Raw genomic sequence first — 72,089 nt, 5'->3', positions numbered from 1 at the left:
CCAGTACCAAGTCAATGATAGCTTGGCTATATACATGGGGAACCAGTACCAAGTCAATGATAGCTTGACTATATACATGGGGTACCAGTACCAAGTAAATGATAGCTTGGCTATATACATGGGGTACCAGTACCAAGTCAATGATAGCTTGGCCTTATACATGGGGTACCAGTACCAAGTCAATGATAGCTTGGCCTTATACATGGGGTACCAGTACCAAGTCAATGATAGCTTGGCTATATACATGGGGTACCAGTACCAAGTCAATGATAGCTTGGGGTACCAGTACCAAGTCAATGATAGCTTGGCTATACCAGTACGGAAAGTTTTTAGGCCCCTTGACTTTCTCCACATTTTGTTACGTTGCAGCCTTATTCTAAAATTTATTAAATAGTTTTTTTCCCCCTACACACAAATACCCCATGATGACAAATCAAAAATCAGGATTAGAATTTTTGGCAAATTTATAAAATGGAAGAAAATATCACATTCACATAAGTATTCAGATCTTTTACTCAGTACTTTGCTGAAGCAACTTTGGCAGTGATCACATTCTTGAGTCTTCGTGGGTATGATGCTACAAGGTTGTTACACCTGTATTTGGGGAGTTTGTCCCCTTCTTCTCTGTAGAGTCTCTCAAGCTCTGTCAGGTTGGATGGGGAGCGTCGCTGCACAACTATTTCTCAGGTCTCTACAGAGATGTTTGAGCAGGTCCGGGCTCTGGCTGGACAACTCAAGAACAGAGAACAGAGTCCTGTTCCGAAATCACTCCTGTGTTGTCTTGGCTGTGTGCTTAGGGTCATTGTCCTGTTGGAAGATGAATCATCGCCCGAGGTCATGAGCATTCTGGAGCAAATTTACGTCAAGGATCTCTCTGTACTTTGCTCTGTTCATCTTTCCCTCGATCCTGAATTGTCTCTCAGTCCTTGCCGCTGAAAATCATCCCCACAGCACTATGTTGACATCACCATGCTTCACCGTAGGGATGGTGCAAGTTTCCTCCAGACATGACACTTGGCATTCAGGCCAAAGAATTTAATCTTCTTTTCATCAGACAAGAGATTCTTGTTTCTCATGGCCTGAGAGTCCTTTCGGTGCCTTTTGGAAAGCTAAGTGGGTTGTCGTGCCTTTTACTGAGCAGTGACTTCTGTCTGACCACTCTACCATAAAGGCCTGATTGGTGGAGTGCTGCAGAGACGAGAGAACCTTCCAGAAGGACAAACATCTCCACATAGGAACTCTAGAGCTCTGTCAGAGTGACCATCGGGATCTTGGTCACCTCCCCCGATTGCTCAGTTTGGACGGGCGGCCAGCTCTAGGAAGAGTCTTGGAGTTTCCAAACTTCTTCAATTTAAGAATGATGGAGGCCACTGTGTTGTTGGGGACCTTCAATGCTGCATATATGTTTTGGAACCTTTCCCCAGATCTGTGCTTCGCCACAATCCTGTCTTGGAGTTCTACGGACGATTCCTTTGACCTCATGGCTTTCTGCTCTGACATGCATTGTCAACTGTGGGTCCTTATATAGACAGGTGTGTGCCTTTCCAAATCATGTCCAATCAATTGAATTTACTACAGGTGTACTCCAATCCAGTTGTAGAAACATCTCAAGGATGATCAATGGAAACAAGATGCACCTGAGCTCAATTTCGAGTCTCATAGCAAAGTGTCTAAATACTTACAGTACCAGTCAAAAGTTTGGACACACCAACTCATTCAAGGGTTTTTCTTTATTTGTACTATTTTCTATATTGTAGAATAATAGTGAAGTAATCAAAACTATGAAATCACACATATGGAATCATGAAACCAAACAAATTTAATACAATCTAAATATATTTTTGATTTTAGATTCTTCAAAGTAGCTATCCTTTAACTTGATGGCAGCTTTGCACACACTTGGCATTCTCTCAACCAGCTTCATGAGGAATGTTTATACAACAGTCTTGAAGGAGTTCCCACATATGCTGAGCACTTGTTGGCTGCTTTTCCTTCACTCTGCGGTCCAACTCATCCAAAACCATCTCAATTGGGTTGAGGTTGGGTGATTGTGGAGGCCAAGACATCTGATGCAGCACTTCATCACTCTCCTTCTTGGTCAAATAGCCCTTACACAGCTTGGAGGTGTGTTTTGGGTCATTATCCTGTTGAAAAACAAATGATTATCCCACTAAGCGTAAACCAGATGGGATGGCATAGCGCTGCAGAATGCTGTGGTAGCCATAATGGTTAAGTGTGCCTTGAATTCTAAATATTAACACCTTGAAGGCCTGATTCATGCAGTCTCTTCTGAACTGTTGATGTTGGGGAGGCAGGGTAGCCTAGTGGTTAGAGCGTTGGACTAGTAACTGGAAGGTTGCAAGTTCAAATCCCCGAGCTGACAAGGTACAACTTTGTCGTTCTGCCCCTGAACAAGCAGTTAACCCACTGTTCCTAGGCTGTCATTGAAAATAAGAATTTGTTCTTAACTGACTTAATTAATTAAAAAAAGATTTGTCTGTTACTACTTAACTCTGTGAAGCATTTATTTGAGGTGCAGTTAATCCGAACAAACTTTTCCTCTGCAGTAGAGGTAGAGTAGAGGTAACTCTGGGTAACTCTGGGTCTCTGTGGCGGTCCTCATGAGAGTGAGTTTCATCATGATGGGTTTTGCGACTGAAGAAACTTTCAAAGTTCTTTACATTTTCTGTATTGACTGACCTTTATGTCTTAGAGTAATGATGGACTGTCATTTCTCTTTGTTTATTTGAGCTGTTCTTGCCATAATATGGACTTGGTCTTTTACCAAATAGGGCTATCTTCTGTATATCACCACTACCTTGTCACAACACACCTGATTGGCTCAAACACATTAAGAATTAAAGAAATTGCACTAACTTTTAACGAGGCACGCCTGTTAATTTGACTACCTCATGAAGCTGGTTGAGAGAATACCAAGAGTGTGCAAAGCTGTCATCAAGGCAAAGGGTAGCTACTTTGAAGAATCTCAAATATAAATATATTTTGATTTGTTTAACACTTTTTTGGTTACTGCATGATTCCATAAGTGTTATTTCATACGTTTGATGTCTTCACTATTATTCTACAATGTAGACAATAGTAAAAAAATAAAGCAAAACCCTGGAATGAGTTGGTGTGTCCAAACTTTTGACTGGATGTAAATAAGGTATTTCTGTTTTACATTTTATATACATTTGCAAAAATTTCTAAAAACCTTTTTTCGCTTTGTCATTATGGGGTATTGTCTGTAGATGAATGAGAATTTGTTTTAAATACATTTTCGAACAGGGCTTTAACGTAACAAAATGTGGAAAAAGTCAAGGGATCTGAACACTTTTCAAATGCACTGTATGTGTCTGTAGATGTACTGAGGTGAATGAACCTACAGCAGCCAAGGTGATAATGGCTGGGCTCATTTTTACTTATTTTTTATGTTCTCCAAATAGCATTTTAAAGTTTAATTGTATAGAAAAGCAGTAAATGAGCTTGAAAAATAATAATATCCCCCCACCCCTTTCAGGACCTGTCTGAAACTCCCTGGTTATGGCCCTGCTTGTGAGTCATCACCAGCATAATGGGTTTGGCTGTATTATAGGTACCAGGTAGCATGGCAATCACATCAGAGCACCTGGGGGCGGTAAGTACGTATCGGTTAAGAGTGCTGATTTAGGACACATTTTGCCTATTTAGATCACATTGAATCAGATTAAATGGACAGATCAGCACTGCTATTCTGAGACGCTTGATACATAGGGCCACATATTGCCATCTAACATTACAGGATAGGCCCCAGATCTAACACTACTGGATAGGCCCCAGATCTAACATTACTGGATAGGCCCCAGATCTAACATTACTGGGACAACTTCAAATAACATCAAGGGACCACTTCAAATACTTTCCCACCATCACAGTCACAGCAGGTCAATTGATTACCTCAAATCAAAACACATTTTATTTGTCACATACACATGGTTAGCAGATGTTAATACGAGTGTAGCGAAATGCTTGTGCTTCTAGTTCCGACAATGCAGTAATAACCAACGAGTAATCTAACCTAACAATTCCACGACAACTACCTTATACACACAAGTGTAAAGAGAAACAGAATATGTACATAAAGATATATGAATGAGTGATAGTACAGAACGGCATAGGCAAGATGCAGTAGATGGAATCGAGTACAGTATATACATATGAGATGAGTAATGTAGGGTATGTAAACATAAAGTGGCATTGTTTAAAGTGGCTAGTGATACATGTATTACATAAAGATGGCAAGATGCAGTTGATGGTATAGAGTACAGTATATACATATGAGATGAGTAATGTAGGGTATGTAAAAATTATATTAAATGGCATTGTTTAAAGTGGCTAGTGATACATTTTTTACATCAATTTTTAATTATTAAAGTGGCTGGAGTTGAGTCAGTATGTTGGCAGCAGCCACTCAATGTTAGTGGTGGCTGTTTAGCAGTCTGATGACCTTGAGATAGAAGCTGTTTTTCAGTCTCTCGGTCCCTGCTTTGATGCACCTGCACTGACCTCACCTTCTGGATGATAGCGGGGTGAACAGGCAGTGGCTCGGGTGGTTGTTGTCCTTGAGGATCTTTATGGCCTTCCTGTGACATCGGGTGGTGTAGGTGTCCTGGAGGGCAGGTAGTTTGCCCCCGGTGATGCGTTGTGCAGACCTCACTACCCTCTGGAGAGCCTTACGGTTGTGGGCGGAGCAGTTGCCGTACCAGGCGGTGATACAGCCCGACAGGATGCTCTCGATTGTGCATCAGTAAAAGTTTGTGAGGGATTTTGGTGACAAGCAAGATTTCTTCAACCTCCTGAAGGAAGGGAGGAAGAAAAGGGTTCATGTTATAATGTTATTATTGGAACATGGGCCACCATATCATCTCTTTAGATTTAGATCAGTGAGGAGATTGGTAATGATCAGGGATCATGATCTCTTCTATACTGAAGAGAGGATCACTACCCTCTTCTTTACTGAAGAGAGGGTCACTACCCTCTTCTATACTGAAGAGAGGATCACTACCCTCTTCTATACTGAAGAGAGGATCACTGCCCTCTTCTATACTGAAGAGAGGGTCACTACCCTCTTCTATACTGAAGAGAGGATCACTACCCTCTTCTATACTGAAGAGAGGATCACTACCCTCTTCTTTACTGAAGAGAGGGTCACTACCCTCTTCTATACTGAAGAGAGGGTCACTACCCTCTTCTATACTGAAGAGAGGATCACTACCCTCTTCTATACTGAAGAGAGGATCACTACCCTCTTCTATACTGAAGAGAGGATCACTACCCTCTTCTATACTGAAGAGAGGATCACTACCCTCTTCTATACTGAAGAGATCAATTTCATCAAGAGGAAATAATGCTACAATTTCCAACTTGATTGGAGAATGTGAAGATAACGATGTTGTCTCCTGACTCAATGAAGGGTTAACTGATCATTTATTAATTATAATCAGTTCATATGTGGCCTTAAAGTTTTTAAAGTGATTATTATATTCTAATGGAAGAATACATGTCTTCTTTATTTCTCGTTCTCTCTCTCTGTTGCATTCCAATCACTTCCATTGATCATTCATCCTTCCCATCACTTCCATTGATCATTCATCCTTCCAATGACTTTCACTGATCATTCATCCTTCCCATCACTTCCACTGATCATTCATCCTTCCCATCACTTCCATTGATCATTCATCTTTCCCATCACTTCCACTGATCATTCATCCTTCCCATCACTTCCATTGATCATTCATCTTTCCCATCACTTCCACTGATCATTCATCCTTCCCATCACTTCCACTGATCATTCATCCTTCCCATCACTTCCATTGATCATTCATCCTTCCAATCACTTCCACTGATCATTCATCCTTCCAATCACTTCCATTGATCATTCATCCTTCCCATCAATTCCACTGATCATTCATCCTTCCCATCACTTCCACTGATCATTCATCCTTCCCATCACTTCCACTGATCATTCATCCTTCCCATCACTTCCATTGATCATTCATCCTTCCAATCACTTCCAGTAATCATTCATCCTTCCCATCACTTCCACTGATCATTCATCCTTCCCATCACTTCCACTGATCATTCATCCTTCCCATCACTTCCACTGATCATTCATCCTTCCCATCACTTCCATTGATCATTCATCCTTCCAATCACTTCCACTGATCATTCATCCTTCCAATCACTTCCATTGATCATTCATCCTTCCCATCACTTCCACTGATCATTCATCCTTCCCATCACTTCCACTGATCATTCATCCTTCCCATCACTTCCACTGATCATTCATCCTTCCCATCACTTCCATTGATCATTCATCCTTCCAATCACTTCCAGTAATCATTCATCGTTCCCATCACTTCCACTGATCATTCATCCTTCCCATCACTTCCATTGATCTTTCATCCTTCCCATCACTTCCACTGATCATTCATCCTTCCCATCACTTCCACTGATCATTCATCCTTCACATCACTTCCACTGATCATTCATCCTTCCCATCACTTCCACTGATCATTCATCCTTCCCATCACTTCCACTGATCATTCATCCTTCACATCACTTACATTGATCATTCATCCTTCCCATCACTTCCACTGATCATTCATCCTTCCCATCACTTCCACTGATAATTCATCCTTCCCATCACTTCCATTGATCATTCATCCTTCTAATCACTTCCAGTGATCATTCATCCTTCCCATCACTTCCACTGATCATTCATCCTTCCCATCACTTCCATTGATCATTCATCCTTCCCATCACTTCCATTGATCATTCATCCTTCCCATAACTTCCACTGATCATTCATCCTTCCAATGACTTCCATTGATCATTCATCCTGCCAATCACTTCCATTGATCATTCATCCTTTTAATCACTTCCACTGATCATTCATCCTTTTAATCACTTCCATTGATCAATCATTCTTCCTATCACTTCCATTGAACATTCATCATTCCAATCACTTCCACTGATCATTCATCCTTTTAATCACTTCCATTGATCATTCATCATTTTAATCACTTCCATTGATCATTCATTCTTCCAATCACTTCCATTGATCATTCATCCTTTTAATCACTTCCATTGATCATTCATCATTTCAATCACTCCATTGATCATTCATCCTTCCCATAACTTCCACTGATCATTCATCCTTCCAATCACTTCCATTGAACATTCATCATTCCAATCACTTCCACTGATCATTCATCCTTTTAATCACTTCCATTGATCATTCATCATTTTAATCACTTCCATTGATCATTCATCCTTTTAATCACTTCCACTGATCATTCATCCTTCACATCACTTCCACTGATCATTCATCCTTCCCATCACTTCCACTGATCATTCATCCTTCCAATCACTTCCATTGATCATTCATCCTTCCCATCACTTCCACTGATCATTCATCCTTCCCATCACTTCCACTGATCATTCATCCTTCCCATCACTTCCATTGATCTTTCATCCTTACCATCACTTCCACTGATCATTCATCCTTCTCATCACTTCCACTGATCATTCATCCTTCACATCACTTCCACTGATCATTCATCCTTACCATCACTTCCACTGATCATTCATCCTTCCCATCACTTCCACTGATCATTCATCCTTCCCATCACTTACATTGATCATTCATCCTTCCCATCACTTCCACTGATCATTCATCCTTCCCATCACTTCCATTGATCATTCATCCTTCCCATCACTTACATTGATCATTCATCCTTCCCATCACTTCCACTGATCATTCATCCTTCCAATGACTTCCATTGATCATTCATCCTGCCAATCACTTCCATTGATCATTCATCCTTTTAATCACTTCCACTGATCATTCATCCTTTTAATCACTTCCATTGATCATTCATTCTTCCAATCACTTCCATTGAACATTCATCATTCCAATCACTTCCACTGATCATTCATCCTTTTAATCACTTCCATTGATCATTCATCATTTTAATCACTTCCATTGATCATTCATTCTTCCAATCACTTCCATTGATCATTCATCCTTTTAATCACTTCCATTGATCATTCATCATTTCAATCACTCCATTGATCATTCATCCTTTTAGTCACTTCCACTGATCATTCATCCTTCCAATCACTTCCATTGATCATTCGTTCTTCCAAACACTTCCAATGATCATTCGTCCTTCCAATCACTTCCATTGATCATTCATCCTTTTAATCACTTCTATTGATCATTCATCCTTCCCATCACTTCCACTGATCATTCATCCTTCACATCACTTCCACTGATCATTCATCCTTCCCATCACTTCCACTGATCATTCATCCTTCCCATCACTTCCACTGATCATTCATCCTTCACATCACTTACATTGATCATTCATCCTTCCCATCACTTCCACTGATCATTCATCCTTCCCATCACTTCCTTTCATCATTCATCCTTCCCATCTCTTCCATTGATCATTCATCCTTACCATTACTTCCACTGATCATTCATCCTTCCCATCACTTACATTGATCATTCATCCTTCCCATCACTTCCACTGATCATTCATCCTTCCAATCACTTCCATTGATCATTCATCCTTCCCATCACTTCCACTGATCATTCATCCTTCCCATCACTTCCACTGATCATTCATCCTTCCCATCACTTCCATTGATCTTTCATCCTTACCATCACTTCCACTGATCATTCATCCTTCTCATCACTTCCACTGATCATTCATCCTTCACATCACTTCCACTGATCATTCATCCTTACCATCACTTCCACTGATCATTCATCCTTCCCATCACTTCCACTGATCATTCATCCTTCCCATCACTTACATTGATCATTCATCCTTCCCATCACTTCCACTGATCATTCATCCTTCCCATCACTTCCATTGATCATTCATCCTTCCCATCACTTACATTGATCATTCATCCTTCCCATCACTTCCACTGATCATTCATCCTTCCAATGACTTCCATTGATCATTCATCCTGCCAATCACTTCCATTGATCATTCATCCTTTTAATCACTTCCACTGATCATTCATCCTTTTAATCAATTCCATTGATCAATCATTCTTCCTATCACTTCCATTGAACATTCATCATTCCAATCACTTCCATTGATCATTCATCCTTTTAATCACTTCCATTGATCATTCATCATTTTAATCACTTCCATTGATCATTCATTCTTCCAATCACTTCCATTGATCATTCATCCTTTTAATCACTTCCATTGATCATTCATCATTTCAATCACTCCATTGATCATTCATCCTTCCCATAACTTCCACTGATCATTCATCCTTCCAATGACTTCCATTGATCATTCATCCTGCCAATCACTTCCATTGATCATTCATCCTTTTAATCACTTCCACTGATCATTCATCCTTTTAATCACTTCCATTGATCATTCATTCTTCCAATCACTTCCATTGAACATTCATCATTCCAATCACTTCCACTGATCATTCATCCTTTTAATCACTTCCATTGATCATTCATCATTTTAATCACTTCCATTGATCATTCATTCTTCCAATCACTTCCATTGATCATTCATCCTTTTAATCACTTCCATTGATCATTCATCATTTCAATCACTCCATTGATCATTCATCCTTCCCATAACTTCCACTGATCATTCATCCTTCCAATGACTTCCATTGATCATTCATCCTTCCCATCACTTCCATTCATCATTCATCCTTCCCATCTCTTCCATTGATCATTCATCCTTCCCATCTCTTCCATTGATCATTCATCCTTACCATTACTTCCACTGATCATTCATCCTTCCCATCACTTCCACTGATCATTCATCCTTCCCATCACTTCCATTGATCATTCATCCTTCCCATCACTTCCACTGATCATTCATCCTTCCCATCACTTCCACTGATCATTCATCCTTCCCATCACTTCCATTGATCTTTCATCCTTACCATCACTTCCACTGATCATTCATCCTTCTCATCACTTCCACTGATCATTCATCCTTCACATCACTTCCACTGATCATTCATCCTTCCCATCACTTCCATTGATCTTTCATCCTTACCATCACTTCCACTGATCATTCATCCTTCTCATCACTTCCACTGATCATTCATCCTTCACATCACTTCCACTGATCATTCATCCTTACCATCACTTCCACTGATCATTCATTCTTCCCATCACTTCCACTGATCATTCATCCTTCCCATCACTTACATTGATCATTCATCCTTCCCATCACTTCCACTGATCATTCATCCTTCCCATCACTTCCATTGATCATTCATCCTTCCCATCACTTACATTGATCATTCATCCTTCCCATCACTTCCACTGATCATTCATCCTTCCAATGACTTCCATTGATCATTCATCCTGCCAATCACTTCCATTGATCATTCATCCTTTTAATCACTTCCACTGATCATTCATCCTTTTAATCACTTCCATTGATCAATCATTCTTCCTATCACTTCCATTGAACATTCATCATTCCAATCACTTCCACTGATCATTCATCCTTTTAATCACTTCCATTGATCATTCATCATTTTAATCACTTCCATTGATCATTCATTCTTCCAATCACTTCCATTGATCATTCATCCTTTTAATCACTTCCATTGATCATTCATCATTTCAATCACTCCATTGATCATTCATCCTTCCCATAACTTCCACTGATCATTCATCCTTCCAATGACTTCCATTGATCATTCATCCTGCCAATCACTTCCATTGATCATTCATCCTTTTAATCACTTCCACTGATCATTCATCCTTTTAATCACTTCCATTGATCATTCATTCTTCCAATCACTTCCATTGATCATTCATCCTTTTAATCACTTCCATTGATCATTCATCATTTCAATCACTCCATTGATCATTCATCCTTCCCATAACTTCCACTGATCATTCATCCTTCCAATGACTTCCATTGATCATTCATCCTGCCAATCACTTCCATTGATCATTCATCCTTTTAATCACTTCCACTGATCATTCATCCTTTTAATCACTTCCATTGATCATTCATTCTTCCAATCACTTCCATTGAACATTCATCATTCCAATCACTTCCATTGATCATTCATCATTTTAATCACTTCCATTGATCATTCATTCTTCCAATCACTTCCATTGATCATTCATCCTTTTAATCACTTCCATTGATCATTCATCATTTCAATCACTCCATTGATCATTCATCCTTTTAGTCACTTCCACTGATCATTCATCCTTCCAATCACTTCCATTGATCATTCGTTCTTCCAAACACTTCCAATGATCATTCGTCCTTCCAATCACTTCCATTGATCATTCATCCTTTTAATCACTTCTATTGATCATTCATCCTTCCCATCACTTCCACTGATCATTCATCCTTCACATCACTTCCACTGATCATTCATCCTTCCCATCACTTCCACTGATCATTCATCCTTCCCATCACTTCCACTGATCATTCATCCTTCACATCACTTACATTGATCATTCATCCTTCCCATCACTTCCACTGATCATTCATCCTTCCCATCACTTCCATTCATCATTCATCCTTCCCATCTCTTCCATTGATCATTCATCCTTACCATTACTTCCACTGATCATTCATCCTTCCCATCACTTCTATTGATCATTCATCCTTCCCATCACTTCCACTGATCATTCATCCTTCACATCACTTCCACTGATCATTCATCCTTCCCATCACTTCCACTGATCATTCATCCTTCCCATCACTTCCACTGATCATTCATCCTTCACATCACTTACATTGATCATTCATCCTTCCCATCACTTCCACTGATCATTCATCCTTCCCATCACTTCCATTCATCATTCATCCTTCCCATCTCTTCCACTGATCATTCATCCTTCACATCACTTCCACTGATCATTCATCCTTACCATCACTTCCACTGATCATTCATCCTTCCCATCACTTCCACTGATCATTCATCCTTCCCATCACTTACATTGATCATTCATCCTTCCCATCACTTCCACTGATCATTCATCCTTCCCATCACTTCCATTGATCATTCATCCTTCCCATCACTTACATTGATCATTCATCCTTCCCATCACTTCCACTGATCATTCATCCTTCCAATGACTTCCATTGATCATTCATCCTGCCAATCACTTCCATTGATCATTCATCCTTTTAATCACTTCCACTGATCATTCATCCTTTTAATCACTTCCATTGATCAATCATTCTTCCTATCACTTCCATTGAACATTCATCATTCCAATCACTTCCACTGATCATTCATCCTTTTAATCACTTCCATTAATCATTCATCATTTTAATCACTTCCATTGATCATTCATTCTTCCAATCACTTCCATTGATCATTCATCCTTTTAATCACTTCCATTGATCATTCATCATTTCAATCACTCCATTGATCATTCATCCTTCCCATAACTTCCACTGATCATTCATCCTTCCAATGACTTCCATTGATCATTCATCCTGCCAATCACTTCCATTGATCATTCATCCTTTTAATCACTTCCACTGATCATTCATCCTTTTAATCACTTCCATTGATCATTCATTCTTCCAATCACTTCCATTGAACATTCATCATTCCAATCACTTCCACTGATCATTCATCCTTTTAATCACTTCCATTGATCATTCATCATTTTAATCACTTCCATTGATCATTCATTCTTCCAATCACTTCCATTGATCATTCATCCTTTTAATCACTTCCATTGATCATTCATCATTTCAATCACTCCATTGATCATTCATCCTTTTAGTCACTTCCACTGATCATTCATCCTTCCAATCACTTCCATTGATCATTCGTTCTTCCAAACACTTCCAATGATCATTCGTCCTTCCAATCACTTCCATTGATCATTCATCCTTTTAATCACTTCTATTGATCATTCATCCTTCCCATCACTTCCACTGATCATTCATCCTTCACATCACTTCCACTGATCATTCATCCTTCCCATCACTTCCACTGATCATTCATCCTTCCCATCACTTCCACTGATCATTCATCCTTCACATCACTTACATTGATCATTCATCCTTCCCATCACTTCCACTGATCATTCATCCTTCCCATCACTTCCATTCATCATTCATCCTTCCCATCTCTTCCATTGATCATTCATCCTTACCATTACTTCCACTGATCATTCATCCTTCCCATCACTTACATTGATCATTCATCCTTCCCATCACTTCCACTGATCATTCATCCTTCCAATCACTTCCATTGATCATTCATCCTTCCCATCACTTCCACTGATCATTCATCCTTTTAATCACTTCCACTGATCATTCATCCTTTTAATCACTTCCATTGATCATTCATTCTTCCAATCACTTCCATTGAACATTCATCATTCCAATTACTTCCACTGATCATTCATTCTTTTAGTCACTTCCATTGATCATTCATCCTTTTAATCACTTCCATTGATCATTCTTTCTTCCAATCACTTCCATTGATCATTCATCCTTCCAATCACTTCCATTGATCATTCATCATTCCAATCACTTCCATTGATCATTCATCCTTTTAATCACTTCCATTGTTCATTCATCCTTTTAATCACTTCCATTGATCATTCATTCTTCCAATCACTTCCATTGAACATTCATCATTCCAATCACTTCCATTGATCATTCATCCTTTCACTTCCACTGATCATTCATCCTTTTAATCACTTCCATTGATCATTCATCATTTCAATCACTCCATTGATCATTCATCCTTTTAATCACTTCCACTGATCATTCATCCTTCCAATCACTTCCATTGATCATTCGTTCTTCCAAACACTTCCAATGATCATTCGTCCTTCCAATCACTTCCATTGATCATTCATCCTTTTAATCACTTCTATTGATCATTCATTCTTCCAATCACTTCCATTGATCATTCATCCTTCCAATCATTTCCATTGATCATTCATCCTTTTAATCACTTCCATAGATCATTCATTCTTCCAATCACTTCCATTGGTCATTCATCATTCCAATCACTTCCATTGATCATTCATCATTCCAATCTCTTTCATTGATCATTCATCCTTCCTCTGTTGTGTTGTCTCTTCTTTATGTTGTCCTGTAGAGGCCAGTGTCACACACATTAGTTCCTACTCTGTTCCATTTAATAAAGGGAAAGAATTATTAGTCAATGGTGTTGTAGATTTGCATATTCCAGCTGGGGATTGTATTGTGTGAGAAAGAACAGTTTACATTCATAAAATTGTTCCCATTTGTTTTCCTGTTACCAAAAACACAAAAACACTGTCTCTCTCTCTCTATGTAAGTCCAATGGCATTAACTGTCATCTTTTTCACTGAGTGTCTCTCACACACACACACACAAACACACAAAGACTGATTATTGATGTCAAGCTGTGACAGGGCTCTGGAGATATCTGTCATTATGAGTTATCTTTACATCGTTAGTCTCTATAAAGAGTTCATACATTTGTAGAAAAAAAGGCTTTATTTTGAGATGTGAATGGAGGAATCTTGGCTGTCTACCATTTCCTTATTAGACAGAGCTCATTGACACACAGTAATGGCCTAATACTGTATATCAATTTCAGTAGATGTTTATTTTACCTTTATTTAACCAGGCAAGTCAGTTAAGAACAAATTCGTATTTTCAGTGACGGCCTAGGAACAGTGGGTTAACTGCCTGTTCAGGGGCAGTCAGCTCGGGGGTTTGAACTTGCAACCTTCCGGTTAGTAGTCCAACGCTCTAACCACTAGGCTACCCTGCCGCCCATAAGGAACTCACAGTGGGTCAGAGTCGGGACCTAGATGATGTGTCCCGGAAACTTGGATTAGGAATGAGCGCTAGTTGCTATTACCCTGTGGATTAGGACTTGGTGACGACATAGGATCCACTCTGACAACCACTGGATTGGAGAGAGGGCAAAAGGGATGGTGGCATTATCTTCTATAGAAAAGTGTGGATTTCTCTCTCTCTCTCTCTCTCTCTCTCTCTCTCTCTCTCTCTCTCTCTCTCTCTCTCTCTCTCTCTCTCTCTCTCTGAGGTTGCGAGTGATTTTGTCTGAGGTGTATCACCTTCTAATGTATTTGAAGCAGTTTACAGGTAGCTTAACATTATCATCCTGCTGTGTGCGCGTGCAAGGCAAGTGTGTGTGTGGGTAATCTATAAAGTCAAAACTAAGACAGTGTGTGCTGTGTGGACACTTGTTTACACTACCCTGTCTGTCCGTCTAATGATCCTGGCACTGACAGCTCCCTCTACAGTGAAAAACTGATAAAGAGCTTTTCTCCTCCCCTGTCACGTCTTTAAGAGGGTTTTGGCAGGACGTCTGAATGCAGCAGCACTTTGTGATTGACACTCTTAGGATGAGAGCTCCTCAGCTCTGACAAGCTCTGATAGGATGAGAGCTCCTCATCTCTGACAAGCTCTGTTAGTATGAGAGCTCCTCATCTCTGACAAATTCTAATAGGATGAGAGCTCATCTCTGGCAAGCTCTGTTAGGATGAGAGCTCCTCATCTCTGACAAGCTCTGTTAGGATGAGAGCTCATCTCTGGCAAGCTCTGTTAGGATGAGAGCTCCTCATCTCTGACAAGCTCTGTTAGGATGAGAGCTCATCTCTGGCAAGCTCTGATAGGATGAGAGCTCCTCATCTCTGACAAGTTCTGTTAGGATGGGAGCTCCTCATCTCTGACAAGCTCTGTTAGGATGAGAGCTCCTCATCTCTGACAAGCTCTGTTAGGATGAGAGCTCCTCATCTCTGACAAGCTCTGTTAGGATGAGAGCTCCTCATCTCTGACAAGCTCTGTTCGGATGAGAGCTCATCTCTGGCAAGCTCTGTTAGGATGAGAGCTCGTTTCTGACAAGCTCTGTTAGGATGAAAGCTCGTTTCTGACAAGCTCTGATAGGATGAGAGATTATCATCTCTGACAAGCTCTGATAGGATGAGAGCTCGTCTCTGACCAGCTCTGTTAGGATGAGAGCTCATCTCTGGCAAGCTCTGATAGGATGAGAGCTCGTTTCTGACAAGCTCTGTTAGGATGAGAGCTCGTCTCTGACCAGCTCTGATAGGATGAGAGCTCATCTCTGATAAGCTGACGGGTGGGAAACTTTTGAGAAATGATCATAATCAGACACTCCCTGTGATCTGTGTTATTCTATTTGTATGTTCTGCACCTGTGTGCTGCCGCTGCGTTCCAGAGGTACAGAGGTAGCTAGCTATGGCAACGCAACATGTTGTCATGGCAACTTTGGGGAGCATTGCGATGTTTTCGGAGACACTACAGGCGTTTACAGTGAGAATCTACAGGCCCCTTTCAGGCGTGTGTGTGTGTTTGTGTGTGTGTGTGTGTGTGTGTGTGTGTGTGTGTGTGTGTGTGTGTGTGTGTGTGTGTGTGTGTGTGTGTGTGTGTGTGTGTGTGTGTGTGTGTGTGTGTTTAATGGAATGAGAGTGTGAATGTTTCCACCAAAAAGATAGAGAGAACATTAAGGCAGAGACTGAGGGTATTTATAAGAGTGTACGCTCATGTGTGTATTTTCGTGCACCTGTTTGTGAGAGAGTTTATAGTAGTGTGTGTGATGGTAAGAGAGACAGATTTAGGGAACTGAGGGGAAGCTGGAGGTACTATGTCATGCTGCAACATTGATGAAACTGAAGGGAAGCTAGAGACATGCACTATGTCATGCTGCAACAGAGAGGAAACTGAAAGGAGGCTAGAGATACTATGTCATGCTGCAACAGAGGGGAAACTGAAGGGAAGCTAGAGACATGCACTGTGTCATGCTGCAACAGAGGGGAAACTGAAGGGAAGCTATAGACATGCACTATGTCATGCTGCAACAGAGAGGGAACTGAAGGGAAGCTAGACATACTATGTCATGCTGCAACAGAGAGGAAACTGAAGGGAGGCTAGAGATACTATGTCATGCTGCAACAGAGAGGAAACTGAAGGGAGGCTAGAGATACTATGTCATGCTGCAACAGAGAGGAAACTGAAGGGAGGCTAGAGATACTATGTCATGCTGCAACAGAGAGGAAACTGAAGGGAAGCTAGAGATACTATGTCATGATACAACAGAGACGAAACTGAAAGGAAGCTAGAGATACTATGTCATGCTGCAACAGAGAGGAAACTGAAGGGAAGCTAGAGATACTATGTCATGCTGCAACAGAGAGGAAACTGAAGGGAGGCTAGAGATACTATGTCATGCTGCAACAGAGAGGAAACTGAAGGGAAGCTAGAGATACTATGTCATGATACAACAGAGACAAAACTGAAAGGAAGCTAGAGATACTATGTCATGATACAACAGAGACGAAACTGAAAGGAAGCTAGAGATACTATGTCATGATACAACAGAGACGAAACTGAAAGGAAGCTAGAGATACTATGTCATGCTGAAACAGAGAGGAAACTGAAGGGAAGCTAGAGATACTATGTCATGCTGCAACAGAGAGGAAACTGAAGGGAGGCTAGAGATACTATGTCATGCTGCAACAGAGAGGACACTGAAGGGAAGCTAGAGACACTATGTCATGCTGCAATCATCAAACTCCTTTTCTGTCTTTCCTCTCTTCTCTCATAAAATTGATCAGTTACCTAGCTCCCCTTCTACTATAGTGGGCAGCAGGATCATTATATTACTCTCTCTCTCTCAATTCAATTCAATTCAATTCAAGGGGCTTCATTGGCATGGGAAACATGTGTTATCATTGCCAAAGCAAGTGAGGTAGATAATATACAAAAGTGAAATAAATAAATAAAAAAATACATTACAATAAAGACATTTCAATAAAGACATTACAAATGTCATATTATGTATATATAATGCATACATACGGTGTTGTAACAATGTACACAAGGGATAATAAAGAAGCATAAATATGGGTTGTATTTACAATGGTGTTTGTTCTTCACTGGTTGCCCTTTTCTTGTGGCAACAGGTCACAAATCTTGCTGCTGTGATGGCACACTGTGGAATTTCACCCAGTAGATATGGGAGTTTATCAAAATTGGATGTGTTTTCGAATTCTTTGTGGATCTGTGTAATCTGAGGGAAATATGTCTCTCTAATATGGTCATTCATTGGGCAGGAGGTTAGAAAGTGCAGCTCAGTTTCCACCTCATTTTGTGGGCAGTGAGCACAGAGCCTGTCTTCTCTTGAGAGCCATGTCTGCCTACGGCGGCCTTTCTCAATAGCAAGGCTATGCTCACTGAGTCTGTACAGTCAAAGCTTTCCTTAAGTTTGGGTCAGTCACAGTGGTCAGGTATTCTGCCACCATGTACTCTCTGTTTAGGGCCAAGTAGCATTCTAGTTTGCTCTGTTTTTTTGTTAATTCTTTCCAATGTGTCAAGTAATTATCTAGTATTCTCATGATTTGGTTGGGTCTAATTGTGCTACTGGGTCTAATTGTGTTGCTGTCCTGGGGCTCTGTGGGGTTTGTTTGAGTTTGTGAACAGATATATCTATCTATATCTCTCTCCCTCTCTCTATCTATCTATATATCTCTCTCTCCCTCTCTATCTACATCTCTCTCTCTATCTATATCTCCATCTCTCTCTCTATCTCTCCCTCTCTCTCTCTATATATATATATACATCTCTCTTTCTCTGTCTATATCCCTCTCTCCCTCTCTCTCTCTCTCTGTATATATACATCTCTCCTTCTCTCCCTCTCTCTCCCTCTCTCCCTCTCTCTCCCTCTATCTATATTTCTCCCTCTCTCTATCTATCTATATCTCTCCCTCTCTCTCTCTCTATATATATATATATCTATATATCTCTCTATATATATCTATATCTCTCCCTCTCTATATATATATCTCTATCTCTCTCTATCTCTATCTCTCCCTCTCTCCCTCTATCTATATCTCACCCTATCTCTATATATATATATCTATATCCCTCCCTCTCTCTCTCTATATATATATATATATCTCCCTCTCTCTCTCTATCTATATCTCTCCCTCTCTCTATATATATCTGTATCTTTCTCCCTCTCCCGATCTATATCTCTCCCTCTCTCTATCTTTATCTCTCCCTCTCTCTCTATATGATCTATATCTCACCCTCTCTATCTATATATCTATATCTCTCCCTCTCTCTATATCTCTCCCTCTCTCTATATATCTATATCTCTCCCTCTCTCTATATATCTATATCTCTCCCTCTCTCTATATATCTATATCTCTCCCTCTCTCTATATATCTATATCTCTCCCTCTCTCTATATATCTATATCTCTCCCTCTCTCTATATATCTATATCTCTCCCTCTCTCTATATATCTATATCTCTCCCTCTCTCTATATATCTATATCTCTCCCTCTCTCTATATATCTATATCTCTCCCTCTCTCTATATATCTATATCTCTCCCTCTCTCTATATATCTATATCTCTCCCTCTCTCTATATCTCTCCCTCTCTCTATATATATATATCTCTCCCTCTCTCTATATATCTATATCTCTCCCTCTATCTATACCTCTCCCTCTCTCTATATATATCTATATCTCTCCCTCTCTATATATATCAATATCTCTCTCCCTCTCTCTCCCTCTATCTATTTATCTCCCTCTCTCTTTATATGTCTATATCTCTCCCTCTCTCTATATATATCTATATCTCTCTCTATATATCTATATCTCTCCCTATCTATATCTCTCTCCCTCCCGCTATCTATATCTCTCCCCCTCTCTCTATGTATCTCTATCTCTCCCTATATATATATATATATATCTCCCTCTCTCTCTCTCTCTCTCTCTCCCTCTATCTATATATCTATCTCTCTCTCTCTCCCTCTATCTTTATCTCTCCCTCTCTATATATATATCTTTATCTCTCCCTCTCTCTATATATATCTTTATCTCTCCCTCTCTCTATATATATCGTTATCTCTCCCTCTCTATATATAGCTACATCTCTCCCTCTCTCTATATATCTACATCTCTCACTCTCTCTATATATCTACATCTCTTCCTCTCTCCCTCTATCTATATCTATCCCTCTCTCTTTATATCTATATCTCTACCTCTCTCCCTCTATCTATATCTCTCCCTCTCGCCCTCTATCTATATCTCTCGCCCTCTATCTATATATCCACCTCTCTCTCTATCTATATCTCTCCCTTTCTCTCTCTGTATATATATCCCTCTCTCTCTATCTATATCTCTCCCCCTCTCTCTCTCTCTCTATCTATCTCTCTCTCTCTCTCTCTCCCAGCGACATGTTTTTTACCCTTCTCTCTAAGTTCTTTCTCTCCACACAACGGACAACAGACTCTCTCTCATTCGTCTGCAGCCTGTAGTAACCCTCCTAGCTAGATGTCGTTCCTCCATCTCTTCAACCGAAAGGTAATGTTATTCTCTCCTTTTCTCTGGGGATTTATCTTCCCTTACTGCCTTAACTTTCACATTATTTTCATACTTTTGAATTTTCATTACATTCCATCACTATCTTATCTCAAAGTCTTTACTTGGTTTATTATACATATTACACAGTAGTTGGTTGATTAATACACATGCTATTTGTGCAGTTAGGATGTTACAGTAATGATTGCTGTGGTTATTTTATTAATTATTGCTGTGGTTATGATGATAATGTTTGCTGTGGTTATGATGATAATGATTGCTGTGGTTATGATGATAATGATTGCTGTGGTTATGATGATAATGATTGCTGTGGTTATGATGATAATGATTGCTGTGGTTATGATGATAATGATTGCTGTGGTTATGATAATAATGATTGCTGTGGTTATGATGTTAATGATTGCTGTAGTTATGATGATAATGATTGCTGTGGTTATGATGATAATGATTGCTGTGGTTATGATGATAATGATTACTGTGGTTATGATGATAATGATTGCTGTGGTTATGATGATAATGATTGCTGTGGTTATGATGATAATGATTGCTGTGGTTATGATGATAATGATTGCTGTGGTTATGATAATAATGATTGCTGTGGTTATGATGTTAATGATTGCTGTAGTTATGATGATAATGATTGCTGTGGTTATGATGTTAATGATTGCTGTAGTTATGATGATAATGATTGCTGTGGTTATGATGTTAATGATTGCTGTGGTTTTGATGTTAATGATTGCTGTGGTTATGATGATAATGTTTGCTGTGGTTATGATGATAATGATTGCTGTGGTTATGATGATAATGATTGCTGTGGTTATGATGATAATGATTGCTGTGGTTATGATGATAATGATTGCTGTAGTTATGATGATAATGATTGCTGTGGTTATGATGATAATGTTTGCTGTGGTTATGATGATAATGATTGCTGTGGTTATGATGATAATGATTGCTGTGGTTATGATGATAATGATTGCTGTGGTTTTGATGTTAATGATTGCTGTGGTTGTAATGTTACCGTAATAATTAATGTGGTTGTGATGTTAATGATTGCTGTGGTTGTAATGTTACCGTAATAATTAATGTGGTTGTGATGTTAATGATTGCTGTGGTTGTAATGTTACCGTAATAATTCATGTGCTTGTGGTGTTAACTGTGGTTGTGATGTTACCGTAATGATTCATGTGCTTGTGATGTTACCATAATGATTAATGTGCTTGTGATGTTACCGTAATGATTAATGTGGTTGTGATGTTACTGTAATGATTAATGTGCTTGTGATGTTACCGTAATGATTAATGTGGTTGTGATGTTTCAGTAATGATTGCTTTGGTTGTGATGTTACTGTAATGATTAATGTGCTTGTGATCTAAATGATTGCTTTGGTTGTGATGTTAATGATTGCTGTGGTTGTGATGTTACTGTAATGATTAATGTGCTTGTGATCTAAATGATTGCTGTGGTTGTGATGTTACCGTAATGATTAATGTGGTTGTGATGTCTCAGTAATGATTGCTTTGGTTATGATGTTAATGATTGCTGAATGCATAAATGAAGAGTTTGGAGTTTGACAACAGTTCCTGGCAGCAATACGTAGATTGGACATGTGTAGATGACACTGGATAAAGTCTGACATGTTTTCTCTCTAGATGGAACCTGCAGCAAGTAGATGAACCAGCCGGTTCAGCCAACAGCCCAGAGGGAGAGAGAATCCAGTGCTTGTTTGCGTCGGTGTGCTGTATATGTGTATATGTGTGTGTGTCTGCCGAGAGAAGAGAGGACTGCCTTCCAGTGTGTGTGTGTCGAAGTGACAATGTTTCTTTGCTTGAGCGGGAGAGTGAGTGTGCGAGTTTCTTGCTCTGAATAGTAGGAGAACGGCAGCTCACTAGTGTGTGTTCATGTGAATGGATGCATGAGCGGATGCGAAGGAGAGTGTGTTTTTCCACAGTGTGTGTGTGTGTGTCCTCCTCTCTGAGTAGTAGTCGGAGGGCTACTCTCTCCCCCTGGCGGGTGTGTGTGTAGATGGCAGTGTGTGTGTGTTTTGCCCTGTCCTCCCTTCTCCTGCTCCTGAGCTGTGGTGTAGCGGGAGGATACCCCTTCAGAGCCCCCATAGACCTGGATGTCACCCCCAGGATCACTATGACTACCAGCGGTAAGCACACGCGCACACACACACACACACACACACACACACACACACACACACACACACTAGATATGTAGAGGGTGTCATGACGTTGGCCTGTTGGGGGAGGTTTATGACCCCCATAAATACCTTTCCCCTTTTCTCTCTCTCTACTTTATAGAGTTGACTCTTGTAAAGCCTTTGTAACATAGAGAGTCTGGTAACATCGAAAGGTGGGAAACGGAACCATATTTCGGTAATCCAACCAGTTGAAAATATGCGTTGGCACTTAATGAATATGATCTCAGATCAGTTGCTGTCTGAGACATTACCACTAATGACAGGATGACATAAACTGTATCTTGGAAAGTTTACACATTCTAGTTATCAGATTCACATGGAATTGTTGTGCAATTTAAATGTTTAAATATGAAACTATTTGTGAAAAGATTAAATGTAATTTTAGCTTCTTAAATGAGAGAACGGTTTGTCATAGAGAAACTCTGCTCACTCAGAGACCCCGCCCAAGTGAACAGACTTTGGTTGTAAACTATGAAACACGCCCTTCTTTCACCACTATATAAACCAGTTGACGAAAATTCAACTTTCTGTTCCGAGGACGTGAGGACGACGGTCCTACGTTAAAAGGGCTCAAATAATAACCTAACGAAATTAGCATCGTGTTCAATGTGAAGAGACACGCAGAAAGGATTAATTTCAACTATACCAGCCAGAATATAGCACGAGCTTAAAAGTATGGCAACTTGGTATGAACTTTGAACTCTTATTCACTCCAGAAGTGATACCTCCTAACCGTTGAGTTAGAAGCAGCCGCTGTAAATTTGAGCGAGGAAAGGACGGACGACGTATCCCATCTAAGACACACAATGATACTACAATGTATCCAGTTTACCACCAGAGACATTCTTCAGAGGACAAGAGATCCCTGCTGGGCAACCCGGCCTTCCATCCACGACCAACCTATTGAAGCGCAGCTCAGAGTAAATATTCCTTGCAATTTCCTTTTCCAAATGGGTGGTCATTTAGAATGCACACACAGTCTTCCCGCTCTTTCAGTCTTCCCGCTCTTTCATTCAAAACCCAACCCCCTTTCTTTGTGTAACCAGCCGTCATATCTCTTCCGTCCGCTAGGGACGTTTTCCTTTATGACATCATTTCTAATCAATGTATCTCCCATTCTGTGTAGATGTAATTCTGTGTGATTATTTGGGTATTTAGTAAATAAATAATTAAACCCAATTTTGTATTGCTGATTCAAATAGTTAGCCAGGGTTCGTGAAGATAACCAAGAATTTACAACTTTCAGATGAGACTGAATAAAGTGACGATTAAATATTGACTGCTACTGATGTAAAAGACTACTAGGTCTTTAAGAGTTTAGTCGGAAGATAACAGCTCTATAAACACTCTTTCGTGGTGCCCCAACTTTCTAGTTAATTACATTTACATGATTAGCGTAATCAGGTAATATTAATTACAGAGAAAGGGTTTTATAGAATAGCATGTCATATCACTTAAGCCGGCATAGCCAAAGACACGACAAGGCCAGGAGAAAAGTATTGCTTTGGAAACCCTCTCCTCCCCATCCCTCTCCCTATTTCTCTCTCTCTCTCTCTTTCTGTCTCTCTGACTCGATAATCTGCTGTGCAAACGACTAACTCTGGGAGGTCATAATGTTTGAGCTTAAAACAGAGCAGGAGAGAGGGAGACAGAGAAAAAGGACAGTTGTACTCTCACACCTCAGTGTGTGTGTGTGTGTGGGGGGGGGGGGGGGGGGGGGGGGGCTCTCTCTCTCTTTGGAATGTCCCAGAGTGAATACAAATCTGCCTGTGGTTTTATGCAGTCACATCTGGAAGAGCCTATTTGGTCAATGGTTCTCCTCTTCTCCCCCCTTCTCTCCTCTTCTCCCCCCTTCTCTCCTCTTCTCCTCCCTTCTCTCCTCTTCTCCTCCCTTCTCTCCTCTTCTCCCCCCTTCTCTCCTCTTCTCCTCCCTTCTCTCCTCTTCTCCTCCCTTCTCTCCTCTTCTCCCCCCTTCTCTCCTCTTCTCCTCCCTTCTCTCCTCTTCTCCTCCCTTCTCTCCTCTTCTCCTCCCTTCTCTCCTCTTCTCCTCCCTTCTCTCCTCTTCTCCTCCCTTCTCTCCTCTTCTCCCCCTTCTCTCCTCTTCCCCTCCCTTCTCTCCTCTTCTCCTCCCTTCTCTCCTCTTCTCCCCCCTTCTCTCCTCTTCTCCTCCTCTTCTCCTCCCTTCTCTCCTCTTCTCCCCCCTTCTCTCCTCTTCTCCTCCCTTCTCTCCTCTTCTCCCCCCTTCTCTCCTCTTCTCCCCCTTCTCTCCTCCCTTCTCTCCTCTTCTCCTCCCTTCTCTCCTCTTCTCCTCCCTTCTCTCCTCTTCTCCTCCCTTCTCTCCTCTTCTCCCCCTTCTCTCCTCTTCTCCTCCCTTCTCTCCTCTTCTCCCCCCTTCTCTCCTCTTCTCCCCCCTTCTCTCCTCCCTTCTCTCCTCTTCTCCTCCCTTCTCTCCTCTTCTCCTCCCTTCTCTCCTCTTCTCCTCCCTTCTCTCCTCTTCTCCTCCCTTCTCTACTCCTCTTCTCTTATCTCACTCATTCTAAATCAACAATTTATCTCTCCTCCTTCTTTCCATGTTCTTTTCCATGTCCTTTCTCATGTCCTTTCTCATGTCTTTTCTCATTCCTCTCCTTTTCCTCCATTACTTGCTTGCCGCACCAATCCCTCCTCCCTATTACACTTGGCTCCCTCTCTCTTTCTTCCTTCAAGTCTTTATTCTCTCCTCCTTCTCTTTCTTAAGTCTGTATTTTTGTCCTGCCATCACTGTGGCTTTTATCTGCACACTTTGACTAATCTCTTTCATCTAACCGTTACCATGGCAACACTCCAAGCCCACCACAGGGTGGTTAAAATACACACCTAACCTGAAAGGTAGACACAGCGAAATTATGTTGCCACGAGCAGCACTGCAGATATTGAGATGAGTGAGATGCAAGACTTTGCTCTCACACAGTCACACACAGTATCTGCACATGTGCACGGGTTCCCTTCACTTTGTTCACAGCGTGGAAGCCAGGGCACCAAAACGGGGGAGAAGTTGAGCCTCGCGCTTCAACCCTCTTAGTTGTAGCGGAAATTGACCCACTATGCTGTTTACTATCTGGATCTACATCATAGCCTATCGCTGAGTCTGATTGATGCTTTGGGAGATGGTGACTTCCACTGTAAACATTACGTAGTTTGAAAGATCCTGTGTGGCTCAGTTGGTAGAACATGGTGCTTGCAATGCCAGTGTTGTGGGTTCAACCCCCACGGGTGGCCAGTAAGGAAATACCTCACTACTGATAAATGAATAAAATGTCACATGAAAGATACACAGAAAGAAAAGTTAAGAGAGGGGAAGTAGACATTAACGTGTGTGAAGTTTTAGTTACGTTCCTGGATCTCCAAAATGAAGACGTTGTACTGTGACACAAAACTCTTTTTAATGACTTTTGGCAAGTCGGTTAGGACATCTACTTTGTGCATGACGCAAGCAATTTTTCCAACAATTGTTTACAGACAGATAATTTCACTTAAAATTCACTGTATCACAATTCCAGTGGGTCAGAAGTTTACATACACTAAGTTGACTGTGCCATTAAACAGCTTAGAAAATTCCAGAAAATTATGTAATGCCTTTAGAAGCTTCTGGTAGGCTAATTGATATAATTTGAGTCAATAGGAGGTATACCTGTGGATGTATTTCAAAGCCAACCTCAAACTCAGTGACTGTTTGCTTGAAATCATGGGAAAATCAAAAGAAATCAGCCAATACCTCATAAAAAAATTGTAGACCTCCACAAGTCTCGTTCATCCTTGGGAGCAATTTCCAAATGCCTGAAGGTACCACGTTCATCTGTACAAACAATAGTACGCAAACATAAACACCATGGGACCATGCAGCCATCATACCGCTCAGGAAGGAGACACGTTCTGTCTTCACAAGGACCTTGTGAAGATGCTGGAGGAAACAGGTGCAAAAGCATCTATATCCAGAGTAAAACGAGTCCTATATCGACATAACCTGAAAGGCCGCTCAGCAAGGAAGAAGCCACTGCTCCAAAACCGCCATAAAAAAGCCAGACTAAGGTTTGCAATTGCAAATTGCAATGGGGACAAAGATCGTACTTTTTGGAGAAGTGTCCTCTGGTCTGATGAAACAAAAATATAACTGTTTGGCTGTAATGACCATTGTTATGTTTGGAGGAAAAAGGGGGAGGCTTGCAAGCCGAAGAACACCATCCTAACCATGAAGCACAGGGGTGGCAGGTGGGGGTGCTTTGCTGCAGGAGGGACTGGTGCACTTCACAAAATAGATGGCATCACGAGTGAGGAAATTATGTGGATATATTGAAGCAACATCTCAAGACATCAGTCAGGAAGTTAAAGCTTGGTCGCAAATGGGTCTTCCAAATGGACAAAGATCCCAAGCATACTTCCTAAGTTGTGGCAAAATGGCTTAAGGACAACAAAGTCAAGCTATTGGAGTGGCCATCACAAAGCCCTGACTTCAATCCTATCAGAAATTTGTGGGCAGAACTGAAAAAGCGTGGGCGAGCAAGGAAGCCTACAAACCTGACTCAGTTACACCAGCTCTATCAGGAGGAATGGGCCAAAATTCATCCAACTTATTGTGGGAAGCTTGTGGAAGGCTACCCGAAACGTTTGACCCAAGTTAAACAATTTAAAGGCAATGCAACCAAATACTAATTGAGGGTATGTAAACTTCTAACCAGCTGGGAATGTGATGAAAGAAACAAAGGCTGAAATAAATCATTCTCTCTACTAATTATTCTGACATTTCACATTCTTAAAATAAAGTAGTGATCCTAACTGACCTAAGACAGGGCATTTTTACTAGGATTAAATGTCAGGAATTGTGAAAAACTGAGTTTAAATGTATTTGGCTAAGGTGTATGTAAACTTCTGACTTCAACTGTTTCTGAAAACTGTGTTCTGAATTTCTGACCTGATCAGCTGAGGCCCCTTCAAAATATTTACTCAGTAAATAAAGTACACAGGATCTCTCCCTCTCTCATAAACACAAACACACTGTAATTAAAGGTGACAAACAGAATCACTCATTAATGAGTTGAATAGCAGAGACGGTATGTGAGAATCCAGTATGTGTATTCCCAGTCAAGTTTAGCCGTAGCTGGTCAAACTAAGGTCCATGAATAATTCTCACCATGTACTGTCAGACTTTCAGGTCAACCCTAATGGGATTAAACCCCAGCCTGAGGCGGAGTTGAACCCTGACCGTTAGTATCCCCTGACCCCCAGTGACCTCTGGATCCTTTCTCTCCCTCTACCACGCTTGGATTGTATGTGTGAGGGAGAAAGGAAGGGTGATGTTGTCGTTCCTCTTAGGTGTGTTTACGTTCATGTGTTCGCCTATTTGTGTGTTGGGTGTGTCGTAGTGAGATACAATGCTGGGATTACAGGCTTTGTCTCTGCAACACACTCATTGTCTCTGCAACACACTCATTGTCTCTGCAACACACTCATTGTCTCTGCAACACACTCATTGTCTCTGCAACACACTCATTGTCTCTGCTCCCAATGACAGGCACATTGTGTATACTGTGTGTGGGTGTGTGAGTGTGGGTTGTGCGTGGATGCACATGCATCAGTGTGTGTGAATGGCCTTGTCTTTCACAGTTGTGCTTGCAGAGGACATCTCACATGATTCCAGGGGAGAGAATAGAAAAGGCTGGTTATACAATCACCCAGAAGGAATGTAATATGGCCGCTGTCCTTTGTGTCTGATTATAGTTTTTCTCAGTCGCTTTGGTGCATTTTTCACATCATCTCTAACATGTGCAAAATAATAAGTGCATTTCTCAGAACAATTTGTACAAACTGCAATATACAATAGACATGTTTCTAAAGCTAGTCAGTCACTAAAAATCCTTAGTACATATCTCAAAAGTAAATATTCATGCCAATGATCATGTCAGTTTCATCAGAATGAGTCAATGAGTCATTGAGTCATTGTTCACGAACAAGGTTGTCAACATGTTTAGGCATGTTGTCAATGTAACTGTGTACTTTGACAGTATTACCTGATGTAAACTTAGGCTACAGTTTGGATGACAGTTACTGTATTGAAAATGCACAAGGCTGCACTTCTATGGCATATATCAATTTCAACAGTACTATTTACATATTACTGTATGTGGGTTATTGATTGAAAGAGACTGGACAACCCAAGGGGCACAAAGGAGAAAAAACTAAATTAGAAAGAAACACAGGAAACCACCCCTAAGGCACAACTTTGCCCGCAGCACTGTTGTGCTGTCTCTACACATCCAGACGTTCCTGTCTGTCGGCCCACATATTCTCATCCACATCACACCGGATATTTTCCCTTCCAATGCAATGTGGAAAGAATCTTTTGGAATGCCTTATCCATCCTCTGCAGGCGTCTACTCTGATGTCCTCACATGCTGCATCCATTGCAGCCAGCACGGTCATCTGTGTGTGTGGCTGACGATCGTACACCTTCCACCTCCATGCTGAAAGTAACTTCTCAATTGGGTTAAGGAATGGTGAATAAGGTGGGAGGAATTCTATGAGCATCCTCGGGTGGGTCACAAACCATTGCCTTATGATGTTTGATCGATGGAAACTCACATTATCACAAAAGACCACATACTTTGGCAAATCCTCTCTAAAAATACCCCGCTCATCATCAGGGATGAGAGCTCTGTAGAGAGTCTCTAAAACGTTGAGTAGATGCTGGGTGTTGTATGGCCCTATAAGGGGGATATGGGTAGGGGACCATGCTCCGAAATAGCAGCACACATGGTGATATTTCCTCCCCGTTGGCCTGGCAAATCCACAGTAGCTCTGTGACCGATGATATTCCGACCCCGCCTTCTGCATTTGGTCAGGTTGAAGCCAGCCTCATCCACGTATACAAAGTTGTGAGAGGGTTCGCTTGATTCCAACTCCATTATACTCTATATCCCAGAACACACAGTTGAATTTGTTTTGGTAAGGAAGAGTGACATAAAATGTACATATATTGCATGATCCTTCCACAGCAATGGAAATGTGTGCAGTTTATGCTTACTGTACAATGTATCACTATAAAATGTTGCTGTAAAGTAGTTACATAGATATATGTTTTACCTGTAGATACTGGTACCGTAGCTCCTTAACGCTGTCCTCATTCCTTTGGAATGGTACACGGTACAGCTGTTTCATACTCATCTGGTTTCTATGCAGCACCCTGTCGATGGTTGAGATGCTAACCGTATGGATGTTTTCAAAGACATCGTTGTCTTCTATAATGGTCCTTTTGTATTTCCCTGAGTCTCATGGCATTGTTTGCTAGGACCATGGTACAAATAGCCTCCTTCTGTTGAGGTGTGAAAAGGCGTCCTCTGCCACCGGTTTGAGGTAATCTTGCAGTACTATGTGGGGAAAAATGCAGTGAACTAAGACTTTACATTCCTTCATGAGTGAGGGTCAATTTCACCTGCACGATTCATCAATTCACGTGTTTGTACAAAAGGTCTAATAGAAATGTGTGTAGAACTATGCTTGACAGTTTATAACAAATAGTTCAACAATTTTGCATGTAATGGCTTATGCAAGGAACTAATGCCTAGATGTTTTGAGGGGTAAGACTATTCAACAGAGAACCATCTACCATATTTTTATCAACATGACATGAGCAATTGATAATGTGGAAAAAAGCTGACACTTGTACATTATCAATTGCAATTTGTTCAAAGGAATAAGAAATGGCTTTAATGATGTGTACAAGTGACTAGATGATTTGGAATTTGTACAAGTAGTACCAAGAATTGCACTTTTGATCTAAGAAATGCACCAAAGCGAAAAACTGTAATCCCAATGGGAAGTCAAAACCATGAAGAAAGATGGGATTTCAAACCTAGTATAAGAAATGAAACACAAATGTACCAGTTAGGCTGGACATTCACATGAGCAATACAAACACAGTTAGGCTGGACATTCACATTAGCAACACAAACACAGTTAGGCTGGACATTCACATGAGCAACACAAACACAGTTAGGCTGGACATTCACATGAGCAACACAAGCACAGTTAGGCTGGACATTCAAATGAGCAACACAAACACAGTTAGGCTGGACATTCACATGAGCAACACAAACACAGTTAGGCTGGACATTCACATGAGCAATACAAACACAGTTAGGCTGGACATTCACATGAGCAATACAAACACAGTTAGGCTGGACATTCACATGATTAACACAAACACAGTTAGGCTGGACATTCACATGAGCAACACAAACACAGTTAGGCTGGACATTCACACGAGCAACACACGGCCTAACTTCACCCATTCTCTACCAAGTTATCCAGCAACCTAGTTTAATACATATAAAGCATGTAAGGGTGGTTTCCCAGACAGACTTAGTCTATTTCTAAACTAACACACAGTAGAGGTTGTCCCTTGGAGGTGCTTCTTAGTCCAGAGAAATCAGCCCATAGAGAAGCACCTGTTTTCCAGGGAAATCAGCCCATAGAGAAGCACTTGTTAGTCCAGGGAAATCAGCCCATAGAAAATCAATTGTCAGTCCAGGGAAATCAGCCCATAGAGAAGCACTTGTTAGTCCAGGGAAATCAGCCCATAGAGAAGCACTTGTTAGTCCAGGGAAATCAGCCCATAGAGAAGCACTTGTTAGTCCAGGGAAATCAGCCCATAGAGAAGCACTTGTTAGTCCAGGGAAATCAGCCCATAGAGAAGCACTTGTTAGTCCAGGGAAATCAGCCCATAGAGAAGCAATTGTCAGTCCAGGGAAATCAGCCCATAAAGAAAGGAGCTACACAGTACACTCATTGTAAAATATTTTTTATTAAAAAGGTGCTATCTAGAACCTAAAAGGGTTCTTTGGTTGTCCCCATAGGAGAACCCTTTGAAGAGCCCTTTTTTGTTCCAGGAATAACCCTTTCCACAGAGGATCCTACAAGGAACCAAAAAGGGTTCTCCTACAGAGACAACTGAAGAACCCTTTGGAACCCTTTTTAATGATTTGTGAAATGTGTGACCAGTCAGCCATGGCCTTAGATAAGTGTCTTCTTAATAACAGCTAAGATGCTACTAGCTACTAGTACCTTCACAGAGCTCAGATAAGTCTATTCTTAATTAAGGATCAGGCCCTGGTTGTGGAGCCAGAGAAAGCAGCAGTCAGACTAAGTGTGGGATGGAAGACTTGAATGTGGTCTCTTTGAAGTCAGTCTTTACCACTATTGAAGATCTTTTTTTTTTAAATCAGTAAGAACTCAAGTTTATTACTTAGCAATACATCAAATAAACAACACATCTATAAACATATATTATATAGAGTAGGAGGAACACTGTGGTGAAGTGTGTGTGTATCAATTATTTGTTTAGTTTTATTAATTAACCTTTATTTAACTAGGCAAGTCAGTACATATTCTTATTTACAATGACGCCTACCCTGGCCAAACCGGGACGACGCTGGGCAAATTGTGGGCCGCCCTGTGGGACCAATCACGGCCGGATGTGATGCAGCCTGGATTGGAATCAGGTACTGCAGTGTGTTAGACCACTGCGCCAGTCGGGGACCCAATGTGTATTCTATGTTGACTTTGACATGTTGTGGCTTTCGACTGCCTTGTTTGCTGTTCATACACATATTTAATTAGGGATTATATATACAGTATATATATATATATATATATATATATATATATATATAGCAATCAAAGAAAATATTTCAAAAATCTCTCAAATGAATACTATGCAACCATTCAAACAACTGCATTAGCTCGGATTTACAATATAAAATAATATAAATATAAAGACTGGTATTTCAGTTAAGGTAGCATCCTCTCCTTTAGCTGTTGTCTAAAGTCACGGTAGATTTCTGCTAGAATATCATCCAAAATCTGTATACCTGGACTTTGATTTAGCTTTTCCAGTATTAGGAGCCATATTGTAAGTTAAAAATGAAGAAAACACTTAGTTTTCATAACTCACAGACATGCGTAACGCGCTTGTAACGTCCGTCGTCCTCGTCTGAGGAGGAGTAGGAGAGATCGGACCAATATGCAGCGCGGTACGTATCCATGTTAATTTATTCAACAGAACACTAAACAAAATAACAACGGAGAATGAAACGAAACAGTTCTGAAAGGTGACATACACTAAACAGAAAACATTCACCCACAAAGCACAGGTGGGAAAAGGCTACCTAAGTATGATTCTCAATCAGAGACAACGAACGACACCTGCCTCTGATTGAGAACCATACCAGGCCAAACACATAAACACAACCTAGGAAAACGAACATGGACTGCCCACCCCAACTCATGCCCTGACCATACTAACACAAAGACAAAATATAGGAACTAAGGTCAGAACGTGACGGCGCTTTGACATGGTCATGCATAAATGTCCAAACGCCACACGACTCATCGGGAGCTAGCTGGTTAGCTGAAAGATTTGTCTTCATACAAAGGGTTTCCACCTACTCACTTAAAGCACGGTTTCAAAACGAATGGTGGTCATTGGATAAAGATACAGTCAATCAAGTGAACACTGCCCGTGTCATCGGCGCACAATGATGTCATGCCTTCCTGGCTAAAATTGACTTTCCAGTGGATATAATGAATGCAGAATGATATAGCAAAGGCTGGCTACTTTTTAGAGTGTCTGAGGAATACATACAAATGTAATTTTTTTATATACGAAAACAAAAAAATTCACCCCTTTTTTCTCCCCAATTTCGTAGTATCCAATTGGTAGTAGTTACAGTCTTGTCTCATCACTGCAACTCCCGTACAGACTCGGGAGAGGCAAAGGTCGAGAGCCACGCATCCTCCGAAACACAACCCAACCAAGCCGCACTGCTTCTTGACACAATGCACATCCAACCCGGAAGCCAGCCGCACCAATGTGTCGGATGGAACACCGTACACCTGGCAACCGTGTCAGCGTGCACTGCGCCCGGCGCGCCACAGGAGTGAGACAAGGATATCCCCGCCGGCCAAACCCTCCCTAACCCGGACGATTTTCACAGATTTCTTTCTTTGCAAGATGAACGAGTGGAAATACAAAATTGATCGTGCATGCTATATGGACCTTTTAAGGATATGAAAATGATTTTATCAAACAAAACTTCACTACATGTTATCTCTGGGACCCTTTGGATGACAAATCAGAGCAAGATTTCAGAATGTAAGTAAATGATTTACCTTCAGATGTGAATGTCTCAAACCTGTCGTGGTGATAAAAGTGTTTTGTGGTTGTGCACTATCCTCAAACATGAGCATGGTATGTTTTCGCTGTAATAGCTACTGTAAATTGGACAGTGCAGTTACATTAACAAGAATGTAAGCTTTTTGCCCATATAAGACACTTGTATGTACCACATATTTTGTTGTTGTTGTTTAAAACAACGTTTTAGTCACATTATGCATATTGAGCAACAACTGTCCCGTGGACGGGACACCGATCCATAAGAAGTTTTAACAACAACTAAGAAGCTACTAGCTACTAGTACCTTCACAGAGGTGGAGGAATCAGACATTTCTTGTCCACGATTCTTCTCCAGGAATCAAGACTCGTATTTGTAAAGCGTCTCGGAATAGGAATATTGATCTTGGATCAGATCCTCCTGTCCATGATGTAAAAGGCAAAACTAATCCTAGATCAAATCAAATCCAAATTGTGAACAATAGGTGTAGACCATCAGTGAAATGCTTACCTACGGGCTCTTACCAACAATGCAGAGAGAAAGAAATTGAAAGAATAGAAAAATAATAACATGAGGAATAAATACACAATGAGTAACGATTACTTGGCTATATACAAGGGGTACCAGTATCGAGTCGATAGGTAATTGAGGTAGATATCTACATATAGGTAGGGATAAAGTGACTAGACAACAAGGATAGATAATAAACAGTAGCAGCTGCGAATGTGAAGAGTCAAAAGAGCTAGTGCAAAAATGTTCAATCCAGATCGTCTGGGTAGCTACTGGTTAACGATTTAACTATCTATTTAGCAGTCTTATGGCTTGGGGGTAGAAGCTGTTCAGGGTCCTGTTGGTTCCAGACTTGGTGCATCGGTAGCGCTTGCCGTGCCGTAGCAGAGAACAGTCTATGTCTTAGGTGGCTGGCTTTTACATTTTTTAGGGCCTTTGTCTGACACAGCCTGGTATCACAGCCTGGTATCACAGCCTGGTATCACAGCCTGCTATCACAGCCTGCTATCACAGCCTGGTATCACAGCCTGGTATCACAGCCTGGTATCACAGCCTGGTATCACAGCCTAGTATCAGCACTTCTCTGAGACACTTGATACATACGTCCCCAGATCTTGTTCTGTTTCAATGTGACTTTGTTTTATGGGAGTGGGGGCCGGGGCAGGCTGTGTGTAGTCCCTTCAGACAGACGGCTTGACTCCCACAATGTACCAATATTCTAACATACACGTCTGTACTTAGACGTCAGTTTGGCATAAAGGAGAGGGCACTGCCTTATCCACTGGCTGCCCTAGCGTAAACATCCCCCGGACACAAAACAGTAGCTAGCTAGATGGAGATCACTGAGGTTATTTTTAATGAGTCCATTTCACAAGTGACTAGTTTGCTTCAACTGCCTTCACTAAAACCACTGCAAAGGTCTTGCCTGCTAACTTTGGTTTAGAATCATGACCTTCTGTCATGTCTGCCTACAGGCTATGGTAAGAGTTTTTCATGAGCACAATTCCTGCCTGCATTTTCATCTCCACATAGTCACACTGGTGATTTGTTGGGAGAGTTGTCTGTCTGAAGAGGACCTTCACTGATTTTTTTCTCCCCTTTTCAAAGTTACCAAGACAGTCCATCATGATTCCCAGACCCTAGTCACTTCTGTAGCCTACACCCTCAGAAAAAAAGTGCTATCTAGAACCTAAAAGGGTTCTTTGGCTGTCCCCATAGGAGACCCCTTCGAATAGCCCCTATTAGTTCCAGGTAGAACCCTTTGGGTTTCATCTAGAACCCTTTCCACATAGGATTCTAACTGGAACTAAAAAGAGTTCTACCTGGAACCAAAAAGGTTTCTACTGAGGAAAAAAAAAGAATGTATTGTAGTGTACACTGATCACAATCCAGATGAATGTCTGAGGCACCCACATAATCTTCAGTGGAGTTGACTGAGTATTGAGGTTGAATTAGAAGTATAACAGGAAGGATTTTCATCTCATTGTATTATACATAGCCTTGGCGCCGAGATGGCTGCCACACTGGCCAGCTTGAATGGAAATGATTTCTGGCAGCCTGTCCTTTGTTCAATGGGTATTTATCCTCCTACAAATGTCAAAATATTTTTTTCATCTTTCTATCTCTAAAATACTAAAGACATGTACGTAAAGTACATTTTGGGCACATTTCTCAAAGGAAATGTTATTTAGAATAAAAAATGTACAACATTTCAACAATTCCCTCTGGGCAAGTTTGGAGAATCTAAGGATCACCGCACATAAATTGAAGAAAATGAGTTGGCAAAAGTCTAACTTTAGGGAAATGGCATTTGAAGACAAGTACACTGAATTTAGACTACCACACACCAAACACCAAACCCTATTTAGACTTGATCACCATCATCTCTTCAAAGTAAGTTATACAGCTCTGGAAAACATTAAAACCACTGCAAAGTATCCATTTCTCTGGTTTTACTATAAGTATGTGTTTGGGTAAAATTACAATTTCGGTTTTATTCTATAAACTCCTGACAACATTTCTCCCAAATTCCAAATAAAAATATTGTCATTTAGAGCATTTATTTGCAGAAAATGACAACTGGTCAAAATAACAAAAGTGTTGTGCGAGACACTGTGGCTTGTAGGCCTCTCCAGGTCTTGCACCCACTGATAAATTTGGTGGAGGATCAGTGATGATCTTGGGGTGCTTCAGTAAGGCAGGAATCAGACAGATTTGTCTTTGTGAAGGACGCATGAATCAAGCCACGTACAAGGTTGTCCTGGAAGACAATGTTCCCCAACTCTGAGGATTGGTTTTTCCAGCAGGACAATGCTCCATGCCACACAGCCAGGTCAATCAAGGTGTGGATGGAGGACCTAGGGGCGAAAGAAACACACACCTATTTAGGCAAGGTGCTGGCTAGCGGAGTAGAACACAAAAAATAATAAAGGAGAGCTGTACACTCTAGGAGCTCAGATGCAATAATATTTATGTCCAACGTTTCCACAGACAAGCTGTCTTCATCAGGGTGTAATGACAAACACTGCGAGATGACTCATCTCACCAGATCAAGACCCTGTCATGGCCAGCCCAATCTCCAGACCTGAACCCCATTGAAAACCTCTGGAATGTGATCAAGAGGAAGATGGATGGTCACAAGCCTGGTCACAAGCCTTGAATTTTTGTGCCAGGAGTGACATAAAGTCACCCAACATCAATGTGAAAGACTGGTGGAGAGCATTCCAAGACGCATGAAAGCTGTGATTGAAAATCAGGGTTATTCCACCAAATATTGATTTCTGACCTCGTTTAAAAATGAATATGAACTTATTTTCTTCGCATTATTCGAGGTCTGACAATGCATCTTTTTTATTATTTTGACCAGTTGCATTTTCTGCAAATAAATGCTCTAAATTACAATATTTTTATTTTGAATTTGGGAGAAACGTTGTCAGTAGTTTATAGAATAAAACAGAAATGTTCATTTTACCCAAACACATACCTATAAATAGTCAAACCAGAGAAACGGATCATTTTGCAGTGGTTTCTTCATTTCTTCCAGAGCTGTATAGTCCAGATTGTTACATTCTCTATGAAACAGGCTTTGAACTTATGGATGTACTCTACCAGTCAAAGATTTTAGAACACCTACTCATTTCAGGGTTTTTCTTTATTTTTACTGTTTTCCACATTGTAGAATAATAGCGGAGACATCAAAACTAGGAAATAACATGTATGGAATCATGTAGTAACCCAAAAAAGTGTTATAACAAATCTAAAAGGCTAATTACATTGCTGTTGCCCTCGGACACTCGTTCTGTATGTGGGTGTGTCTGTTGTACTGTACCTGTGATGGTTGAGTCATTGTTGCACTCGTCTTGTACAGCTGGCTTTCTGCAGTTTAGCTCTACACTAGGTTAGCAATAGAGGCCAGCACTAGGCTGTAAGTACAGTGCCTTGCGAAAGTATTCGGCCCCCTTGAACTTTGCGACCTTTTGCCACATTTCAGGCTTCAAACATAAAGATATAAAACTGTATTTTTTTGTGAAGAATCAACAACAAGTGGGACACAATCATGAAGTAGAACGACATTTATTGGATATTTCAAACTTTTTTAACAAATCAAAAACTGAAAAATTGGGCGTGCAAAATTATTCAGCCCCCTTAAGTTAATACTTTGTAACGCCACCTTTTGCTGCGATTACAGCTGTAAGTCGCTTGGGATATGTCTCTATCAGTTTTGCACATCGAGAGACTGAAATGTTTTCCCATTCCTACTTGCAAAACAGCTCGAGCTCAGTGAGGTTGGATGGAGAGCATTTGTGAACAGCAGTTTTCAGTTCTTTCCACAGATTCTCGATTGGATTCAGGTCTGGACTTTGACTTGGCCATTCTAACACCTGGATATGTTTATTTTGAACCATTCCATTGTAGATTTTGCTTTATGTTTTGGATCATTGTCTTGTTGGAAGACAAATCTCCGTCCCAGTCTCAGGTCTTTTGCAGACTCCATCAGGTTTTCTTCCAGAATGGTCCTCTATTTGGCTCCATCCATCTTCCCATCAATTTGAACCATCTTCCCTGTCCCTGCTGAAAAAAAGCAGGCCCAAACCATGATGCTGCCACCACCATGTTTGACAGTGGGGATGGTGTGTTCAGCTGTGTTGCTTTTACGCCAAACATAACGTTTTGCATTGTTGCCAAAAAGTTCAATTTTGGTTTCATCTGACCAGAGCACCTTCTTCCACATGTTTGGTGTGTCTCCCAGGTGGCTTGTGGCAAACTTTAAACGACACTTTTTATGGATATCTTTAAGAAATGGCTTTCTTCTTGCCACTCTTCCATAAAGGCCAGATTTGTGCAATATACGACTGATTGTTGTCCTATGGACAGAGTCTCCCACCTCAGCTGTAGATCTCTGCAGTTCATCCAGAGTGATCATGGGCCTCTTGGCTGCATCTCTGATCAGTCTTCTCCTTGTATGAGCTGAAAGTTTAGAGGGACGGCCAGGTCTTGGTAGATTTGCAGTGGTCTGATACTCATTCCATTTCAATATTATCGCTTGCACAGTGCTCCTTGGGATGTTTAAAGCTTGGGAAATCTTTTTGTATCCAAATCCGGCTTTAAACTTCTTCACAACAGTATCTCGGACCTGCCTGGTGTGTTCCTTGTTCTTCATGATGCTCTCTGCGCTTTTAACGGACCTCTGAGACTATCACAGTGCAGGTGCATTTTATACGGAGACTTGATTACACACAGGTGGATTGTATTTATCATCATTAGTCATTTAGGTCAACATTGGATCATTCAGAGATCCTCACTGAACTTCTGGAGAGAGTTTGCTGCACTGAAAGTAAAGGGGCTGAATAATTTTGCACGCCCAATTTTTCAGTTTTTGATTTGTTAAAAAAGTTTGAAATATCCAATCATTGTCGTTCCACTTCATGATTCTGTCCCACTTGTTGTTGATTCTTCACAAAAAAATACAGTTTTATATCTTTATGTTTGAAGCCTGAAATGTGGCAAAAGGTCGCAAAGTTCAAGGGGGCCGAATACTTTCGCAAGGCACTGTACATGTAGTGTAAAGTTCACATACACACTAGTGCCCCCCTCTGTGTTTGGTCATTACTATCTCACAGCCTCTCAACTGGAGAACTAATTAGAGCAGATACTAGGCTGCTGAGTCAGGTTCACACACACACAGAGAGAGAGAGAGAGTAGCAGTGTCAATGGGGTCAGGGTGTACATGTTAGAGGTCACTTTAATAAATTGTTCTTTCCTCCATCTCTCTCTCTCTCTCTCTCTCTCTCTCTCTCTCTGTCTCTCTCTCTTACACACACCTTCACACACACTCTCCCTTCCTCTCCTCTCCCCTTCTATCTCCCTTTCCTCTCCTCTTCTCTCTCTCACACTCTCTCACCTTCAATCGCTCTCTCTCTCACACCTTCACACACACACACACTCTCACACCTTCACACACACTCTCTCACATCTTCACACACACACACTCTCTCACACCTTCACACACACACACTCTCTCACACCTTCACACACACACACTCTCTCACACCTTCACACACACACTCTCTCTCCCTCTCTCCCATTCTCCCATTCTCTCATCTTCTCTCCCTCTCCCATTCTGTCTCTCTCCTTCTCTCTCCCTCTCCTCTCACCTTCTCTCTCTCTCTCTCTCACACCCTCTCTCACCCTCCCTCTCTTCTCCCCTTCTCTCATCCCTCTATCTCCCCCCAGGTCTGTTGGGCTGTAGGCGTTTCCAGTCCTCAGTAGTGAACTACAGTACTCTGCTACTAGAGGAGGACATGGGTCTTCTCTACGTGGGGGCCCGAGGGGCCGTGTTCGCTCTCAACGCCACAGACATCTCAGACAGCACAGCTCGCACTGTAAGAGAGAGAGAGAGTGTGATATCAGGGAGCTTACAGTAGATCATTTAGGATCCTACCCCTCCCAGGTCTTTTACACTGAACACCTCTATTGCTAGGTTAACAAACCCACCTTGTACCATCTAGGGCTGGCACGATTACCGGATCATCGTTTAACCTACCAGTATGGATGAAGACCGTCATGAAAATGAAATAACCGTCATGACCTTTATATTTTTGGTGGATCTTACAGCTAGTTGACTGTCGGGTTCATTTCAGCGGTGACATGGACTCTTTACAATGTGCTGAGACTATGTTGCTCCTTGCTGAAACAGGCAAGGTGTTGTAGCAAACGAGTCAAATGTTTGCCTAGGCTCCTTCACTGGAGCCGCAGCAAATGCAGTCAGGAGCGGAGGATAATTCTTCAAATAAATTCAAATCTAATTTTATTTGGCACATGCTTCATAAACAACAGATGTAACAGTGAAATTAGTAACAATAACTTGGTTATATACAAGGGCTACCAGTACTGGGTAATGATAACTTGGTTATATACAAGGGCTACCAGTACTGGGTAATGATAACTTGGTTATATACAAGGGCTACCAGTACTGGGTAATGATAACTTGGTTATATACAAGGGCTACCAGTACTGGGTAATGATAACTTGGTTATATACAAGGGCTACCAGTACTGGGTAATGATAACTTGGTTATATACAAGGGCTACCAGTACTAGGTAATAATAACTTGGTTATATACAAGGGCTACCAGTACTGGGTAATGATAACTTGGTTATATACAAGGGCTACCAGTACTGGGTAATGATAACTTGGTTATATACAAGGGCTACCAGTACTGGGTAATGATAACTTGGTTATATACAAGGGCTACCAGTACTGAGTAATGATAACTTGGTTATATACAAGGGGTACCAGTACTGGGTAATGATAACTTGGTTATATACAAGGGCTACCAGTACTGGGTAATGATAACTTGGTTATATACAAGGGCTACCAGTACTGGGTAATGATAACTTGGTTATATACAAGGGCTACCAGTACTGGGTAATGATAACTTGGTTATATACAAGGGGTACCAGTACTGGGTAATGATAACTTGGTTATATACAAGGGCTACCAGTACTGAGTAATGATAACTTGTCTATAAACATGGGCTACCAGTACTGAGTAATGATAACTTGGTTATATACAAGGGCTACCAGTACTGGGTAATGATAACTTGGTTATATACAAGGGGTACCAGTACTAGGTAATAATAACTTGGTTATATACAAGGGCTACCAGTACTGAGTAATGATAACTTGGTTATATACAAGGGCTACCAGTACTGAGTAATGATAACTTGTCTATAAACATGGGGTACCAGTACTGAGTAATGATAACTTGGCTCACTTCTCTTCAATGATTTGAAAGATATGACTGATATGAAAAATGTGGTCGAACTCCTTCTTGTAGTGAACGAGTGTACACCTCAAGAGAAAGGAGATTGGGACGCAGTGAATGTTTCTCCAGGAGCATTAGCCTACTGTCTAATTGTGCTTTATGGAACATGATAATGAAGATCTGTCACTGTATCTAGCCACACTAGGACAGAAACTCAACACCCTGTTTCACCTGACACCCTGCCATAAAAATGTTGGAAATCTAGTTAGCCAAGAACCCTTGTTAATGTTCTGGTCTCTCTCTCTTTCTCTCTTTCTTTCTCTCTTTGTCTCTCCCTCTGTCTGCCTCTCTCTCTCTGTGTCTTTCTCTGTCTTCATCTCTGTATCTGTCTCCATCTCTCCCTCTCCCTCTCCCTCTCCCTCTCCCTCTCCCTCTCCCTCTCCCTCTCCCTCTCCCTCTCTGTCTGTTCATTTGTCTGTCTGTCTGTCTGTCTGTCTGTCTGTCTGTCTGTCTGTCTGTCTGTCTCCATCCATCTCTCTCTGTCTCTCTCTCTCTTTATATATATATTGTATCAGATTGAATGGGAAGCCTCTGAGGAGCAGAAGCAGCAGTGTCTGAGCAAAGGGAAAGACGATAAGGTATGTCTTTCTCTCTCTTTCTTTTTCTCTGTGAGGTAATCACCTCGAGGTTTACTCTCTCTTTCTGTCTCCCTCCCTCTCTCCCTCCATCTTTCTCTCATCCTCTCTCCTAGGGACGTTTAAATCTACTCATCTCAATATGTGTGGGATTTCTATCTCATGTCTCATTCATCATAAACAGTTTAACTCTCTCTCTAAACAACCTTATTCTCTCTCTCTTTCTCTCTCCCACCCTCTCTCCATCTATCCCTCAGTCTCTATCTCTCCCTCTCTCTCTCTATCCATCTCTCCCTCTATCTTCCCCCTCTCTCTCCATCTCTCTCTCTCCCTCTCTCTCGCTCTCACTCCCTCTCTATCTCTCCCCCTCTATCTCTCGCCCCTTCTCTCTTGCTTTCTCACTCGCTCTCTCTAGCTCTCCCTCTCTCTGCCTCTCTCCCTCGATCTCTCTCTCCCTCCTCTCTCCATCTCTCTCTCGCTCTCTCTCTCTCTCTCTCTCCCTCTTGTTGATATATTATCTCTCTCTCAACAGACAGAGTGTTATAACCACATCAGGTTTCTCCAGAGATTTAATTCCACTCATCTCTACATGTGTGGGACTCACGCCTTCGAACCTCTTTGTGCGTACATAGTAAGTAACCTGCAGTACAGTACACAACCTACACACACTCATAGAATGAACATGCATAAAATATGTATATATTTTTTAAAGGCAATTTCATGTTCTAGCTAACTAACTCCTTCATGGTATTGTGTGGGTCGACTGTCTCCCTCTTTCCACAGTAATTGACACAATATGAACCATATTATGCTCAACCACTGTGTTACTAGCCTCCGTAACCTCCTGTTCTCCTGTGTAGGATGAGGAGAGTTTTAAAGTGTCGTCTGAGTTTGAGGAGGGTAGAGAGAAGTGTCCGTATGGACCTGCTACAGGCTACACTGGCCTCATCGTGGGTAAGACAACCATTCTTAGACCCTGTATACACGACTACTGTATATCCTTTATGGAAATGTGTTCTGTCACCAAACATGGGACCAATGTTTTTAGGGGGCATATTATTCACAATTTAAGTTTATGCTCAATGCTAATGTGTCATACTTATTCTGCAATGTAAACTTACCAATAACCATTGCTGTTCCTGTATTGTTCCAGACCAGCAGATGTACACGGCGTCTCAGTATGAGTTCCAGTGCTCTCCGGACATCCGACGTAACGACCCCTATCCCATGGTGAGGACAGAGGAGGCACCCACTCGCTGGTTTCATGGTGAGTTCCCCGGGGCTAGAACGGCTCCTCTCAAAGAACCTATACCCATAGCCTCTTCCCTCTGATTGGAAGGACCATACTGGCCAAAGAACCAATGTTAATTTTCATGCTCAAGTCACCTGGTCTTCAAGTCACCTGGTCTTCAAGTCACCCTGCCTTGACTATAGCAGCGCCTTCTGTTCTGTCTCTTATTACAAATGGATATGTTCTATTTCCGGGAAAAGCAATATTTTAGAATGGATAATTCCTGACTCTCAGTGTGTTTCTGTTTCCCCAGAGGCTGACTTTGTGGCCAGTGCCCTGGTGAGGGAGAGTGAGGGCAGTACTACCGGAGATGACGATAAAATCTACTACTTCTTTACCGAGAAGAGCCAGGAGCAGACCCCATACTACAGCCACATTAGAGTGGCACGGGTTGGACGAGTCTGTAAGGTGAGGAGAGGGAGAGAAGGGAGAGAGATGTGAAGGAGAAAGGGGAGAGTGGTGAGGGAGAGAGGGGTGAGGAGGGAGAGAGGGGTGAGGGAGAGAGAGATGGGTGAGGAGGGAGAGAGGGGAGAGAGAGAGGGGTGAGGAGGGAGAGAGTGGAGAGAGAGAGGGGTGAGGAGGGAGAGAGGGGTGAGAAAGAGAGAGAGGGGTGAGGAGGGAGAGAGGGGTGAGGGAGAGAGAGAGGGGTGAGGAAGAGAGAGAGGGGTGAGGAGGGAGAGAGGGGAGAGAGAGAGGGGTGAGGAGGGAGAGAGGGGTGAGGGAGAGAGGGGTGAGGGAGAGAGGGGGGTGAGGAGGGAGAGAGGGGTGAGGAGGGAGAGAGAGGTGAGGAGGGAGACAGGTGAAGGAAGAGAGAGCTGAAGGGAGAGAGAGATGGGTGAGGAGGGAGAGAGGTGTGAGGAGGGAGAGAGGGGTGAGGAGGGAGAGAGGGGTGAGGAGAGAGAGAGGGGTGAGGAGGGAGAGAGGGGTGAGGGGAGAGAGAGGAGTGAGGAGGGAGAGAGGGTGAGGAGGGAGAGAGGGGTGAGGAGGGAGAGAGAGGTGAAGGAAGAGATGGGTGAGGAGGGAGAGAGAGGTGAAGGAAGAGAGGGGTGAGGAGGGAGAGAGAGAGGTGAAGGAAGAGAGGGGTGAGGAGGGAGAGAGGGGTGAGGAGGGAGAGAGAGAGGTGAAGGAAGAGAGGGGTGAGGAGGGAGAGAGGGGTGAGGAGGGAGAGAGAGGTGAAGGAAGAGAGGGGTGAGGAGGGAGAGAGAGGTGAAGGAAGAGAGGGGTGAGGAGGGAGAGAGAGAGGTGAAGGAAGAGAGGGGTGAGGCTGGATGGGGGTGAGAGGCTGTGGGCAGTGGGAACTGACTTACTGAAGCAGGGAGAACTTTTAAAACAGAACAAAAAGTGAGATATCTGTTGAGGACAAGTATCAAAGGGTCTGATAGCACCCAGTCACCATATCTGATTCTAATGGGGTGCTTTGCGTGTGTGTGTGTGTGTGTGTGTGTGTGTGTGTGTGTGTGTGTGTGTGTGTGTGTGTGTGTGTGTGTGTGTGTGTGTGTGTGTGTGTGTGTGTGTGTGTGTGTGTGTGTGTGTGTGTGTGTGTGTGTGTGCTCCTCAGTGACTAGTGTCTATCACCACTCTCAACAGGGTTGCTAATGAGCTGTCACAGGGCAATGGTGTTGCTAGGCACATTCCCATAGCTATGCTCTCGTCTCACGTCTTCACAGAGCTGCAGTTTAAGAAATGAAACAACCTTGGAGACATGATATTCTCCCTTGACCTCCTTTAAATTGTGCCCAAGAAAGGCATGTTTTCCAGACTCAGTTTGTTGTCCAACTCCCCTCCCATCGTCCTCCCCTCTTCCCCCTCTCTCGTAGGGAGATAGAGGAGGTCTGTTGACCCTCCAGAAGAGGTGGACATCCTTCCTAAAGGCCACACTGGTGTGTTCGCTGCCAGAATACAACTTACACTTCAACGTGTTGAGGAGTATTTACACGCTGCCGGGACACACACCTCACGACACACTCTTCTACGGTGTCTTCAGTCCCGAGTGGTGAGTAATAGTAGAACATTAGAGAGGAGAGGAGAGGAGAGGAGAGGAGAGGAGAGGAGAGGAGAGGAGAGGAGAGGAGTATTTTAATTAATCTAGTGTTTGTGTGTGTGTGTGTGTGTGTGTGTGTGTGTGTGTGTGGCTCATGGCACTTGCAACACCAAGGATTTTGAGTTTGATTCCTGCTGGGGCCATCCATATGAAAAATGTATGACTGTAAGACCCTTTGGATAAAAGTGTCTGCTCAATAGAATATCTGAAGGGAAAAATAGTGGTAGAAACCGACAGAAGGGGCGAGAGATGCGAGAGAGAAGAGATAGGATGTGTTAGCTGGGTCCAAGAGAAAGGTGTGACAAATGCAGAGATTGACGGAGAGAGATAGAAGGAGAAACAATCTGCAAGGGAAGAGAGGGGTATCAGGAAAAGGGAGGAAGTGGGGGCTGGAGAGAGATCAAGACAGAGAGGGAGGGAGAATCTGCCCAGATCTGTAGTTACAGTGCAAACTATTCAGATCCACAGACTTTTTCCACATTTTGTTACGTTACAGCCTTATACTAAAATGGATTAAAAAATGTTTTTAAAATATATTACTTGACAGATCATACATGTAACGTTAGCTAGCAAACCAGCCAGCCAGCTAACGTGAGCTAAATAACGGTACGCTTTAACTTGCATTGCAATGAAAATAACTTTCTGACCAAATTAGAAACGTTTAATATCTTGCTAGACTCTCTTACATGGATAGACGCTTCTCCCTCTCTGTCACGGATGCCATGGTTGCCCTTAGTTTGAAGATATAATCTGGAGACAGGTGTTTTTGCAGTTATTCGTGATATCTTTCAAAAAAGCAACGCTAGAAGGATTGCCAAACCCGGTAGGGACGACACTAGGCCATTTGTGCATCGCCCCACGGACCTCCCGGTCGCGGCTGGCTGCGACAGAGCCTGGGCGCGAACCCAGAGTCTCTTGTGGCACAGCTAGCGCTGCGATGCAGTTCCCTAGACCACTGGCCGACCCGGGAGGCCCAGAAGGCATTTCTGCCCAAAAACACATTTTAATATAAAAATATATAAACAATAAACGTTCAAATGACTATCCTGTGAAATAGTTACATGCAACATATGCATAGTTTCCTGAGTCACATTTGGTGTTTTGTTGATGGTGGTGGAAAACGCTGTGTCAGGCGCCGCTCCTGAATCTTCCATAAATGTTTAGTTGGGTTGAGACCCCTCTTTCAAAGTCACTGAGATCTCTCCTTCTAGCCTTGATAGCCAAAATAATGGGCAACTGGTCATTTCTATACCTGATCTTAAGCATCATGGGATTTTAATTGCTTAATTAACTCAGGAACCACACCTGTATGGGAGCAGTATTTTAATTAATCTAGTGTTTGTGTGTGTGTGTGTGTGTGGCTCATGGCGCTTGCAACACCAAGGATTTTGAGTTTGATTCCTGCTGGGGCCATCCATATGAAAAGTGTATACCTGATCTATAAGCATCATGGGATTTTAATTGCTTAATTAACTCAGGAACCACACCTGTATGGGAGCACCTGCTTTCAATATACTTTGTATCCCTCATTTACTCAAGTGTTTCCTTTATTTTGGTAGTTACCTGTAGTAGCTCAGCTCTGGTCACCAACTCTCCCTCCCCTTCTCATTTGGGGGCCACATTCCTTCTTTTGTTTACCTCTCCTGCTCTTCTCTCCCACTTATACCTTCTCTTGTCCTTCACACCCACACTCCCTCTCTCTCTACCTCTCTCTCTCTCTCTCTCCACCTCTCTCTCTCTCCACCTCTCTCTCTCTCCACCTCTCTCTCCCTCCACCTCTCTCTCCCTCCACCTCTCTCTCCCTCCACCTCTCTCCCTCCACCTCTCTCTCTCTCCACCTCTCTCTCTCTCCCTCCACCTCTCTCTCACTCCACCTCTCTCTCCCTCCACCTCTCTCACTCTCCACCTCTCTCTCTCTCTCCCTCCACCTCTCTCTCTCTCTCCACCTCTCTCTCCCTCTACCTCTCTCTCTCTCTCCCCACCTCTCTCTCTCCACCTCTCTCTCTCTACCTCTCTCTCTCTCCACCTCTCTCTCTCTCTCTCCCTCCCTTTTTAATTGTCAGAGGATACATACAACTTCTCTTGATTAGCTTTGAACATTTCTCTTTGTCACCCACGCACCCTGCTCTCTCTCTCTCTCTCTCTCCTTGCTCTCTTTCCCTCTCTCCTCTCACCTGTCTCTCTCACACTCTCCTGTCTTCTCTCTCTCTTCACTCGCTCCTTCTCTCTCCTCTCTCTCCTCCTCTCTCTCTCCCTCTTTCTCTCACTCTCCTCTCTATCATTCCTTTCAACTCTGCTACATGAGTCTCTGATCTATTTTAGCTGTCGCTATGGTAACATTTAAGGTTTACTGCTGCTGTTCTGGCTGACGTGTGTGTGTGTGTGTGTGTGTGTGTGTGTGTGTGTGTGTGTGTGTGTGTGTGTGTGTGTGTGTGTGTGTGTGTGTGTGTGTGTGTGTGTGTGTGTGTGTGTGTGTGTGTGTGTGTGTGTGTGAGAGTGAGTGACCTAGGTCAATGAATAAATCCAGATGGACAGAGAGGTGTTTACTATTGTATCAGTGTGACGTGTTGTTCTCTCCTCTTGAGTTCTGTAGTGTTTACAGACCATGTCCCTGGAGAAACCTAGGAATTCTTGTGGATGGGAACAGTCACACAGTGACACGGTGTACATTATCTACAATGTCAGGAATGGGCAAAGTACCTGTATAGCCTCAGTCTGCATTGTCTATTAGAAAGGTACATTACGGTCAACCCCCTAAGGGTACGGTAGCGTATACAGGTGTACACATGGTACACTCCGCTTAACCTCTGCATGCATCACGACAAAATAACCACAAAAGTAGAGTTTCAAATGAAGCTTCATTATCATGACTTTCTACCAACTCAGGAGAAGAGTACATTTTCACTTTGATATGTGGTTGTCTGGCCTGTCTACCTTAAACTGGACTGCACTGACTAAGTCTCTCTGCATAAGTGCACCCACTAAATAAGTTACATGTAAAGATGTAGAGAAGTGGTCGTTGTTCAGTCTATTCATGACCTCCCAAAGTCCAAAGACCTCTGTGACCAGACAAACATTTGATATGGTGAAGGGAAAAGGTCACATTATGTTTCCTCTAAGTGCACATATCTGACTTCCCTTCAGAGGCTGCAGGCAGAGTAACCTTCTCTCCAATATTTTAGGTTTTCTTGATTTAGTGACTTAGACCAAAAAGTGAAAACCCATTGTTTTTATGTGGAGTATCCTAAACCGTTTAACCAGTTGCGACGAGCAAACCCGGATCCGGGATCCTATTTTATAGCCTCAAGCTCATTACCATAACGCAACGTTAACTATTCATGAAAATCGCAAATGAAATGAAATAAATATATTTGCTCTCAAGCTTAGCCTTTTGTTAACAACACTGTCATCTCAGATTTTCAAAATATGCTTTTGAACCATAGCTAAACAAGCATTTGTGTAAGAGGTATTGATAGCTAGCATAGCATTAACCTCTTGGAACTCCCCATACCGGATCCGGTATCAGGAATACAGACTCAAGCTCATTACCATAACGCAACGTTAACTATTCATGAAAATCGCAAATGAAATGAAATAAATATGCCATCTCGCAAGCTTAGCCTTTTGTAAACAAAACTGTCATCTCAGATTTTCAAAATATGCTTCTCAACCATAGGAAAACAATAATTTGTGTAACAGTAGCTAGCAAACAAAGGATTTAGCGTTAGCATTAGCGTTAGCATCCAGCACGCAACATTTCAACAAAAACATAAAAGCCTTCAAATAAAATCATTTACCTTTGAAGAACTTCTGATGTTTTCAATGAGGATACTCTCAGTTGGATAGCAGATGCTCAGTTTTTCCAAAAAGATTCTTTGTGTATTAGAAATAGCTCCGTTTTATACATCACATTTGGCTACCAAAAAAAAACCGAAAATTCAGTCCTCAAAACGCGAACTTTTTTCCAAATTAACTCCATAATATCGACTGAAAACATGGCAAACGCTGTTTAGAATCAATCATCAAGGTGTTTTTCACATATCTCTTCATTGATACATCGTTCTTGGACACATGCTTTCTCCCCTGAATCAAATGGTAAAGTGGAAGCAGCTGGCAATTGCGCACCGAATTCGACGCAGGACACCAGGCGGACACTTGGAAAATGTAGTCTCTTATGGTCAATCTTCCAATGATATGCCTACAAATACGTCACAATGCTGCTAAGACCTTGGGCGAACGACAGAAAGTGTAGGCTCATTCCTTGCGCAATCACAGCCATATAAGGAGACAATGGAAAACAGAGCTTCAGAAATTCTGCTAATTCCTGGGTGATGCATCATCTTGGTTTCGCCTGTAGAATGAGTTCTGGGGTACTTACAGACAAAATCTTTGCAGATTCTGAAACTTCAGAGTGTTTTCTTTCCAAAACGGTCAAGAATATGCATAGTCGAGCATCTTTTCGTGACAAAATATCGCGCTTAAAACGGGAACGTTTTTTATCCAAAAATGAAATAGCGCCCCCAGAGATCCAACAGGTTAAGCCTAGCATTCAGCAGGCAACATTTTCACAAAAACAAGAAAAGCATTCAAATAAAATCATTTACCTTTGAAGAACTTCAGATGTTTTCAATGAGGAGACTCTCAGTTAGATAGCAAATGTTCAGTTTTTCCAAAAAGATTATTTGTGTAGGAGAAATCGGTCCGTTTTGTTCTTTACGTTTGGCTGAGAAAAAAAAACGAAAATTCAGTCATTACAACACCAAACTTTTTTCCAAATTAACTCCATAATATCGACAGAAACATGGCAAACGTTGTTTAGAATCAATCCTCAAGGTGTTTTTCACATATCTATTCGATGATAAGTCACTCCTGGCAGTTTGGTTTCTCCTCTCTTCAAAATGGAAAAAATGCGCGCACCTGGAGATTGCGCAATAGTTTCGACGGAGGACACCCAGCGGACACCTGGTAAATGTAGTCTGTTATGGTCAATTTTCCAATGATATGCCTACAAATATGTCACAATGCTGCAAACACCTTGGGGAAACGACAGAAAGTGTAGGCTCTCTCCTTGCGCATTCACAGCCATATAAGGAGACATTGGTACACAGCGCCTCAAAAATCTGGCTCACTTCCTGTATGAAATGTCATCTTGGTTTCGCCTGTAGCATTAGTTCTGTGGCACTCACAGACAATATCTTTGCAGTTTTGGAAACGTCAGAGTGTTTTCTTTCCAAAGCTGTCAATTATATGCATAGTCGAGCATCTTTTCGTGACAAAATATCTTGTTTAAAACGGGAACGTTTTTCATCCAAAAATGAAATACTGCCCCCAGAGTTTCATGAGGTCATATCAACATCTTGGTGTGTGTGTGTGTACTATAGGAAGAACGTGAAGATATCAGCAGTGTGCCGGTTCTCTCTGTCTGAGGTCCAAAGGGTCTTTGACGGGCCCTACATGGAGAATCAGGACTCTGGAGCCGAGGGGAGCGAGTACACTGGAAAGGTCCCTGACCCACGACCTGGATCAGTGAGTATCACACACACAAACACTTGGTCTTTTGCTGTCCAAGCGGACTCCTGTATAACAGGCCCTGTCAGTTCTTCTGAGTTGCTCTCTATCCCCTTTATCCTCAGCATCCCAACATCCAATATATTGAGAGAGAGAAAGAAAGAAAGAGAGAAAGAGACCGAGAGAGAGAGAGAGACAGAGAGAGACAGAGAGAGAGAGAGAGAGAAAGAGAGAAAGAGAGCGAGAGAGAGAGACAGAGAGAGAGAGAGAGAGAAAGAGAGAAAGAGAGAAAGAGAGAAAGAGAGAGAGAGAGAGAGAGAGACAGAGAGAGAGAGAGAGAGAGAGAGAGAGAGAGAGAGAGAGATTTATAAAAGCAGAGTAAAAAACAGAGGGTAAACTGGGAAGGAGAGATGGAAAGAGATTATAGAACTGCGTGGCAGCTACTTCGATGAGGATCAAACAGAACGAGCTTATGTATTTGAAAGCAATTTCCATGGCGATTATCACCGGGCCAAGACTTGACAACGGTTGTGATGACTTATTATGGGCTACAAAGTCATGACTTCATTAAGGAGAGGAATCGTGATCTACAGTAGTGTTGTTTCAACATTGAAAAGCTTTATTCCCACTCTCCGGGTCTAGCTGTAAAATGAGGTAGAGAGGACGGTTCCGGGTCTTAACTGTAGTGACAGTGTCAATGCCTCTTATCAGAGTTGGGAAAGTAATATCACAGAGGACAAAGTTAAAGAAGTTGTAGCCTTAGTTAGGTGGAGAGAGATAAGCAGTCTACACGGATACACACACCAAATTCAACTCATAGTGGCCTACTATAAACTATGAACTATAAACTCAATGAGGGTTTGTCTTGTATACTGTAAAATCTGAACCCACCTGCTATACTATAAGGGAGGGCTATATCGCCCACTTATCTCTCTCTATCCATCTATCTATCCACCCTCCCACCCACCCATAATATATAATATAATGATCAAATATATACTGAGCCTTCAGAAAGTATTCACCCCCCTTTACATGTTCTTTACCATCCGGACATCAGATTTGCAACCAATGCTCCTTATAGGACACATCACTGCACTCTATACTCCTCTGTAAACTGGTCATCTCTGTAAACCCGTCGCAAGGCCCACTGGTTGATGCTTATTTATTAAACCCTCTTAGGCCTCACTCCCCCTATCTGAGATATCTACTGCAGCCCTCATCCTCCACATAAAACACCCGTTCTGCCAGTCACATTCTGTTAAAGGTCCCCAAAGCACACACATCCCTGGGTCTTTCCTCTTTTCAGTTTGCTGCAGCTAGCGACTGGAACGAGCTGCAACAAACACTCAAACTGGACAGTTTTATCTCAATCTCTTCATTCAAAGACTGAATCATGGACACTCTTACTGACAGTTGTGGCTGTTTTGTGTGATGTATTGTTGCCTCTACCTTCTTGCCCTTTGTGCTGTTGTCTGTGCCCAATAATCTTTATCTTTGTTTAGTACTGCTACCATGTTGTGCTGCTGCCATGTTGTGTTGCTACCATGTTGTTGTCATGTTGTGTTGCTACCATGTTGTTGTCATGTTGTGTTGCTACCATGTTGTTGTCATGTTGTGTTGCTGCCATGCTGTGTTGTTGTCTATGTAGTGTTGTCTCTCTTGTCGTGATGTGTGTTTTGTTCTATATTTATATTTGATTTATTTTTAATCCCAGCCCCTGTCCCCGCAGGAGGCCTTTTGCCTTTTGGTAGGCTGACATTGTAAATAAGAATTTGTTCTTATCTGACTTGCCTAGTTAAATAAAGGTTAAATAAATAAAAAATATATATTATGTTGTTGTTTTACAGCCTGAATTCAACATGGATTAGATGTGTGTTTTATGTCACCCATCTACACACAACCTGATAATTACAAAGTCAACACATGTTTTCAGACATTTTTGCAGATTCTTTTGAAAAGAAAACAAATAAATATCTAATTTAATTAATTTACATAAGTATTCACACCCCTGAGTCAATATATGTTAGAATCACCTTTGGCAGTGGTTACAGTGAGTCTTTCTAGGTAAGTCTCTAAGTAAGTCTCTAGGTATGTCTCTAAGAGCTTTTCTTACCTGGATTGTACAATACCCTGTTGATCATTGCTAGACAGACATTTCCAAGTCTTGCCATAGATTTTCACGCCGATTTAAGTCAAAACTGTAACTAAGCTACTCAGGAGCATTCAATGTTGTCTTAGTAAGCAACTCCAGTGTAGATTTGGACTAGTGTTTTAGGCTATTGTCCTGCTGAAAGGTGAATTTGTCTCCCAGTGTCTGTTGGAAAGCAGACTGAATCATGTTTTCCTCTAGGATTTGACTGTGCTTAGCTCTATTCTGTTTTCTTTTTATCATAAAAATCTCCCTAGTCCTTGCCAATAACAAGCATACTCATAACATGATGCAGCCACCACCATGCTTGAAAATATGAAGAGTGGTACTCAGTGATGTGTTGTGTTGGATTTGCACCAAACATAACTCATTGTATTCAGGACATTAAGTTAATTTCTACTTTAGTGCCTTATTTCAAACAGGATGAATCCTTCTCACCCCCTCTTCCCTCATGCCTCCAGTGTATTACAGACCAGTTGAGATCCAGAGGTATAAACTCCTCCACCTCCCTGCCAGACGACATGCTGAACTTTGTGAGGAGACACCCTCTGATGTCCCAGCAGGTCATGTCTACAGAGCAGCGCCCCCTTTTGTTCAGGAGGACAACAGACTACACCCAGCTGGTGGCTCACAGGGTGGAGGGGCTGGACGGGCAGAACTACCATTTACTCTTCATGGGCACAGGTTGGTGTGGGGGGTTATGAGGGGGTGTCTCGGGGGGGGTGGCTGTACAAGCTTTAAGCTGTGTGTTTTTGTCATCCCAGTAAAGTAATGGAACAGACTTCAAACCACATGTACAGTACATCCCATTGTATGTGTTTGTGTGTGTGTGTTGTGACCCTGTAACTGTCTCCTGTTCCAGACGATGGCTGGCTGCACAGAGCTGTAGAGGTCAGGGGTCATCTACACATTATAGAGGAGCTACAGCTGTTTGACCAACCACAGCGTGTGGATAGCCTGGTTATTTCACATACACAGGTACACACTCACAAACGGACAGGCAGGCACATGCACGGACTCTCTCTCTCTGTCTCTCTGTCTCTCACAAACAATAATATCAAGGTTTGTTTTGTTTAGTGATCTTCTAATTCAAGGATATTTTCAATAACACAAGCCTCAACATACCCTCCCTCCCTCCATCCTCTAGATGAGTGTGTATGTAGGTTCTCCTTCTGGTGTGGTCCAGCTTCCCCTCTCCACCTGCAATAGGTACAATTCCTGTTACGACTGTATCTTCTCCCGGGACCCTTACTGTGGCTGGGATGGACAGGACTGTTTGGATATCACAGCACAGACTGACAGGTGAGAGTGTGGCTGGGTGGGGGGGTGGGGGGGTTAATGCACTGTGTGTGGTGGGGGGAAGGGGTAATGCAGTGTGTTGCGTGTGGGGGGTAATGCAGTATGTATGTGGGGGTAATGTAGTGGGTGTGTGGGGGATAATGCAGTGGGTGGGGAAGGGGTAATGCTGTGGGGGTGATGCTGTGTGTGTGTGTGTGGGGGGGGGGGGTGTAATGCAGCATGGGTGGGGGATAATGCAACATTTGTGGGGATAATGCAGTGTGTTTGTGTGTGGGGGTAATGCATCATCTGTGTGGGATAATGCAATGTGTGGGGGGGTAATCCAGTGTGGGGGGGGGGGGGGTAATGCGGTGTGTGTGTGTGTGTGTGTGTGTGTGTGTGTGTGTGTGTGTGTGTGTGTGTGTGTGTGTGTGTGTGTGTGTGTGTGTGTGTGTGTGTGTGTGTGTGTAATTGATGACAGGCTAACAGCGTCTACTCCTCTCCTCAGGTCTAACCTGACCCAGGACGTCCTGTATGGGAACAGAGGATGTGATAACGGTACATACAGACAGACAGACAGACCAGACCAGACCAGACCAGACCAGACCAGACCAGACCAGACCAGACCAGACCAGACCAGACCAGACAGACAGACAGACAGACAGACAGACAGACAGACAGACAGACAGACAGACAGACAGACAGACAGACAGACAGCAATGATGGTAGTAGGGTTAGGACTAGACACTGGTCTCACTATAGTAGTAATAATACATGGATTTTATATGGCTAGCAAAGATTACATTGTTTATAGTTTAGTCAAATCCTTCCCACCTTGAAGATAAAGTAGGATGGTTTCAAGGTGATTCTGCACACTGAATGATGAAAGGAAATCTATAGTTAGAATATGCAGAAATACCATCAAATTGTTAGAATAAATATTTAGAGGTTGATTATGCAGCATCCTCATTTTCATAGCATCTATAGTCAAATTTACTTTACATTGTACTTCACATACTAAGAAGTTAGAAAATACTTTTTACCATTTATTTTCATATGGGAGAATATAACATAATGGGTTTTTCATGCACCAATGATTTTAGAGTCATATATGCAGTTTGGGACCCAATATTTGCATCGCGAAAAATATCACCAAAATACAATCAGGAAAAATGTTTTATGCTATAAATGTAAATGTAGCAATTACAGTATATGACAAGGTATCAACATTTCCACCTCTTTCATTGTCAATAATTACATTTTGCCCATAGTCTTGATTAATAATGTTAATAAACTCACTTGTTTGAGACCATAAAATCAATCAACAAAGTGCTGCTAATAGCTTTATATTGAAGATACTGTGATTGAAGAAAAACCTTTCAGAATTGAAATTATATGAAAAAATCTCATTTCATTATCATCATAGGGCAGCGCACAATTGGCCCAGCGTCGTCCGGGTTTGGCCGGGGTAGGTTGTCATTGTAAATAAGAATTTGTTCTTAACTGACCTAGTTAAATAAAGGTTAAATAAAAATAAATAAATTAAAATAATTTCTACACACTGTCTACCTGTAATAAGTCGTTGACGTTCAGACTGGAGTATTGTTTTATATATTAAAACAATCTTATTTTTTATTTTTTTACTCAGACACCCGCGACCCACACAAAACCGCACGTCACGACCCACCAGTTGAGAATCTCTGGTCTTAGGGGCCTTTAGTGTCTGTTCTGAGGTCTATAACAGTGTATCAGTCTTAACAACTGTTCTGAGGTCTATAACAGTGTATCAGTCTTAATAACTGTTCTGAGGTCTATAACAGTGTATCAGTCTTAATAACTGTTCTGAGGTCTATAACAGTGTATCAGTCTTATTAATTGTTCTGAGCTCTATAACAGTGTATCAGTCTTATTAACTGTTCTGAGCTCTATAACAGTGTATCAGTCTTATTAACTGTTCTGAGGTCTATAACAGTGTATCAGTCTTATTAACTGTTCTGAGGTCTATAACAGTGTATCAGTCTTATTAACTGTTCTGAGGTCTATAACAGTGTATCAGTCTTATTAACTGTTCTGAGGTCTATAACAGTATATGAGTCTTAATAACTGTTCTGAGGTCCATTACAGTATATCACAGTCTTATTGTGACAAGATATTAATTTTGTATGTGGGTTGCCATTCTTTCAGAGCCGGTCCAGCACCGGAGCCGGTCTGTAATGGTGGGAGATGACGTGTTGCTCCAGTGTGAAATTAGCTCCAATCTGGCAACCCCAGTGTGGACTCTGGACGGGTCAGAGCTCCAGGGCTATGGCCTGGAGTCTGGCTTCAGGGTGGGCACCGACGGCCTCCTGATCATCGAGTCCCAACCGGAGCAGAGCGGCGAGTACACCTGCCACGCCCTCGAGAACGGTGTCCGAGTTGCTGTGGTTAAGTACTCTGTGACGGTACGTCTAGATATGCCACACACCCCTCCCCCACCCGTCGACCAATCCCAAGACCATCCCTACTACCCTCCTCCTCCACCCCTCACCCCGCTCTTCCACCCTTCGCCCCCCTCCTCTGAGAGACCCCTGCCACCCTCTGCCCCGGCCCCTCTCCCCCCCACCTCAGAGCTGCCACCCTCTGCCCCAGCCCCTCCCCCCCCCACCTCGGAGCTGCTCTCCCCCAGGAGCATGGAGGCTATGTACCTGTCCTTGATCACCATCCTAGGAGGTCTGTGTCTGGTTCTCACCGTGGTCCTCCTCTACCTGGGCTTCTGTCTGCGGGGCAGCCACAGGGGGAAGTACTCTCTCCGCGCTGCCGCCGCCGCCGCCTCTGCCAATCACACGGACAGGAAGAGGAAACACAGGAAGCAGCAGCAGAAACGCCACAGTAGCTCCGCCCACCTGGATCTCAAGACCATCACCAGCCACTGTAATGGGAAAGGGATCTGTAATGGTAACGGCGTCTCCCAACAACCGGGGAACGGTGACACGCACAAAGGGGGCTTCCTCCAGATCGTCCCGAGAGAGGGCCAGCCGTCCCCCAACAAGGACCCACCTCCCCCTGCCCCCCCTCTCCCCCCGCCCACTCAGACCCCCCACACCCCCCTCAACCAATCAGAGTGTGACTTGCAAGACTTCCCCAGCCCCAACGGCCTATCGGCGACGTTACCCAGCGTCTTGCGGAGGATGCACGGTAACAGCTACATGTTGTTAAGACAGAGTGAGGCGGAGAGCAGCTCCCCTCTCTGCCGCTCCTTCACTGAGGAACTCAACACGATTCTGGAGAAGAGGAAGCACACGCAGCTGCTGCCAAAACCGAACGAGAGCTCTCTGTAGTAGAGGGAACACCTCTCTGTGTCCGGGAGGTAGCTCCCCCTGTGGTGGGAGGACTGAACTGGACCCACTAATATTGTCCATTTAGCAGACGCTTTTATCCAAAGCAACGTACATCAGTGAGTGGCCATTGGTGGCCCAAAACAGAGTGCAGTAGAGATCCTTTGAGGATGACCCATGCTGCTCACAGAGTAAAATGTTTTTAAACTAGCCTGGACTGAATTATGAGAGAAGGAGATGTCCTGCTTACGTTTTTTGGACGTAATAAAGGGACACACATCTGGTTGAAGTATCAACTGTGTTTCAAAATAAACTATTTCTGCAAACTATTCGGCCCCCCTATCGCTATCCCCTGTTTGACACCCAAAGCCATGGGTTACAGTGAGTACACACATAAGAGAGACAGAGAGAACCTACCCCAGCTCAGCAGAGCTCAGCAGGCTAGACCTAACCCAGCTCAGCAGGCTAGACCTACCCCAGCTCAGCAGAGCTCAGTAGGCTAGACCTACCTCAGCTCAGCAGAGCTCAGCAGGCTAGACCTACCTCAGCTCAGCAGAGATCAGCAGGCTAGACCTAACCCAGCTCCATTCAATACACCTCAGTCTGGATCAATAAAAGATGAGCCCTGGGGGGGTGATTCAAGGGGCAGGCCTCAAATCTCAGCCCCAGATTAAGGCTCCTCGCTGGGCAGGACACGAGGAACAGGGACCCTGGAAGTCTCAACACAGCCCATGATAACAAGGAAGAAGAGGAGGAAGAAGAAGAGGCTCACGGGAATATGAGTTCTTGTGAAGTGTGACAATGACTTGACTTTTTTGGTTTTTAAATGGAGGCAGCTGTCCAAAGGAGAGACCAGACGTGTTTTAAGATGTTGTGCTCTACACCTTTGTAGCTGGTTTCATATTGGACATTGAGGGCAAAATTTGTTTTTATTCTTAGAAGTTTGTAAATTATGTGAACATTGATTACAATGGTAACACAAAATGTAATAACCAAATTTGAGTAATATTATTAACACATATCAACTCTTAACCCCAGACAGAGAGAGTAATCCAATGAAAATACCCTTTGTACATAATTTTTGTGTAATAGGAAATTGGACACTATTAACCGTTATAGTGAAATGTAAATGCCGTTTCCTTCAGACATTCCCTAGTTATTATCTACTCAACTCAATACAAACACATCAGGAATATGAGAGATTCAACCCCATCTGAGTAGGAGCCAATGGATTACCAGAATCCATACACTGCTGTCTCCTATCCAACCCCAACCTAATGGGTCTGAACTATGGTTGGAAAATAGGTCTGAGCTCTACCACGACATCACAGCTCGGCCACAGAGGACCAGACATCATGTACACCTGAGGTAACCAGGCTAAGTTTTGTTTTCTGGCAGTTGGTTGGTTCTACAGACAGGCAGCCAGGCAGACAGACAGGCAGACAGACAGGCAGACAGACAGGCAGACAGACAGATATTGTGGCCAGATAGTGACATCCAGGGGAACTCTGTCTAGTATGTTTTCCTCTTTTCTTTGAGTGTTGGTTGTGCCAAAGAGAGGGTAGAGTAGAGAGGATAGGGTAGGGTAGGGTAGGGTAGAGAGGGTAGAGTAGAGAGGGTAGAGTAGAGAGGATAGGGTAGGGTAGGGTAGAGTAGAGAGGGTAGAGTAGAGAGGATAGGGTAGGGTAGGGTAGAGTAGAGAGGGTAGAGTAGAGAGGATAGGGTAGGGTAGGGTAGGGTAGAGAAGAGAGGGTAGAGAAGAGAGGATAGGGTAGGGTAGGGTAGAGTAGAGAGGGTAGAGTAGAGAGGATAGGGTAGGGTAGGGTAGGGTAGGGTAGAGAAGAGAGGGTAGAGAAGAGAGGATAGGGTAGGGTAGGGTAGAGTAGAGAGGGTAGAGTAGAGAGGATAGGGTAGGGTAGGGTAGGGTAGGGTAGAGAAGAGAGGGTAGAGAAGAGAGGATAGGGTAGGGTAGGGTAGGGAAGAGTAGAGAGGGTAGAGTAGAGAGGATAGGGTAGGGTAGGGTAGGGAAGAGTAGAGAGGGTAGAGTAGAGAGGATAGGGTAGGGTAGGGTAGAGTAGAGAGGGTAGAGTAGAGAGGATAGGGTAGGGTAGGGTAGGGTAGAGTAGAGAGGGTAGAGTAGAGAGGATAGGGTAGGGTAGGGTAGAGTAGAGAGGGTAGAGTAGAGAGGATAGGGTAGGGTAGGGTAGAGTAGAGAGGGTAGAGTAGAGAGGATAGGGTAGGGTAGGGTAGGGTAGAGTAGAGAGGGTAGAGTAGAGAGGATAGGGTCGGGTAGGGTAGAGTAGAGAGGGTAGAGTAGAGAGGATAGGGTAGGGTAGGGTAGGGTAGAGAAGAGAGGATAGAGAAGAGAGGATAGGGTAGGGTAGGGTAGAGTAGAGAGGGTAGAGTAGAGAGGATAGGGTAGGGTAGGGTAGGGTAGAGAAGAGAGGGTAGAGAAGAGAGGATAGGGTAGGGTAGGGTAGAGCAGAGAGGGTAGAGTAGAGAGGATAGGGTAGGGTAGGGTAGGGTAGAGAAGAGAGGATAGAGAAGAGAGGATAGGGTAGGGTAGGGTAGAGTAGAGAGGGTAGAGTAGAGAGGATAGGGTAGGGTAGGGTAGAGTAGAGAGGGTAGAGTAGAGAGGATAGGGTAGGGTAGGGTAGGGTAGAGAAGAGAGGATAGAGAAGAGAGGATAGGGTAGGGTAGGGTAGAGTAGAGAGGGTAGAGTAGAGAGGATAGGGTAGGGTAGGGTAGGGTAGAGAAGAGAGGATAGAGTAGAGAGGATAGAGTAGAGAGGGTAGAGTAGAGAGGATAGGGTAGGGTAGGGTAGGATAGAGAAGAGAGGGTAGAGAAGAGAGGGTAGAGTAGAGAGGATAGGGTAGGGTAGGGTAGGATAGAGAAGAGAGGGTAGAGAAGAGAGGATAGAGTAGAGAGGATAGGGTAGGGTAGGGTAGGATAGAGAAGAGAGGGTAGAGAAGAGAGGATATAGTAGAGAGGATAGGGTAGGGTAGGGTAGGGTAGAGAAGAGAGGGTAGAGAAGAGAGGATAGAGTAGAGAGGATATGGTAGGGTAGGGTAGAATAGAGAAGAGAGTAGAGAGGGTAGAGTAGAGAGGATAGGGTAGGGTAGGGTAGGGTAGGGTAGAGTAGAGAGGGTAGAGTAGAGAGGATAGGGTAGGGTAGGGTAGGGTAGAGAAGAGAGGGTAGAGAATAGAGGATAGAGTAGAGAGGATAGAGTAGAGGGGGTAGAGTAGAGAGGATAGGGTAGGGTAGGGTAGGATAGAGAAGAGAGGGTAGAGAAGAGAGGATAGAGTAGAGAGGATATGGTAGGGTAGGGTAGAATAGAGAAGAGAGGGTAGAGTAGAGAGGGTAGAGTAGAGAGGATATGGTAGGGTAGGGTAGGATAGAGAAGAGAGGGTAAAGAAGAGAAGATAGAGTAGAGAGGATAGGGTAGGGTAGGGTAGGATAGAGAAGAGAGAGTAGAGTAGAGAGGGTAGAGTAGAGAGGATAGGGTAGGGTATGGTAGGGTAGAGAAGAGAGGGTAGAGAAGAGAGGATAGGGTAGGGTAGGGTAGGGTAGAGTAGAGAGGATAGGGTAGAGTAGGGTAGGGTAGAGAAGAGAGGGTAGAGTAGAGAGGGTAGAGTAGAGAGGATAGAGTAGGGCAGGGTAGGGTAGAGAAGAGAGGATAGAGTAGAGGGGATAGAGAAGAGAGGATAGAGTAGAGGGGGTAGAGTAGAGAGGATAGGGTAGGGTAGGGTAGGGTAGAGAAGAGAGGATAGAGTAGAGAGGATAGGGTAGAGGGGGTAGGGTAGAGAAGAGAGGGTAGAGTAGAGAGGATAGAGTAGAGGGGGTAGAGTAGAGAGGATAGGGTAGGGTAGGGTAGGGTAGAGAAGAGAGGGTAGAGAAGAGAGGATAGAGTAGAGGGGGTAGATTTCAGTGAAGCAGAATAAAAACATCAAAGGTTGCAGGTACAGGGAACGGAGTGGAGATGAGACTAATGTACACCACTCTTTGAATCTGATGCTCTTTCTCCATTTCTCTCTCTTTCTCACTCTCTTGCCTTCTTTTCTCATAATTACACATTTCATTTTTCTGCATCTTTTCTTCCTCCTCCCTCTCCCTCGTCTCCTGCCTCCCTCTCCCTCGTCTCCTGCCTCCCTCTCCCTCGTCTCCTGCCTCCCTGTTCTCTCCTCCCTCACCTCGTGCTGCCTCCCTGTTCTCTTGCCTGCTAGGGTGAATTTCCATTGAACTCTTTTGTGTGGATAAAAACAGCTGGACATAATGACGTCACACCTAAAACAACTAGTGTTGAATACAAATGCAGTGGTTGAAGTGTTTCCATCACCCATTTAGGCAAATTGTGCATTCATACATTGGCCACAGCCAGTATGCCCTCCCACCTTCACTATATATACAAAAGTATGTGGACACCCCTTCAAAATAGTGGATTCAGCTATGTCAGCCACATCTGTTGCTGACAGGTGTATAAAGTTGAGTACACAGCCATGCAATCTCCATAGACAAACAGTGGCAGTATAATGGCCTTACTGTAGAGCTCAGTGACTTCCAACGTGGCACAGTCATAGGATGCCACCTTTCCAACAAGTCCGTTTGTCAAATTTCTACCCTGCTAAAGCTGCCGCGGCCAAGTAAGTGCTGTTATTGTGAAGTGGAAAAGTCTAGGAGCAATAACAGCTCAGCTGCAAAGTGGTATGCCACGCATGCTCCCAAAACGACTAAACTGATTGGAGTAACCCTAGATTGTAAACTGTCATGGTCAAAACATATTGATACAACAGTAGCTAGGATGGGGAGAAGTCTGTCCATAATAAATCGCTGCTCTACCTTTTTAACAACACTATCAACAAGGCAGGTCCTACAGGCCCTAGTTTTGTCGCACCTGGACCATTGTTCAGTCGTGTGGTCAGGTGCCACAAAGAGGGACTTAGGAAAATTACAATTGGCTCAGAACACGGCACTACGGCTGGACCTTAAAAGTACACGGAGAGCTAACATTAAGGATATGCATGTCAATCTCTCATGGCTCAAAGTGGAAGAGAGATTGACTTCCTCACTACTTGTTTTTGTAAGAAGTGTTGACATTGACTGTTTAAACTACTAGTACACAGATTGGACACCCATGCATACCCCACAAGACATGCCACCAGAGGTCTCTTCACAATCCCAAGTCCAGAACAGACTATGGGAGGCATACAGACCTACATAGAGCCATGACTACATGGAACTCTATTCCACATCAGGTAACTGGTACAAGCAGTAAAATCAGATTTAAAAAACAGGTAAAAATACACCTTATTATGGAACAGCGGGGACTGTGAAGAGACACACACAAAGGTACAGACACACGCATATGCACAAAAGCGCTAGCACACATACTCTACACACACGTACTGTACATTGTAATATTGTTGTTTATTTTAGTTTTTATTTATTTATCTGTTATTTTACCAGGTAAGTTAACTGAGAACACGTTCTCATTTGCAGCAACGACCTGGGGAATAGTTACAGGGGAGAGGAGGGGGATGAATGAGCCAATTGTAAACTGGGGATTATTAAGTGACCGTGATGGTTTGAGGGCCAGATTGGGAATTTAACCAGGACACCGGGGTTAACACCCCTACTCTTATGATGAGTGCCATGGGATCTTTTAATGACCTCAGAGAGTCAGGACACCCGTTTAACGTCCCATCCGAAAGACGGATGGGGGTATTATACATTCTGTACCTTTATACATTTTGTATAATACCACCAGGAAGAATCTGAATCCTCGGTTGCAACACTCCTTACCGAATCCTCGGTTGCAACACTCCTTACCGAATGCTAGGTTGCAACACTCCTTACCGAATCCTCGGTTGCAACACTCCTTACCGAATACTAGGTTGCAACACTCCCTACCAAATTCCGAACTATCTCTGGAAGCAATGTCAGCACAATAACTCTTCATCTGCAAAGGGTGGCTACTTTGAAGAATCTCAAATATAAAATATCATTAAATTTGTTTTAACACTTTTTTGGTTACTACATGATTTCATGTGTGTTATTTCATAGTTTAGACCTCTTCACTATTATTCTACAACATAGAAAATAGTCAAAATGAAGAAAAACCCTTGAATGAATAGGTGTGTCCAAGCTTTTGACTGGTACTGTACATTCAGTCACAGTGGGGCCGACGTCGTTGATGCGCTCATTGATGAAGCCAGTGACGGAGGTGTTATACTCCTCAATGGCATTGAATGAATCCCGTAACATATTCCAGTCTGTGCTAGCAAAACAGTCCTGTAGCGTAGCATCCGCGTCATCTGACCACTTCCGTATTGAGTGAGTCACTGGTGATTCCTGCTTTAATTTATGCTTGCTGAGCAGGAATCAGGAGGATAGAATTATGGTCAGATTTGCCAAATGGAGGGCGAGGGAGAGCTTTGTATGCGTCTCTGTGTGTGGAGTAAAGGTAGTCTATTTTTTTCCTCTGCTTGCACATGTGACATGCTGGTAGAAATGAGTTAAAACTGATTTAAGTTTCCCTGCATTAAAGTCCCCGGCAACTTGGAGCGCCACTTCTGGATGAGCATTTTCTTGTTTGCTTATGGCCTTATACAGCTCATTGAGTTTGGTCTTAGTGCCAGCATCGGTCTGTGGTGGTAAATAGACGGCTCCGAATAATATAGATGAGAATTCTCTTGGTAGATAGTGTGTTCTACAGCTTATCATAAGGTACTCTACCTCAGGTGAGCAATACCTCGAGATTTCTTTAATATTAGACATTGCGCACCAGCTGTTATTGACAAATAGACACACACCCCTGCCCCTCGCCTTACCAGACGTAGCTGCCCTGTCCTGCCTATGTACGGAAAACCCAGCCAGCTCTATATTGTCGGTGTTGTCGTTCAGCCACGACTCAGTGAAACATAAGATATTACAGTTTTTAATGTCCCGTTGGCAGGATATTCTTAATCGTATATCATCCAGTTTATTTTCCAATGATTGCACGTTGGCCAATAGTACTGATGATAGTGGTGGTTTACCCACTCGCCTCCAAATTCTCACAAGGCGCCCCAACCTAATCGTTTCTTCACACGAATGATGGGGATTTGAGCCTGGTCTTGAGAATGCAGTATATCCTTTGCGTCGGACTCATTAAAGAAAAGTTCTTTGTCTAGTTCAAGGTGAGTAATCGCTGTTCTGATGTCCAGAAGCTCCTCTCGGTCATAAGAGACTGTAGCAGCTCCATTATTTACAAACAATGCAAAAAAACTAACAAAATAGCACAGTTTTTTAGGAGCCTGTAAGAAGGCAGCCCACCCCTCCAGCGCCATTCTTAACATACTAAAGAACGGTCGCTAAATGTGTTGTTGGAGCAGGTGTCGATACTGATAGGATCGAAAGAAAGGCAGCGCTGCGATCAGCTTTCTCCATTTAAATCTTTCCTTTACATTATAGTTATTCCACAATACTGACGACGGATCAGCTCCTGGAGAGATATTACCACCTACGGTTGCAAATATTGAGGCGGCTTATTCTAATGCTTACCCAATAAAAATGCACCAAATTATCAATTTGGCACATTATTGCGCACATGTAAGGCTACACATCATGGCAGACATGGAGATAAATTATAGACAGTAGCCTACAAGCAGCAAAATAGAACTCAATATGATTGAAAACACCTGTAGCCTTTTTTTATGAATTCAGTTTTCATTTGAAGCATATTTTTATACGTCGCTTGCAAAGACAAATTCATATTTGTAGACAACTTTTGTTCTGAAGTTGTCAGCCTCACAGAGAAAACCGCTCAACTATTTAACAATGCTCCTACGAATGTTCTAACGTTGAACTTAGCCTTAAGATGCTATTGGTAAACCAGGCCCTGGACTGTGATTTAGGTCTGTGATTTAGGTCTGTGATTTAGGTCTGTGATTTAGGTCTGTGATTTAGGTCTGTGATTTAGGTCTGTGATTTAGGTCTGTGATTTAGGTCTGTGATTTAGGTGTGTGATTTAGGTGTGTGATTTAGGTGTGTGATTTAGGTCTGTGATTTAGGTCTGTGATTTAGGTCTGTGATTTAGGTGTGTGATTTAGGTCTGTGATTTAGGTCTGTGATTTAGGTGTGTGATTTAGGTGTGTGATTTAGGTCTGTGATTTAGGTCTGTGATTTAGGTCTGTGATGTGGGCTGGAGAAGCAGTGAATTGAATGTTGCAGTAAATTATAAAAGGCTATAGATGGCTGGAGACCAAAGCTCACCCCACTGGGCAAAAACTGGTTGAATCAATGTTGTTTCCACATCATTTCATGTGATGGCGTTGAATCAACATGGAAAACAGTTTGGTTCATATTTCTTTCTTTAACCAACTTTTAACTTAAATTCAACAACGTGTTCAGTTTTTTGTTGATTTCACATGACATTTTAATTGACAACTCAACCAAATGTAAATCAAAAGTAGACGTTGGACTGATGTCTGTGGGACCATGGCTTTACTAGAGGAGATGAAGGAGAGACAAACCAACACAAGCCATTAGAGAAGCCTTCATTAAGCCCTATCCAGCTAGTCTCTAAATATAGTGAGTGATGAAACAAGATGACAGTTAGTTATTTACTTAGGTAGGTAGGCTATACTCCCAAGGGGAACATGTTAAATGAGGGTTTGGGATCTACAAATGATTGGAGGATATGTTTGAAGAGCTACTGCCAGCTTTACACACACACACACACACACACACACACACACACACACACACACACACACACACACACACACACACACACACACACACACACACACACACAGGGACAGCTCTGATGCTATCTATAGCACTGTGCTAGCTTTCATCTATTTTAGTTCTTCCATTTTCTTTTGTATCTCTTTTTTCAAGTTATTTCTGTTTCCCATACCTACTGTTGACACATCAAAACATCACCAGGAAGTGAACACAGTGCAGATCTCTGTTTCTGATTCACTGCTGTCTTGTTCTTCCACAGGCCTGAGAGATGCTGTCTAGTTTGGGGCCTGTCTGTTTGAAACAGATCTTGCTAACTTCAACTCCAGACATTCTCAGATATGGTGTGATGTCTGGTACCGTGACACTAACATCTTGCCCACCGGGAATAGCTTCAAAATGTCTGAATAACTTTGAATAGTCACTGTTTGGAATCAAACACAGTTCCAGTACCATTGGAAGACCAATTATAATCCAGAGGGACTGAGGAAACAGTCTAATCATCCATTCTACAACAAACAGCATGCTCTATCCCATGTTAACCTGAGAACTGGATAGTAATATAGGCCAGCTACTCTGTAACTGTGCGGTTCATCACAAGAGCAAACTGGGGAAAGGGGCATTTAATGGTTCTGGTCTTCACATCAAATCACACTGCCCTCTCTGTAGTCCTCTCTGTAAGGATAACAAACTATGACAAAATGGATGCTTACTAATCATGATCCCCATCCTAACTGTTGGCAGGTTTTAAAATGAATACACTATTAGTGACACTATGTTCTTTTTAAGTAAAAAAAAATACATGTATTGTAATTTTGTTCTAGGTTGCTATTCTATTGCCAGTGTTGTTGTTTTGGTGCAATTTGTAAGAGGCATTGATGTGAGTGTCTAGTCCATTAGTGTTGCACTAGTAATCTAATAGCACGGTAGAACAACAGGGGTCTCCAACTCTGGTCCTGGAGACCTACGGGCGATGCAGGAATTCTTCCTACCCGGCACTACCACAGCTGATCCAACTTATCATGGTTCAGAGTCAGACTGAAGACTGTGATGAATTGAGTGTGTTTAGTAGGTACGTTAGTGATTGGTTGGAGCAAAACCCTGCACATGCAGTCACTCTACAGGGCCGGAGCTGGAGAACCTGTTGTTGAAGCATGGTATCTTCGCTAACAACCTGATGAACGGAATACACCACCACAACCATAATGTGACAGAGGATAAGACTCTTCAGTCTGGCCCATTCATCTGGGTTGGCTTAGATAAAGTTCCCCACAGCTCGTTAAGCAACTTCCACAGCATTCATCATTCTGTATTTTGTTCTCGTTCTCCCTATTGCACGCTCTGTCTCTATCTTCGTCTCTATCTCCGTCTCTATCTCCGTCTCTATCTCTGTCTCTATCTCTGTCTCTATCTCCGTCTCTATCTCCGTCTCTATCTCTGTCTCTATCTCTGTCTCTATCTCTGTCTCTATCTCTGTCTCTATCTCTGTCTCTATCTCTATCTCCGTCTCTATCTCCGTCTCTATTTCTGTCTCTATCTCCGTCTCTATGTCTCTCTCTGTAATATTATGAATATTAAGTACAATGCAGACACAAGATGTCATCCTGCTTTACTAACAGTAAAACATTGAGTAGCAGTTCACCAGTGGAGGTTGCTGAGGGGAGGACAGCTCATAATAATGTCTGGAACAGAGCGAATGGAATGGCATCAAACACATGGAAACCACTGATTCCGCTCCAGCCATTACCACAAGCCCGTCCTCTCCAATTAAGGTGCCAGCAACCTCCTGTGCAGCTCACTGACTTCTGGTTCATTTAAATGTCATTTATCTGAGTTGAAATTCTAATAAACAATGTGTTTCAAACTCTGTGGTTTAACATTGCTTATAACTAACACTGTGCTCTGGTCAACCCATATCCATCTGTCTTAAGACCTGTATTGCAGTGTATCAGTTAATCAGTGAACCTCGAGGTAGTGAAGCATTAAGGAAGGAACGGTGCATTTTCAGTATTGGAACATGGCCCTAGGTTTTACATCTGCTAGGCTCAGCAAGCCAGCCAGTTAACATTGACAAACACTCCGTATGAGGGAGGATTACATGAGTAAAGTATTGGAGGCCCAGGTCTCTAGAGAGTTGCCTGCCTGGGGTAGACAGACACTGACAGCTGTATAGAGAGTGATACTGAAGAGGCAGTCATCTGGGCCCGTTTCCTAGGAAACTACTTGGTTAGCATCCAGCCTCTACTCCCACAAATCACACAGTGACACACACACACATAGTCTAGCTTGCAGGGCTGCTGTCTCAAGGTGGTTCTGTTTGTGTTCTGGGAAACATAAACATCACGGTATAAAGCATTAAAAAAACTGTGTGTCTTGTTTAGTGGACGTTTGGGGACTCAGTAAACAGCGTGTTTCTGTCACAGATTACTGTTCTAGAGACATTGTGTTTCTTTCACGGTTTAGTGTTCTAGAGACATTGTGTTTCTGTCACGGTTTAGTGGTCTAGAGACATTGTGTTTCTGTCACAGTTTAGTGTTCTAGAGACATTGTGTTTCTGTCACAGTTCAGTGTTCTAGAGACATTGTGTTTCTGTCACAGATTACTGTTCTAGAGACATTGTGTTTCTGTCACAGATTACTGTTCTAGAGACATTGTGTTTCTGTCACAGATTACTGTTCTAGAGACATTGTGTTTCTGTCACAGATTACTGTTCTAGAGACATTGTGTTTCTGTCACAGATTACTGTTCTAGAGACATTGTGTTTCTGTCACAGATTACTGTTCTAGAGACATTGTGTTTCTGTCACAGATTACTGTTCTAGAGACATTGTGTTTCTGTCACAGATTACTGTTCTAGAGACATTGTGTTTCTGTCACAGATTACTGTTCTAGAGACATTGCCAAAGGCAGCAGCTAAGAGAAAGCACAGTGATTGAAACAGACTACATTTGTAGATCTAGAATAGATTCCCCAGGTCAGTGGAGTTCTAAAGTACTGTACCAATGTTCCACCCTGGTGGACTTCAAATCGGATAGTTCATTAGTAGTAAAACAGCTGGACATTTATATAAGGGTTGATACGTATTTCATCAGGGAAAATCAAGTCTGAAATTTGAAAGACATCCTTTTTTTAACCTTAAATACTCTACAAGTTCTCCTGCAACAGGGTCATCAAATGAAGATCCTACATCTGTACAGGATTGGCTTGTTCTGCTTGTTGGGGGATACGACTTTAGATGGATCACGTCTGATAGAGAGAGACACTGAATGGTCTGGAGAAGGCCTAGATCGAAGTAAGACGGTATGAATTCTGTGATTTCTTCACATTCTGGGGATGCAGGCATGCACTCAAGGTCACACATGCTCATTAAATTTTACTGTCACGGGTGTCGTTGGAAGTAGACCAAAGTGCGGCGTAGTGAGCAGAAACATTTATTTTCTTTTAAAATGTCGCCAACAAAACAACAAACGAAAGCAACAACCGTGAAGCTTACAGGGCTAAGTGCCACAAACAACGTTAACTACCCACACTGAAGGAGTGGAAAAAGGGCTACGTAAGTATGATTCCCAATCAGAGACAACGATAGACAGCTGTCCCTGATTAAGAACCATATCCGGCCAAAACATAGAAATAAAGAAACATAGAAAACAAAACATAGAATGCCCACCCCACATCACACCCTGACCTAACCAAATAGATCAATAAAACGGCTCTCTAAGGTCAGGGCGTGACATTTACGGCTAGGGGTTCCGCTAGCGGAACGTTTCGACAACATCCAGTGAAATTGCAGAGCGTGAAATTCAAAATAAATTATTAGAAATATTTAACTTTCAGACAATCACAGCTGCAATACACCAAAATACAGCTTCACTTCTTGTTAATCAAGCCACTGTGTCAGATTTCAAAAAGGCTTTACGGCGAAAGCAAACCATGCTATTATCTGAGGACAGCACTCCATCAAACAAACACATGACAATCATATTTCAACCCACCAGGCACGACACAAAACTCAGAAATAACGATATAATTCATGCCTTACCTTTGAAGGCCTTCTTCTGTTGGCACTCCAATATGTCCCATAAACATCACTAATGGTCCCTTTGTTCAATTAATTCCGTCGTTATATACCCAAAATGTCAATTTATTTGGCGCATTTGATTCAGGAAAACACCGGTTCCAACTCGCCCAACATGACTACACATTATCTAATAAGTTACCTGTAATCTTGGTCCAAACATTTCAAACAACTTTCCTAATACAACTTTAGGTCTTTTACACCGTAAATAATCAATACAATTTAAGACGGAATAAACCGCGTTCAATAGCGGATAAAATTAAAGTGGAGCGACTGACAGGTCGCGCTCTCCAAACCCAACAGTACACTAGACTCGACATTCATTCTGAATAGCCATACTCTTCATTACTCAAAAGAAAAACATCAACCAATTTCTAAAGACTGTTGACATCTAGTAGAAGTCCTATGAACTGCAACCAGATGCATAAGAAATCTAGATTCCCATAGAAACCTAATTGAAAACATGGTCACCTCAAAAAACAATTTTCCTGGATGGTTTGTCCTCTGGATTTCACCTGCCAAATAAGTTATGTTGTACTCACAGAAAATATTTTAACTGTTTTGGAAACTTTAGCGTGTTTTCTATACACATCTACCAATTATATGCATGTCCTAGCTTCTGGGCCTGAGTAGCAGGCAGTTTACTTTGGGCGCGCCTTTCATCCTGACGTGAAAATACCGTCCCCTATCCCAAACAGGTTTTAAGTTAAATGCATTCACAGTGTTGGACCTGACTTTAACTCATGTGGAAAACCAAGAAGTTCAACTCTTACTGTACCTAGTAAAACTCACTGTATCAGGTGGCTCCCCAGAGAGAGAGCCAGCAGCCCCTGTTGGTTAGACACTTAGCTCACCCTGATGTTGCCCAAAACTCTGAGACACGAGGGTTGTGTTCGTTATGGCACACCATAGAAAAATATTTAGCAAAAACAACTAAAACTAACATTTCCTGCTGGACATGTTCAGACGGTACCTTCTCGTTTCAGACCCTTTTCTTCTGTTTCATGCTTTCTGAACATGACTCAGGACTTTGAGGGCCTTGAGGCTTTCAGACAAAGAAGGAGTGAAACTGAAAGATGGTGAGGGACAGATGATGCATAGTTACCTTCTAATCAGGGTTTCTTCACCTCCAGGTATGGGAGAAATGATGTACATATATTGAGGAACAATATACTGTAACACAAGAGAGAGATACATTTATTTTGCCAGGACAGCTGGAAACACTAAAAATGGAGACACATAGTCTGCTGATATTAGACAACCACATGAAGAGAAGGCGACACATAGGCGCCAGGACAGCTGGACACACTAAAACTAGAGGAGACACACAGTCTGCTGATCCGAAATAAAGACACACATACAAAGGAACAGATGGAGCTAATTACAGGGTCAAAGCATATAGGATAGAGGGTTATTATATTATATTATTATATAGGGTTATATTATCTTTAGGTCAAAGCAAGG

At 42.5% G+C, this 72,089-nt stretch overlaps 1 protein-coding gene across 1 annotated transcript; it reads left to right on the top strand.

The window, feature by feature from the left end:
• The first annotated feature begins 22,446 nt into the window (after positions 1 to 22,446).
• LOC139417988 (semaphorin-4G-like) lies at positions 22,447 to 57,829 on the top strand. The gene is made up of 14 exons (XM_071167042.1): positions 22,447 to 22,576; positions 40,078 to 40,226; positions 42,186 to 42,248; positions 42,778 to 42,876; positions 43,106 to 43,199; positions 43,399 to 43,512; positions 43,790 to 43,944; positions 45,354 to 45,529; positions 50,959 to 51,103; positions 53,696 to 53,918; positions 54,097 to 54,212; positions 54,382 to 54,536; positions 55,021 to 55,070; positions 56,697 to 57,829. The coding sequence occupies exons 1-14, from the start codon at positions 22,447 to 22,449 to the stop codon at positions 57,827 to 57,829; spliced, it is 2,802 nt and encodes a 933-aa protein (XP_071023143.1).
• The last annotated feature ends 14,260 nt before the right edge of the window (positions 57,830 to 72,089 follow it).

The sequence above is a fragment of the Oncorhynchus clarkii genome, chromosome 1 (assembly GCF_045791955.1).
Source record: "Oncorhynchus clarkii lewisi isolate Uvic-CL-2024 chromosome 1, UVic_Ocla_1.0, whole genome shotgun sequence".
Taxonomy (NCBI): domain Eukaryota; kingdom Metazoa; phylum Chordata; class Actinopteri; order Salmoniformes; family Salmonidae; genus Oncorhynchus; species Oncorhynchus clarkii.
Note: the sequence above shows the minus strand (reverse complement) of the source record. Positions and strands in the feature narration are given on the sequence as shown.

Excerpts from the sequence above, each read along its gene's own strand:
- LOC139417988 (XM_071167042.1), top strand. The coding sequence starts at position 22,447 with ATGGCAGTGTGTGTGTGTTTTGCCCTGTCCTCCCTTCTCCTGCTCCTG. Across the intron at positions 42,249-42,777 it reads GCAAAGGGAAAGACGATAAG|ACAGAGTGTTATAACCACAT; the intron begins GTATGTCTTTCT and ends CTCTCTCAACAG. Across the intron at positions 54,213-54,381 it reads TGGTTATTTCACATACACAG|ATGAGTGTGTATGTAGGTTC; the intron begins GTACACACTCAC and ends TCCATCCTCTAG.